This window comes from Saccostrea cucullata, unplaced genomic scaffold (genome assembly GCF_032062105.1).
Source record: "Saccostrea cucullata isolate Sc308-1 unplaced genomic scaffold, CSIRO_AGI_Scuc_v1 ctg779, whole genome shotgun sequence".
Taxonomy (NCBI): Eukaryota; Metazoa; Mollusca; class Bivalvia; order Ostreida; family Ostreidae; genus Saccostrea; species Saccostrea cuccullata.
In genome coordinates, this window is record NW_026931120.1 from 397,949 (window position 1) to 460,282 (window position 62,334).

Genomic DNA, 62,334 nt, shown 5'->3' on the forward strand with positions numbered 1-62,334 from the left:
AACTCCATTTTGATTGATTGATTAAATATTGTTTAACGTCCCTCTCGAGAATTTTTCACTCATATGGAGACGCCACCACTTGCCGGTGGAGGGCTACAAATTTTGTCCTATGCTCGGCACTCAGGGCCTTTGAGCAGTGAGGGATCTTTTTCGTGCCAGCACCTACTGCGACACGGGGCCTCGGTTTATACGGTCTCATCCGAAGGACCCAACTCCATTTTGAGAAGAGAAGAGAGACGAAAAGCCCGTAGAAATTTGTTTTTTGACATTATAGAATATTTTCTTTAAAAAATTGAACCTTTGACATTTGTCTTTTTTGACGTTGCATTGTTTTCAAGTAAACATGATAAAACTTCGTAATTTATCTGCCAAGAACACGCTTTATCCATGCAGAAAATTTTATGAAAAAACATAAATATGAGCTCAGTCTACGAAATGTTGGGACAACCCTCGTACAACCATAGTCTAATTTTGATCTGACTAGAGAGCGATCAAGTTTCAGAAGTCTTGTGCATTTCTGCCTGTCCCCAAATTTAATGTTTGCAATAACTTTTATTATATCTAGAGCCTTTATGCATTTTTCTTTTAACATTTTAAAAGAATCCAGCAATTTATAATCGGAACCTTCTTAGCCTTTCTCATAAGCAAGTCTTTTTGGCAAAGCCAAGATTCATTGCCAGCTTAGAAAACTTGGCCTTCAGATACAAACATCGAGAAATATTTCGAGTGTGATTTTTTTTGTCTTGTCCGTAAGAACCTTTCCTCGGCTATGTTTTTCAAAATCTTGTTCCATCAACATTGAAAATGTTTCTAGGTTTGTCCTCCTGTATGTCTGAAGACAAAGAAAGATGATTTTGTGGAATATTTAAAGTCAACAGTTTATCAATTTTATAAGCAGATTCCAGAGTAACTTTCTAGATTGTGTTTATTTAGGAACAGTTTTGAATACAGTTGGTCTGGAAATTTATTTTATAAGCAGATTCCAGAGTAACTTTCTAGATTGTTTTTATTTAGAAACAATTTTGAATAAAATCGGGTTGGAAATTTATTTTTTAAGCAGATTCGAGAGTAACTTTCTAGATTGTGTTTATTTAGGAACAGTTTTGAATACAATATGGTTGGAAATTTATGCGGAAGTTTTTGCAAGTGTATGCTGAGAAGCATATTCTGTTTCCTTCATTTCTACTTCTGTCAGCTTCTTGTTTCCCTTCTCAGTGGTATCAGCTGACACTTCTTTTGATGATTCTCGCTAACCTGCTCTTCTGGCGTCTTTTCCTCTATTTCTTCTTCCCGTGTCTTTGCTACTCTTCCTCCATCGATTCTCGTGCCTCCCCTGCTATTTCTGATATTTCATTTCCTCTGCTATTATTATCCCAGACGTTGATGGGCTTCCCAGTGTAAAAGGGGTCCTCTCTGGAGTGTCAGGCAGTCTAGGTACTTTCCTCTTTCATGAATCGGACTTCAACACCGCCATAAAATTGATTCGTCTATCACTAGCTTTGACGTGATTGTTTGTATCTCTGATTCAACTTCCACTATCCCAAAGGGTAAATCATCTGGCCTGCACTGTTAAGGAAGGTCAATGGATCAGGAAGTACTGATACACTTGCTATACATACTAGCATCAATAATGTAGCCCTCCCTTTTTTGGGTTGGGAGAGGGCTGCAACTCCTCAGGATCTCCGTAATGGTGTAGCTGCGGGAGCGATTCGCTCCCTCACGGATTTCGTCTCAAATTGTCAGTAAATGGCTATTTTATTAACATTTCTTACCTGGACTCCAATAATGTAGTTATCCAAGACATAAATCAATCCAAAACTAGGAGACTTATTGTTCACAGAACAATAAGAGGTCTTTCCACCTTCTTTGAATTTCATTTGTTTTATATCTGACTCCTTAAAATTAAATTCCATGAAAAAGAAACCAAAATTGTCTCAAAGCATAAAAAAAAAATGAAAAAAAAAAAATGGTGCAACATACACAGGTATGTTTTAAATCAACCATCCACCCCAAGTACACAGTATACAGCCCCCTATAAATACAAGATAAGTACAAGATTGGAAATTAATGTTAATATTAAGAATATTAAGAATATATATGTGATATAGGTAAGTTCCTCAGGGAGTAAGTCAATCAATGCGGTCTGGTGTAAGTAGTATAGAGCGCCTGGATGGGGGGTCAAATGAGTGCACTTTTTTTTGGGCAGAGTCAGCATATTTTTTTTTAAAAACTACTAAGGCAGCACGTGCAGATGCAGTATGAGCGAGAAGGATCGAGAACTTTTTTTCAGCATGAAGAGCACGTGCAGTAAATAAGTAACATTTAAAATGATCGAGAGGGACCCAGAACTAATATGCCGATGCAGAGACTTATGCATTGTGCATTGTGACGTCATAAAATAAAAATGATGGAGAAGGATCCAGAATGAATGGCCTAGACTGCATAGAGCATTATGACGTCATCAAATAGGCAGCGATCACATTCTAGACGTTTATGACGTCGTTTTACGGTAAAACTCGCAATATCTGTGTTCGTACTAAACGAGTCTTACTGTACCTATAAAAACTGTGTTAATGAGGCATTGAAGCTCATTTGTTTGCCAGACTTATTGTCATACAGATGGATTTCGACAGTGCTATTAAGAAATTATTAGCAGCACAACAGAGATTAAGACAGAGAAGAAGAGAAAAGGAATTAGAAGCTATTATTCGTAGACAAAGAAGAAGAGAATGGGAATTACGCAGACAAAATGCACGGCTCTTACGAAGCTTACAGAGATCAAGGACAGCTCAACAACAAGAGGAAGAGGAAGAAAACCTACCATCACCACCTTCCTCTCCAGCGCACGAACAACAACAACAGCCAAAACCGAAATTAATTTCGGAATACTACAAAATCCGATTGAATCAGGCCCGTCATTCCAGGAAATTCAAATCCAAAGAAGATGTTTACATCATCAGTTTTAAGGAACTTCCACAGAGGATTTATTCGCCGTTTATTCCGGGACATGCTGGACAACGTGAAATATCAGATGCAGTGTAATCCCAACGATTATTTACGGCTGAATATTCGTCACCCGTCTCTGGATTCAGACATTTGGTACGAGTTTACCCAATGTAAACATTTCAACGAGGACCTGATTTTAGACAAAATAAAAGCCGTGCAACAATCCAAAAAGGATTTAAAATCACGGACGGCGCTGTGGAATTCGACATGTTTCATGTCAAATATCCGGAAGGAAGTGGTGGACAAAATACGAAACATCTACAAGTGAATAAGGAGAGTTTCAAGAAGGGGAAACGATCTATCATTCAGATCGAGAATCCTTGGGATGTTTTGTGTCTACCGCGAGCCATAGTCGTAGCCCGTTTACACAGTCAAAAACCAGAAAACCCCGACCCAGAATGGGAAAAATAATGATTACGTATGCGGAAAGGCGATAAATACTTAGACCAGAAACGGGAAGCCACAGCACTCATGGAACAAGCCGGGTGTGATACAAATCAACCCTGTGGGCCTGCAGAGTGGACGAAGCTACAACAAGTGTTAGCCCCTGACTATAGACTGAAAGTATTTCTGTTCAAGTCTACATCCTCTAAACTCTGTTTAGAACCCGTTTACAAAGGCTACGGAGACGGAACTTGTTTGAATGTTTTGTTAGACGACCAGCATTACGATGCCATCCTTTCTATGCCAGGAGTGACGGGCAACCAATATTACTGTGATCATTGCGATGTGGGCTACAGTCATATTGAATACCATCGGACCCAGTGCCCTCATCGCTGTTCCTTTTGTTTAACAAACACCCCTTGTGCTCCAGACGGGACTCACATTCAATGTCACGAATGCCAGGGTTTATTTAAAAGCAGGACTTGCTACGAGAATCATTTACGGCCTTACAGTAAAAATACCACAACCACTGTGTGCAATTTAATGGGCCGATGCGAGCACTGTGAGAAATGGATGGGTAAAACAATACTCGCTCATCACCGGTGTGGAGGACAGAAAAAATGTAAGATTTGCAAGAAAACCGTAGACACCGATCATCAGTGCTACGTTCAACTCAAGCCAGAAAAAAAGAAGAAGGGCAAAGACACCTTACAGTTCTACATCTATTTTGATTTCGAATGTACCCAGGAAAACGGCATTCACCTCCCTAATCTGTGTGTGGCTCACCGTGTATGTCAACATTGCGGTCACTTACCCGTAGAAGATCCCTGTCCTCACTGTCGACACATGGGATCCCGTCAACACGTGTTTCAAGGACCAGAGACCTTAAGGCAGTTCGTGAACTGGTTATTACAACCCGATACAGGAAATAAGAATTCCACCTTGTTACACGACGAAGCTGTCATCATTGCCCACAATTTTAAAGGCTACGACGGTCAGTTTATTTTGAATTACTTGGTGCATACGGCCTGTATGAAACCTACAGTCATCATGAATGGCAGTAAGATCTTATCCATGCAGATCTGTGGACTGAAATTCCTGGACTCGTACAATTTTTTACCCTTTGCTCTGGCTAAGATGCCTTCAGCTTTTGGGTTCACCGAACTCAAAAAGGATACTTTCCCCATTTTTTCAACACGGAACAGAACCAGAATTACGTGGGACCTTACCCGCCAGCGGCTTACTATAATCCAGACGACATGTCTACGGCCGGACGACAGGATTTTTACGAATGGTACAAACAACAAGAAGGAAAAGTGTTTGATTTCCAGAAAGAATTTTTAGAGTACTGTATCTCCGACGTGGATATCTTGCGACGATGCTGTGCTCAGTTTAGGGGCACACTCAAGAGCCTGGTCAAAGTGGACCCCTTTCAGGAATCCATCACTTTTGCCAGTGCCGCCAATTTAGCCTATCGTCGAGGATTCATGCCCAAAAATACCATTGCTATCATTCCAAATCTGGGTTATGAGCCTGCTCGTCAATATTCTATCAAAGCCTGTCGTTGGCTTCACTGGATGTCTCACGAGGGTGGCCAAGTGATTCGACACGCTAGAAACGGGGGAGAAGTGAAAATAGGAAAGTATATGGTAGACGGATACGAGCAAGCCACCCGTACTGTGTACGAATTTTACGGCTGTTATTGGCACGGATGCCCCACCTGTTATCCGAATCTAAAGACTGAAACTCATCCACATCGTACAAACTTTACGTATCAGGAATTATACGAAGAAACCCTGAGACGGAGTGTAGTCTTACAGGAAATGGGGTACACCGTACACAGTATATGGGAGCACGAATTCGATCAACAAGTACAAAGATAAGTGAATATACAGTCTTTCCTACAACACCTGGATCTTCAAGATCCCTTAAATCCTCGCCAGGCCCTTACGGAGGCCGAACCAATGCTACACGCTTGTATTGCCAGGAAGGGGACATGCGATACGTGGACGTCTGTTCCTTGTATCCCTACGTTTTAAAACACAAGCCATTTCCAGTGGGCCACCCTGAAGTCATTACTGAGAATTTTCAAGAAGTGAGAACTTATTTTGGCCTGATCCACTGTCGGGTCTTACCGCCACGAGGTCTCTATCATCCCGTCTTACCTTACCTGACGGGAGGCAAGTTACTGTTTCCTCTATGTCGAACGTGTGCCGAACATCAAGACCCTACCTCAAGCCATTCATGTCGACATAACGACCAACAACGCAGTCTCACGGGGACCTAGGTGACGACAGAACTACACAAAGCTTTAGACATGGGGTACAAACTGGACCGTATCTACGAAGTATGGCATTTCCCTAAAAGCAGTAAGGATTTATTTAGACAATACATTGATACTTTTTTGAAAATCAAGCAAGAGGTCTCTGGATTCCCGACCGACTGTCAGACGGAGGAACAGAAACGAGCATATATCTATGATGTGTTGAATCCAGAAGGCATCATGATGGATCCTTTGAAGATTGAAAAAAATCCAGTGCTGAGGACCATTGCTAAATTGTTTTTAAATTGTTTGTGGGGAAAATTCGCCCAGCGCCTACTCCTACCCAAAACTCGATACTTGTCAGAAGAAGAGGAATTACAGCAACTCTTACAATACTCTACTTTAGACATCAAAGGAGTAGAACTGTTGGAAAATACAGACAACCCAGATGCAGACATGATGTTGGTGAATTACCAGGAGAAACAGGAATTCGTCGAGGAATGCCCTTTTGGAAACGTAGTGTTGGCCTGTTTCACTACAGCTCGCGCTCGTTTGCATCTGTATGAAACTTTACAGCCCTTGGGAGAGCGGACTCTGTATTTCGATACCGACAGTATCATTTATCAACATAAGGAGGGAGCCTTTAACCCTACCATTGTCAACAGTTTGGGAGGATGGACGGACGAATTAGATGGGGACCGCATCATTAAATTCATGTCGGGAGGGCCTAAAAATTATGCTTACGTCACAGCCAAAGGAAAATCTGTGTGCAAAGTCAAAGGATTGACTCTGAACTATCGGGCCTCCCAGATCGTGTCTCCAGAGACTTTAGAAAAAATGTTGAAGAAAGAAATAGATGAAATCCAGGTCTCCTATCCCTACAAAATACAAAGGACCCGTCACCATGAAGTCAAGACCATGCCTTTAGAAAAACAATATAGAATTGTGTATGACAAAAGACAAATTGTAAAGAATTATAACACTTTGCCTTATGGTTATTAAAATTGTTTTATAAAAATTTGATGTGTTGTTTTTTTTATACGATCGAGGTAAAAGAAATAAAAAGTTAATTGCTGTGTTAAGTATAAATAGACCCCTGAACCCCATTTTTCCTTCATTGATCAACATGTATTCGCAGGAGACACCCCTCCCCTATTTTCAACTGAAACACGAATTTACCATGGTGGTTGCAGGGCCCTCTAAATCGGGGAAAACAGAATTTGTCAAGAAATTGGTGAACAATTTACACTGGATCACCCCCATGCCTCAAAAAATCGTCTGGTGTTATCGAGAATGGCAACCTGCTTACACGTCTTTAACAGATCGGGTGTCCTTCATTCGAAATATTCCTGAAGACGATGAGAAATTAGTGGCCAATTTAAGTATTCCTCACTTACTCATTTTTGACGACATGATGGGAGGAAAAGCCATCGAATCGATTGTGGATTGGTTTACCCGTAAAGCCCATCATCGGAATACCAGTGTGATTTACATCACTCAGAATTTATTTGGTCGGGCAGCCTCCCATCGCACTATTAGTTTGAATGCTCATTATTTGGTCCTATTTAAAAACCCTAGAGATAAATCTCAGATCAGTATCTTGAGTCGTCAACTAGCCCTGCCTCATTTGATGTCAGCTTATCAAGATGCCACTAGTCCTCCTCATGGATATTTACTAGTCGACTTAAGTCCTCAGACCCCAGACGAATACAGATTGAGAAGTCGAATGTTTGAAATGTTGACTGTACACATGCCTCAAGAGTATAAATAAAAGTGTATCACTCTCATCTTAGTCATTCATCATTGAACAATCATCATGGCTCCATCTGCCAAGAGTAAATTAGTGAGAACCTTACGACGTTTACAGCGGGAACGAGATCCCGCTAAGCGAGCCCATTTAATCGAATTAGGGCGTAAAGCCTTATTGAATTGCGTTGCCATGGGGGCTCGAAATTTAATGAAGGGTGTACTACCTATTAATAAACAGACCCAAAATTTTATTAATAATCATCGTCAAGGTTTAAGTATCATAGCCGATCAGTCGGCGAGTGATCAAGATAGGAAAAATGCCATTTTAAAACGCGGAGGAGCTGGGTTTCTCGGTGGAGTGATCATTCGTCATTTATTCAAGTGGAATAGCCCTAAAAAACGACGTGTTCGTCGTTTGAAAAGTGTAGTAGTGCGAGTCGATAATAAGAAACAAAGAGTGTTTCCCGATTGGATGGTGCGAGTAGGAGGAGCAGCTCAAAAGAGCAGAAAGAAGAAGAGAAAAGCTCCCAAGAAAAAAACAGTTTCAAAGAAAAAAGCGGTGAAAACCAAATCCACCCCTCAAACTCTCGCTCAACGTAAAGCCATGCCCGAAAGTCTGAAACAAGAAATTAATCAGTATTATAAGGACCAAAGACAAAAAACGATGAAGGAGTTGTTAAAGAAACAAGCAGAACTGAGAATGGATCGTACTATGGGACCCATAGGCAGTCAAAGAGCCAGTGATTTAGAAGTATTTCCTCGAGTGAATGTGGGAATTCCCTCCCCTGGAATTAAAGTCCCCATTCATTCTCCTATCAACCCTTGATGCCCTCAACGACGCCTCAACTACCTAAAGGCATGAGATATAAATGTCGATATTGTGGAAAAATTTATGTCAGGGAGAAAAGTAGAGATAAACACGAGATCGACAAACACGGGGGGTATGCCCCTCCTTAAGAGAGAGAGAGAGACTATAAAAGGGGGTGACATGGGAAACCTTTCTTCATTGTTATAAAAGATGGCTAAGAAGAAGAAGAAAGAGGGTTGTTCTACACGATTAAGAGCTCATGCCCCTCTTTTAAGAGTGTTATCGGACCCTCACTATTCCTCTTCCTTAAAAACCGAAATTTTAAAACATTGTTCTGGAGACTGTATTCTTAAAATTTGTGAGATTGTCTCTACAACCTATTAAAAGGGGTGTTACCTCTCAATTCGGCTCAGAAACGAAAACTAGCTCCAAAGAAACACATCTTCAGAAGACTGGTTCGACCCCAATCCATTCAGAAAAGACGAACTTTATTAGTCAAGCAGAAAGGAGGTTTTTTTCCTCTGTTAGTAGCAGCAGCAGCCCCTTTACTTTTGGACCTCCTAAAATGAGTCGTAAAATGGTCTTGGTGCCTGAAGTTCTGTTGAATGAACTCAAGGCAAAATTACCCAAACCCCCAGAATTTCAAACCACCCTTAGCCTAGGTCAGGAATTGGACGAGATTACACAGCGTGAAGATTTAACCCCAGAAGAAAAAGTGGCTTTATATGGTCAAGAACTTTATCGCTATAGGAATTATTTACAACAAGCTAGAGAACCACCGACTCCAAAAACACCAGCCCCTGCACCCGTAGTCCCAGCAGCAGCAGTAGCTTCAGCCCCCGCAGCAGCACCAGCAGCAGCTGGACCAGAAAAGTCGGGTACCACTTCCGAAATCGATCAACAAATCATTCAAAGCGTGAATAAACCCATGCAAAGGAAAGCTGAATTATTATTAAATCATTTAAAGAAAACCAAAGTGTTGACTTGGGATAAAGACGGAGAAATCAGTTATCGAGGTCATAAAGTACCCAATTCTAATATTGTGGATTTATTGGCTGAAAACATGAGAAACAAACCCCTGAAAAAACATCCCGTTTCTAAAGGATTAGATGAATTTGCTCAAGCTTTAAAAGAGACCCATGCTCCCATGGACTACGTGCAAAACCAAAACCTTATAAAAGCCATGCAGAAACCAGGGAAAATCAGTACTCCTAAAGGGATCTTAAGTGATGAAGATGAAGAAGAGAGCGGATTTCAGGATGCTTCTTCTTCCTTTTTAACCCCTATTAGTCGACCTGCAGAAGAGAGATCAAGAGTGGTTAAAACATTCACACCCAGAATCAGTCCCTTTAGAGCAATTAAAAAGCAGTTAAAAACCCAAGATGAAAAGAAGAAATTACAACAAATCAACGAAGATTAGCTTTCATTGCCTAAAAAATGAAGAAGAAGAAAGTAGAAGACATTTTAAAAGAGATTTATTACAATCCCAAGAGAGTGTACGGGGGAATACAAGCTTTGTATCGTCAGGTCAGAAGTCTAGGACATAAAATTTCCTTGAAAAAGATACGAGAATGGTTAAGAGCAAGATACTTATACCTTACATAAACCCATTCACAGAAAATTTCGGAGACAGCAGACGAGAGTGACAGATATAGACGAACAATGGCAATTAGATTTAGCCGATGTGTCCAGTTTAAAGAAACACAATGACGGCTATACGTTTTTATTGTGTGCCATTGACGTCTTATCTAAATGTGCTTGGGTGGTGCCTTTAAAACAGAAAACGGGAAAAGAAATGATTCGAGGATTACAAGAGATTTTTCAACAAGACGGTCGACGCCCCGTCCGCATTCAATCGGATCAAGGCAAAGAATTTACCAATCGAGAATTCTTACAGGCTTTTAAATCCATTCATTTCTTTACCACTCGCAATACGGGAACCAAAGCCAGTATCGTGGAACGATTTCAGAGAACTCTCAAAGCACGCATGTGGCGCTATTTCACCCGTCATAAAACCAGGCGGTATTTAGAGGTCTTACCGGACTTAGTGTATGCTTACAATCATACTTTCCATCGCAGTATCCAAAGAGCTCCAGCTGAAGTGAAGCCTTCCAATGTGTTAAAAGTCTGGAAAACTTTATATGGGCAATCTCAAAAATCCCTTAGAAAACCCAAATTTAAAACGGGAGATCAGGTGCGCATCAGTAAAGCCAAACGCACTTTTGAAAAAGGATATTTACCCAACTGGACTACAGAACTGTTTACCATTTCTCAAAGAGTCCCCGGTCGGTACCCTTACGTGTATCGGGTACAAGATTACAACGGTGAGGAATTAGAAGGCACTTTTTACGAGAAAGAATTACAACAGATCATTAAAAAAGACGATGTTTACGAAGTGGAGGAAATCTTGGGGTATAAAAAGCGACGAGTCGGGAAAAAAGTCATTCAAGGAGTTAAAGTCAGGTGGAAAGGATATCCCCCTAGTTTCGATTCATGGATTCCTCAAACGGATCTAATCCAATAACTCCTCATTGGAAATTTTGTGGAGAGAATATTCCTCGAGAAGAAATTGTATATTTTGCACAATTATTCATCTGTGTATCTCTCATCATCAGCAGTGTGATCATGTTAGCTTTACACGATCCTTATCGAGAATATTGGATGGTCTGTGTCAGTTCTTCAGTAGGTTACATCATGCCTAGTCCTACCATGATGCATCATACACCTACGACCAAGAAGACAAATTCACCAAGTTAATTTGGGAGTCAAAAAATAAATAATTAAAACCAGATAGAGAAAATGAGAGTATATTGTAAGACTATGTCAGTGAAACCGAATATTTGTACATGAGCAGATTGTTTCCTATACCAAAACAAAAATGAACTGCACCAAAGTTTTGAATGTTTGTTAATATGATGAAGATGTTGTTGTTGTTGTTTATATGAATAAAACCTTAGAGAGAGAAAAAAAAATTTTGTGTTGTTGTTTGGTTTTTTTTTCGAGATGCTAACGTTAAAAATAGCCATCATCAGATATACATGTATATATAAATCTTTGCTTTGAGGTCACTGTGCTCATTTTAGCAATCATGACTTACGTGTAGAGAATGTATTATTTTATTGAACAAGAACGTAGTAGATGTCCTCATTGTCGTTACCAGTTGACAGAGGTCAGCAGAATACATGTGTATGACAGTGACGATGAAGTTATTGATGTCTATTGGGGATGTAATGAATGTGGAGAACGCATACCTCACTGGACAATAGACTATCCCCCTAGTTTGGAGCGTTGTCACTGTGATTGGTGCCTGAAATATTTCCTGTGGAAATATGGTATTGATTATATGATACCACCTTGGGCCAAGCTCATGAGAAGAAATACCAAGATCGAGAGGTGCCCCTCCTGTTGGGAAGACAACACCCAAGGAAAATGGAAATGTCAGCAGTGCATGAAATATCCCTGCTGTGAAAAGTGCTACAAGTTCATTATAAGGCTTTCTTACAAAAGTTGTCCTTTGTGTCGTTTTGAACAATAAAAAACTGTAAACACAGAAACAAGTCTTGTTCGTTCTTTTTTTTTTTTAATTAAGCCGAGTGTATAACATTTGATGACATGTGATGACGTCACAGAGTCTAGGTATAAAACAGAGGTTTTAGTCTGACGGCCCTCATTTCCAATCATGATATTTTACTGGAGAGGGGATTATTTCTTTTTTGTTGAAAAGAAAATATGTCATTACTGTGATAGGGAGATGATCCATCCGAGAGAATTCACAGTGTATGACTATCCTGGATGGCATCACAGAACTTATCTATTGTGCGAGCATTGTGAAATGCCATTTCCACATTGGTTTGTGGATGATGAGCCTTCTATGGAGACTTGTGGCTGTAGCTGGTGTGTGAAATATTTCACATGGTTAGACGGAGTAGAGAACATGGTACCCCTATGGGTCAAAGTGACCAGGAAAAGGCCCTTAAAGGAATGCCTGACTTGCTGCCAGGAAAATACGGTGGGGAAATGGAAATGCGCATAATGCCGTCAATATCCCTGCTGTGAGAAATGTATGGAGAAGTTTACAGTGACCTGCTACAGAAGCTGTCCATTATGTAGATATGAAGGAAATAAATAATGAAATATGACTTTGTTCTGGTTTTTCCTGAAATACTGAAAATAGATTGGGGTTTATAAAGAGGTAGACTTAAAAAAAACTTCTCATTCTGAAAAAGTTCAGTCTTCAAGTCAGACGTGTTTTTCAAAGATGCAGTATCGCTGGTATTGTGAGAGTCCCATTAGTCAGTTTATTTACATGCAAGGAGGCTGGATGAAAACTAAAGTAGGAGCGATCATGGATTTCTATGAAAATCATCCAGGATATTCCCTAGAAAACGTGTGGCTGGAAAAAAGAGTCAAAATCCCGCATCCCAAAATATCTAGAGTGAGGGTGAGACTCCACCAACATTACGAGCAATACAAATGGGTCAGCTGTACTCATCATGGGAATGCTGTGACACCCATCACCATGGTTCTGAATGAAAGTCTTTGGTACTCTGACATAGAAGAATGTGTGAGACGTTTTTTCAAGATGGAGAAAAAAGAACTGACTTTTCCAGATTATCACGGCGTTCGGCAGTACGTGTATTGTCGCATCCCCTTTTCCCACATCAAAAACAATTTGGAAAAGGAAGGATCTGGGGTTTTGAACAGAGTCATTGATTACAGATCATCAGAAGAAGAAGAAGTAGAAGAAGCCGAAGAAAAAGAAGATGTGTAAAAAAAAATAGAACCAATAAATTTTGTTTAAAAGCAAATACAAGTGTTGTTATAAATAGAAGGCTCATAGGTCTTTTCCGCCCAGTATCTCATTGAACATGGCAGAGGACAGTAGTTTTTACATGACTTTACCCAGTGATGGGTCCATGTCCTCTTTTCAGGGGAATACGACAGCCCAATTTAAAACCTTGTTGCCACAAACAGTCGATACCGACGGAGAATAGGAGGTGGCTTTAACAGAAATTATGTATCCCAATTCATTGAAAAACATCACCGAAGAGGATGCTTATTTTGACATCCTGATCCTGGACAGTAAGAAGGTCATTCTTCTCCATACCTAGCTTATAAGCTAAGGATGTGGGAAAACGAATGCACAAGGGAGTTTTTCTAAGTATTTTTTTCATTAAATTGATATATCACTCTATCATAGGTCTGGTAATATACTAATTTCATAAAATTTTCTCCATCTGGATGACCAAGGGTTTTCCATATTTTTTTCAATGATCTCTCTAGTCCTAAACAGATTTCCTCTGTTAAAGCCATGGGATGAATGTAAGGCCCGGGTCTGAAGTGAATTCGCCTAATTTCCATCTTGCTATCTCGATCAATGATTGGAGCCCATTTAGTATGGGCCCAATCGATCAATACAGGACATTGACTTAATGGTATCGCGTCTATGGTTTTCATTTTAAATCTGCCCGATTTAAAAACATTTGGGTCTTTGATATGGGAAGCATAAGATTAAGGGATCAGGATGTCAAAATAAGCATCCTCTTCGGTGATGTTTTTCAATGAATTGGGATACATCATTTCTGTTAAAGCCAACTCCCATTCTCTGTCGGTTAAATCGACTGTTTGTGGCAATAAGGTTTTAAATTGGGCTGTCGTATTCCCCTGAAAAGAGGACATGGACCCATCACTGGGTAAAGTCATGTAAAAACTACTGTCCTCTGCCATGTTCAATGAGATACTGAGCGGAAAAGACCTATGAGCCTTCTATTTATAACAACACTTGTATTTGCTTTTAAACAAAATTTATTGGTTCTATTTTTTTTTACACATCTTCTTTTTCTTCGGCTTCTTCTACTTCTTCTTCTTCTGATGATCTGTAATCAATGACTCTGTTCAAAACCCCAGATCCTTCCTTTTCCAAATTGTTTTTGATGTGGGAAAAGGGGATGCGACAATACACGTACTGCCGAACGCCGTGATAATCTGGAAAAGTCAGTTCTTTTTTCTCCATCTTGAAAAAATGTCTCACACATTCTTCTATGTCAGAGTACCAAAGACTTTCATTCAGAACCATGGTGATGGGTGTCACAGCATTCCCATGATGAGTACAGCTGACCCATTTGTATTGCTCGTAATGTTGGTGGAGTCTCACCCTCACTCTAGATATTTTGGGATGCGGGATTTTGACTCTTTTTTCCAGCCACACGTTTTCTAGGGAATATCCTGGATGATTTTCATAGAAATCCATGATCGCTCCTACTTTAGTTTTCATCCAGCCTCCTTGCATGTAAATAAACTGACTAATGGGACTCTCACAATACCAGCGATACTGCATCTTTGAAAAACACGTCTGACTTGAAGACTGAACTTTTTCAGAATGAGAAGTTTTTTTTAAGTCTACCTCTTTATAAACCCCAATCTATTTTTAGTACTTCAGGAAAAACCAGAACAAAGTCATATTTCATTATTTATTTCCTTCATATCTACATAATGGACAGCTTCTGTAGCAGGTCACTGTAAACTTCTCCATACATTTCTCACAGCAGGGATATTGACGGCATTATGCGCATTTCCATTTCCCCACCGTATTTTCCTGGCAGCAAGTCAGGCATTCCTTTAAGGGCCTTTTCCTGGTCACTTTGACCCATAGGGGTACCATGTTCTCTACTCCGTCTAACCATGTGAAATATTTCACACACCAGCTACAGCCACAAGTCTCCATAGAAGGCTCATCATCCACAAACCAATGTGGAAATGGCATTTCACAATGCTTGCACAATAGATAAGTTCTGTGATGCCATCCAGGATAGTCATACACTGTGAATTCTCTCGGATGGATCATCTCCCTATCACAGTAATGACATATTTTCTTTTCGACAAAAAAGAAATAATCCCCTCTCCAGTAAAATATCATGATTGGAAATGAGGGCCGTCAGACTAAAACCTCTGTTTTATACCTAGACTCTGTGACGTCATCACATGTCATCAAATGTGATACACTCGGCTTAATTTAAAAAAAAAAAAAAAAAAAGAACGAACAAGACTTGTTTCTGTGTTTACAGTTTTTTTTATAGTTCAAAACGACACAAAGGACAACTTTTGTAAGAAAGCCTTATAATGAACTTGTAGCACTTTTCACAGCAGGGATATTTCATGCACTGCTGACATTTCCATTTTCCTTGGGTGTTGTCTTCCCAACAGGAGGGGCACCTCTCGATCTTGGTATTTCTTCTCATGAGCTTGGCCCAAGGTGGTATCATATAATCAATACCATATTTCCACAGGAAATATTTCAGGCACCAATCACAGTGACAACGCTCCAAACTAGGGGGATAGTCTATTGTCCAGTGAGGTATGCGTTCTCCACATTCATTACATCCCCAATAGACATCAATAACTTCATCGTCACTGTCATACACATGTATTCTGCTGACCTCTGTCAACTGGTAACGACAATGAGGACATCTACTACGTTCTTGTTCAATAAAATAATACATTCTCTACACGTAAGTCATGATTGCTAAAATAAGCACAGTGACCTCAAAGCAAAGATTTATATATACATGTATATCTGATGATGGCTATTTTTAACGTCACAGTACCCATTATTGCCGAGTACCCATTATTGCCGAATTACGTTTTTACGTTTAAAAATATGTCAAACGGTAGTTATTTGTAATTTTTTCGCAAGATACATAAATTACACAATTTTTTCAAACCACCAATCGTCTCCGAGAAAGAAATAGTTGTTTAGAATTAATAAACTCACCGGTGATATTTCAGGTCTTTGAAAACACACAAAAGAGCAGTCGTGCGACAGGACATGCCATAGAATTTTCGACTAGATTTCCACTTTCCTGACAGAATCAGTCATGTTTTGGTGAAAATCAAATGAATATTTTCCTGCATGCAATGATACTAAACGAAATTATCCAAGATAATATTTCTATTTGCAGTATTTCATTAAAATCACGACGAGTACGAAGCGTCTGCTCTACGACGCCATTTTTGTTTTAATCGGGAGCGGATCAAAATCCACCACACGCACCTGTTCTTAATAAATCTGCAATAGGTTATTTTTATCGATTTATTTTTGCTCATATCGCTTCAAAATTATATGGACAAATTTTTAAATTAACATAACAAGGTGGAGTGACTTATTTATTTCTTTTTTTTAAATAAAAAATATTTATAAATGGGAATATGAGAGAAAAAAATACACAAATACTGGATGACATGAGAGTACAAAGACATATCCTGGATTCATCCTTGGAGATTCAACATACTTAATAACTTGCTCTAATTATTTTTTTTCTTCAAGAGATCACACAAAATAACCAGAAGTCTCTGTCGAGACTGAAGATCTACTGGTTTGTACTTATAGCAAAGGAAAAGAAAAGTTCTTAAGCAGTTGGGAATTGAAACTTTACCACAGCAATAAAAAGAATAATGATCCTTGATTAAGTCTCTTTATGTTCTTAGTATAGTCTATTTGCATGCCACATTATATTATAATCAGACTTAATCTGCAGGAGAGGTAGCATTTGAGAGTTTTTAACAAATTTCTATTTTTAGTTACCATGGCAACACCGTTCATCGAAATCAAAAACCGATACACAGAATTATGTATCTTAGTGTAGTCTACTTGTATGCCAAGTTATATTGAAATCAGACCAAAGCTGTAGGAGGAGTAGCATTTTGAAAGAATTTCATAGAAATTTCTATTTTTAGTAACCACGGCAACACCGTTCATCGAAATCAAAAACCGATATACAGAATTATGTATCTTAGTGTAGTCTACTTGTGTGCCAAGTTATATTGAAATCAGACCAAAACTGTAGGAGGAGTAGCATTTTGAAAGAATTTCACTGAAATTTCTATTTTTAGTAACAAAGGCAACACCGTTCATCGAAATCAAAAACTGATACACAGAATTATGTATCTTAGTGTAGTCTACTTGTATGCCAAGTTATATTGAAATCAGACCAAAACTGTAGGAGGAGTAGCATTTTGAAAGAATTTCATAGAAATTTCTATTTTTAGCAACAACGACAACACCGTTCTTCGAAATCAAAAATTGATAAACAGAATTATGTATCTTAGTGTAGTCTACTTGTGTGCCAAGTTATATTGAAATCAGACCAAAACTGTACGAGGAGTAGCATTTTGAAAGAATTTCACAGAAATTTCTATTTTTAGCAACAACGGCAACACCGTTCATCGAAATCAAAAACCGATACACAGAATTATGTATCTTAGTGTAGTCTACTTGTGTGCCAAGTTATATTGAAATCAGACCAAAACTGTAGGAGGAGTAGCATTTTGAAAGAATTTCACAGAAATTTCTATTTTTAGCAACAACGGCAACACCGTTAATCGAAATCAAAAACCGATACACAGAATTATGTATCTTAGTGTAGTCTACTTGTGTGCCAAGTTATATTGAAATCAGACCAAAACTGTAGGAAGAGTAGCATTTTGAAAGATTGTTTACAGACAGACAGACAGACGGACAGACAGATGGACGGACGACGGACGCATTACTATCGCATAAGCTCTTCTGGTCTCTGACCAGTAGAGCTAAATATTAAGAAAAATGAAGTTCTATTGAGGATGGGGATTCAAGCTACTTTCCTTCCAAGACCCTTTTCACAACTCCAAGTCATTTTATAGCTGCAAAAATTGGAAACTGAAACCCTAGGGCTGAAGGGTCCAAAGCCTCTAGTCATACCTTATAATTGAACAAAATTCTTTCAAATAATAAATACTAGGGTTACCCTTAGCTATTGACAGAATGCAGTATTTATAATTGAACTTTTATTTAGTTATATAATCTATAAATATAAAGTAACAAATGTACATGTTTATAATTTAACAAAATCACTTAAGAAAATTAAATGCTTTGAAGCTGTTTTGTTTATCTTGCGACTTGTGAAAAAGAAGCAATATAGGTAACAAGATAATATTGTTTACAGTATGTAAAATTTGTAATACCTGGAAATCAAATGTAAACAATGCAATTTTTATCTAACCGTCTGCTTCTGAAGAGGGAAATAAATTGTTTACTAAAATATTTTTTTTTGAAAAAACATGCATTGCCAAATATATTGTATACTTCAGAGATCATAAAACATTTAATTTCTGGAACAGTAGACAAACTTGCACAATTCTCTGTGTAGGTGATATATATTAATTTAGATTATAAAAAAAATTGGAAGGCATAGGAAAAAAATACATACCAAACCAAAAAAATTAGATTTTCATTCTAATATAGTTTTTCTCAGTGTTGTTTTTTTTTTATTATTATTATTTAATATTAAAGAAGGTGGAATACATGTTCGACTGAAGATTCCCCATGTTGAATGCAGAAGAATTAGAAATACATGTATTTAAAATTTTTATGGCTTATGATAGATATAAAAATTCTCCTTACTGAGCTTAATTTAAGTGGAATGTACTTATAGTTCAAAAACATTTTTATCCCTTAGTACTAAAAGAAAAGACAAGGAAACAAACACATGCTAGAAGTGTTTCATTTACAAGTTACATCTGATTCAACATACATGTGTGTAACAGAAAATATTCAAATTCAACTCGTATCTTTTTAATACATGAAAATAATTTTTGTTGAATTGACATAGATAGTAAATGCCTAAATCCAAATTCTGTATCAAGCATTGCAAAATGATACTTGTGTATCTGTACATCAACAATCTTAAGGTACCTTAGGCTAGTATTAACATTCAAATATTTCCATCTCATGCCTCTGTCTTTGTGTCTGACACTAAGGAGGTCCAATATGCATGTAAATCTTGTGCAGCTGTCTTTGTGTTTGACTTCAATTGGTGGGGACTATTGAAATTGACACGGGTGGACTCGTGTAATTTGAATCTATTTGTTTATATCTTTAAAATCTAAATTTACAATTTTATTTCACAATGAAAAGGAAATATAAGGAATCACTGTCTAGTTATTTAGCTTCACTTGTTATGCAAATTATCCCACATTTTCAACTATCATTGATGCCCTGGCATACTCTACTAACTTGACAGTTATTCCTTAAATAACTATTGAAAAGACTGCCTTAATTTTATAAACAATGGACACATACTTTTCACAATTTTAGAAGCAAATGATTTCAATCAACTCAATGTACATTTATGGAAACATTTTTTAACCTAGATGAAAATAGAGAAAAGTTACTTTCATTTACAGTTACAACATTTCTTTACATACTCCTATATATTTTTTTTAATTCTTCACATAAAACTGTCAAGCTTTAATTTAGCAGCCATAGGCAGAGGTCTGTATGACATTCACCTCCTTAAAAAATCTTCAGATACTGTAGTCATTGACAACCATTTATTTGGTCATTGGCAAAGCGAGGACAGGTCTTTACGAGGAACAGATGGATCTGGAACATCATAAATTTCGTCTGCTACGTTTTTGATTTCGTTCCACAGGTCTGCATCAAAGTGTACCTTGAAAACTGTGGTCGATTCCAGTGAGTATGAAACATACAGAAGGTAATCTGTGTTCAAGGTATGCATTTCAGCTAAACATTGGCAGACACATTATTGTGGCAAAGTATAATGTACAGGCAGGCGATCTTTTGAAGGATATGGACATTTTACATGTATCTCTACAGCATACATCTCTGTGATTTTCTCAATGACGCCGTTTTCATTTCTCTGTACCTCTCCAATGCTACCTTCCGGTGATACAACTCCAAGTACATCTGTTTGATTCCAAGTTATGATGTAACAACCTTCCTCTATGAAGAGTAGATTAGGAAAATATGTGGGCATAACTTTACCAATTAATATAGCCACTGCATCTTTCTCGTGTTCATTTCTGTAATCTAATCTCTGCCTTTCCTCTTCAGTAAAGGATTCCTCTTTTTTCTCAAAAAATTTGTTGAAATGCAATCTCTGTTGTTTTAGTCCTCGTAAACCAATAGCAGAGTGGAGAGTACTGCCGGTATAGCGAGCACCTTGTCTCAGTTCCTGCCAAATTGCTGACTTTTGTTTGATGTACTGTGATTCAACTACGACATTTGTTGCGTTACTCATTATCGTATCAGTAAGAGACAATATATTGCTCTGGTAAGACAGATCTACAGATTCTCCCCTCACATAGTCATGTTGAGAGTGTTGCAACTCGCAAACAAAGCTCATTGAACTTTCTGTAGCTTGCAAGGCCTCTATTACAAATTCTCTAATCTGATACAGAGAAGCTTGTAATCCACTTATCACAAATATATAGCGTGATTCTCTCCAGTTGTCACCAGCCATTTTCTTAAATTTTTCCATATCCATTCGTTGCCTTCCGGCAATCTCTCTGCAGTCGCTTCAACCGCGAACCAAGTATTTTATCAACTTCTTTCAAATTAATTACTAGTTTTTTCTGTATTGACTCACTAAGTGACAGAATTTCCTCCAGTCCATCCACTTCATTAAAAAGATCACAACTGATCTAAGAACGTTATTTTGCGAATCTAAATCGAATTTTTGTTTTTCTAAAGTCTCACCATTTTCAAATGTAAACATATCTACGTCTCCGCCTTTTGCATCAATACCAGAAGTTACTTTTTTGCCGTCTGCACAAAGCATAAATTCTTTGTCTTTCCCAAACTTCAAAGTGGTCAAAACAGGCAGAAGTACCCCGGGTTGTAATGATTTTGGAATTTCAATATCGCTTATATTAAAATTTAAGATGGTTTTCATGCTTGGAACTGCAAAATTGATACAAACTGCTGAATTTGAATCAGTGTCGCTTTTCATACCATTCATAAAGTAAAGAAAGCGTCCATGAAAAAGTCTGTATCCAGCTTTCCAAAAGCGTTTAGAGACATTAGAATATTTCATGAAGGAATGGTCTTTTAATGATAAAAAGCGCACAGTATCTAGAAACAATCTCAGGGAAATGTTTTCCAGAGGAAACTGATCTCTCCTCACCATGTCTAGAAAAGTCCTGAAATCATTGACTAAATTGTACTCCTTTAACTTAATCATTACATCTTTAATGTTTTCTTCAAAAACATTTTCAACGGGAGACATAGTCGAAGACAATGGAGTCTTTTTCTATTTATTTTATTCCAATTGACATAGGAGAGAAACATCTTGCCCGCTTTAGAGTTCTTACTTTAACTGGCGTAAACACCAATGGTCGCTTTTTTTTGAAAAAGCCTCGTTAATTGCGCAAATTATAATTCCACTCCGATCGTGCCTCTTTCTTTTTGGCTTTGATAGCCAAAGATTTCCTTTTTTCTAACCATTTTGCGCTTAAATAATCTGAAAGGATAAAGAGAATAGAAAAAAAGCCTTGAGTTGAAACCCATATGTTAACAATCCTTGAAACCCCGTTAGGTACATCGAAATTTTGTCACAAAAGTGTTCATTTCTAACATAAATTATTATTGTTAAAAGAAAACAAATGTCTACATATATTGTTTTGTATCATTCTTTATCTAACATCCTTAAAATGAGCTAAAAACGGCCGTTTTTTTAAAATTAAAGAGCAAAGAATGTCATCGAAACCGTAACTTTTTCTAGTCGGCCGAACTGTCCACGAGTGTTAGCAAAATCCATAACGCTTTCAAACAGACTTTCGCACTAATACATACATTCTAATACATTCTTACAACCCGTGCGCATGTCGTTTGGCCCCTAGGAATTCATAATCTAAGATTTTTACAAAAATACCTGCATCATGCTATAAACAGCCGCTTCGACGTTGAAACCCATATGTGCCCTTCTACACAGTGCTACATGTATGTGTAAAGTTGGATGGATGGCTAACGACGGTTTCTTGAAAAATTGGTAACTAGACCTTTGAACTGTAAAGTGAAGGCAATGGAGATAACAAACAGTATTCTATCTCAAAGTCCATAAAACAATGCAAAACTGGAGCAGAGCAAACACGGACCTCCAAAACATCAGAGGTGGGATCAGGTGCCATGAAGGAGTGAGCATCCCCTGCTGACCGGTCACACCCGCCGTGTGCTCCTTGTCATAATCGGGAAATAACGAAAAAATCCGTCGTCAATTCAGTGTATAAATAATGGACTATAAATTAGTATGAGAAACGTCAGTCAGCATTTGACTCAGTGATAAATTGTATTTGCTTACAAGGTCATTGTATCGACTTTAGAACTTGCAAAATGATGACGTTAAATGAGACTGCGGTTATTCTTATTTCATCAACATGCTTGTCAAAAATTTAACTCGTTGTAGAAATTGTTCATACGTAGAGCATGCTCTTGCGTATCGAATCAACTGAGATATATAAACTCTGTATGCAGGTGATGAAAGTATATTGCTGTATAAGTAAGGGAAGTTTACGATAGAAAGTTAAAGTCATAACGTTTATCATAGAGCTTGGTTGCTAGATTACCTTAAATATCTTTTTCAAGTACAATATCCAAGTATGAAACAGATGTGTCAGACTCTGTGGTATCTTTTATCTCAAGCTCACCAGGATATATCGTATCGACGTAGGAATGGAAATTACCATTGTTAATTGACAATACGTCGTCGATATATCTAATTGTCGAGTTGAAGGTCACATCAAGTGTTTTCTTCTTTTCACTCATAAGATTTTGCACAAATTCTGCTTCATATGAATATAAAAATAGGTACCAATAACGGAGCGCAATTGGTTCCCATGGGATTCAATTTGATTGTTGGAATACCTGGTCTCCAAAAACCACACAGATATTGTCAATAAGAAACTCAAGCATCTTTTTGATGTCAACTTCAGAGTACTTGTGTGTGCAATCAGAATGTGTTTTAACAAAATAATTTTGCAAATGAACAATGACCAAGTAAGTAAATTTACGAGTTCCATGTTTATTAAAAAAGCAGTTGTCAACGATATCAAAAAAAACCTGGACTTTAGTTTATTGTGGGGAATGGTTGCGTATCAAGTTGAAAAGTCGTAAGTTTTTAAGCTGTTGATATTGGTAAAATCTTGTGATTTCAAATTGTCCAAAAGTTCTTTGGAATTTTTGAGTATCCACATCTGATTCACACCACTTCTTGAATATATTGTTGCACAGTACTCTTGAAGTTTTTCCTTCACTACTGTCAATATCTTAGTTAGGAGTAAGGAAAGAGGCTTGGTTGAACATTTGCTGGAACCCGCAATGCATCTTTGTTTGTAAGGATTTTTATGAAGTTTTGGAATCCAATTTATATAGGGTAGTCCAAATTCATTTAAGCTCTGTGGAATATCAAAAATATTTAAAACTGACGTATCTGATTTTGAAGAATTTCTTCTTTAGAAAGGGAAGTATAAGTACGATTACCACTCGTAGAGTTATATTCAAGTTCTAAAATACAATTTATATAATGAGCCTTACAAAGAAAGACAATGTTGTTACCTGCTTTGTCGGCAGGGACCGGCACGTACTGTAACTAATCATGTAATCTATCTAATTCCTTTTTCACTTCTGGATTATTGAACACAGAAAAATAGATGGTTTTCATCTCAATCTTTCAATACGCGACTTTAACATGGATCTGATACATTTAATCCATTCTGACAAGGGGTCAACGTCTTCTTTTTCATTTCTGGCCCATCGTCTGGCGTTATTTTCCACAGAATCCATAATATTTATGAAATTCCGACGCCAGTTGAAGGATCGGGGTTCCCAATATTTAGGACCTTTAAAAATAAGTGATCTAAGGTCATCATTATTAACCAACCATTAAGTTCGTGAATATATTGTGTTGCCATGGTAACCTAAAGGTTGAAAAACAGTCTTATGTGATATTTTGATATCTGACCTTTCATAAAAACATTAGTTTTTTTCCGGAATTGTGTAAATTCTCATTATTTTTAAAATTAATTGCTATATTCTTGTAAAAACCGCCAAAACGACGGCCGTTAAAGGTTAAGTCTTCATAAATTGAATTGACAAGAGTTCTTTCCTGGAATATTTCTTCACTTACATAAGTAATTGCAAATAAAACTACACATTATCGTCCCTGAATTAAGAGGTGGCGCATGACACGTTTAAGTTCATGACTATTCGTACCTTCAATTTTAGAGAGTGACAACGCAATTTCGACCTTGTATACCTTGCTATTTTGGTTAGATTTGATAGATATAATGGCTGACGGATCGTGAGATTTACCCACACTTAGAAAAGAGCTACGGAAACGAAATGCTCGCATTTCCGGCCGCAAAAATGAATTGGTTGAAAGGTAATACTTGCGGGCAACCTCTTAACCGTAATTTTCTCTGTCGAACACAGAATCGTGATTACGACGTTATCGGTGCCTGGTATTCTTTGTAATTTCAATAAAAGTTCTCCAAAAGCATATTTTATGTAGACTTTTGAGATTAATTACAATTTATACTGTCTACGTTTTTATTTCAATGCCAGTCTGAGTCAGATTTTGACGCATGTCCTTGTCAATCTGTACAAGGCGAAGCCAAAGGCTCTTTACGTTTTAAACCTTTATTACTGAATTTTATCAATGCAGATAAAAAGTTTAAAACGTCAAGCGCCTATGTGCTAAGCCTACATAATTCAATTAAGAATGGCCTTTTTAGATATATACAATATTTGTTACATCCTATAAGGTTTAGTAAATGTTATATAGTTACATCATGCATTTAAGTTACATATGTTGTATAAAACTAAAAAGACCATTCTTAGTTGAATTATGTAGGCTTAGCTCACAGGCGCTTGACGTTTAAAACTTTTTATAAATTTACTGTTACCAGACTGCACTGCCTATCACCTAGTAAACAAAATTAGGCCTGAGAGAGAGAGAGAAAGTATTATGGCTGAGAAACCTCTGTTTCAACCATATATATAAATATTGCAGTACTTATAAAAATGTGTAACAGTTTAGTTTTTTTATTGTAAGTTATATCTATAAATACATTAACAAGTGTTCCAATTCAACATATTTCAGACTTGAAGCATATGACAGGAATGCAAATTTTGGTGCTACAGAAAGAGTAGAGAGAGAGTATTGTATGCAAGTTCCTTGTTATGAAAAGTTTAAAGATATTAACAGACACACAGATGGTAGGAGTGAGAGAAGTATCTAGAAAAATTGAACAAAAGTGTTGATAGTAATGTGATGTACATATGAGAGCAAGTTTCTGAAGTATGTGAGACTCCGTGCTGAAAACAACTTTTACTACATCAAGGCAGAATGCAAGACACAGATGAAGAAGAGTGTGTCATATAAAGTGGAAATATGTGTTGATATGGATGGGTGTATTGTTGAAAGTCAGTGTGAGTGTGCTGCGGGTATGGGCCCAACTGCTGCGTGTATAAGCATGTGCGTGTTGTATTGTTCGGTTTATAAATGTTCAGTAAAAGTCTAGACATTGTCACAGAGGAGACATGTACGCAGAACCTACAAACTTTCCATCACACTAAAGTATACAAAGGCAGTCCAATAAAAGCAAATGACTTGCCTTTAGCGGGTGAAGTGGATGTCAGTAACGATCCACGACCCAGGGCATATCGGAATATGCCAGGATACTCTGATACCTTCAGAAATGTCTGGGTAAATCATCCTAACAGTGATTTGGCTGTCTCACAAATCTTCCCACTAGCAAACACCATTGGGTTAGAAAAAGATCATGACTATTTCAGTCATCCATTGTCATACATTTGGTTACAAAACATGAATGTAACAAAAATTTTCAGACGAGAATATTGTTAAGTTAGAAGAGCAAACACGGGGACAAAGTAAAAGCGCCATCTGGCGTGATGAAAGACGAAAGAGAATTCACTCATCCAACTTTGGTCGAGTTTGCAAGGCTACTGACAAAACTGATTTTTCAAAACTGGCTGAAAATTTAAATAAGCATATGCCTGAAATTCGTATACCAGCTATTTTGCATGGTATATGTTATGAGTCAGTGGCGATCAAAAAGTTTGAGGAAAAATTTAATGTTAAAACCTCAAAATGTGGAATATTTGTTTCAAAGTTGCATCCTTTTATTGCGTCTTCACCTGATGCCATCTTGGACCAAAGTACACTAATTGAAGTTAAATGCCCCTACAATGCAAAATACAGTAAAATATCAGAGGAAACTGTCTCCTATTTAAAAAATGTTGATTGATGTTTAGAGCTAGACAATACTCATGACTACATCTATCAAATTCAAGGGCAACTCTTCTGTTCAAACAGAACATACTGTTATTTAGTTGTTTACACACTGAAAGATCACAAAGTTATCTCAATTCAAAGAGACCAAGCATTCATTGACAGAATATTGCAGAAATTAATTTCATTTTTTTTACACATACTTCAAGACTGCTGTTCTTAAGAACTTTTATTACCATGACAACAAAATGAACTAAATTTTTGAAGTTTTTAACTATGACATGTATGTACCATCAGGCACTGCCACACGTGAGCATTTTTAGCTCACCTCAACGAAGTTGGGGGGAGCTTATGTGATACCCTCGGCGTCGGCGTCGGTGTCGGCGTCCCGGGTTAAGGTTAAGTTTTTTGGAGCAGTTTTCTTTTTAAGTACTTCTATGTCCTATATTGATTAGACATGCATGGAAGATGTTGCTAATTTGTTTCATTGTACCAGTCAAAGTTTCAGATGCTGCAATTTCAGCAAAGGAATGACCAGGTTAATGTTTTTGGTGCAGGTTAACATTTTTGGGGCAGTTTTTGGTGAAGGTCTCATTTCCGAGTAACTAAGCCCTATGTTGACCAAACTTACATGGATGATACATCTTAGGATGCATACTACCAGCCTTGCTTCGGATGCTGAATCTGACCTACATTTTCCGGTTGAGTGAACAGGTTAAAGTTTTTGGTGAAGGTTTCATTTCGAAGATACTTTGAGCCCTATGATGACCAAACTTGCATGGATGGTACATCTTAGGATGTATTCTACTAGACTTGCTTCGGATGCTGAATCTGACCTACATTTTCCGGTTGAGTGAACAGGTTGATGTTTGTGGTGCAGGTTTCATTTCCAAGTTACTATGAGACATATAATGACCAAACTTACATGGATGATACATTTTAGGATGCATACTACCAGCCTTGCTTCGGATGCTGAATCTGACCTACATTTTCCGGTTGAGTGAACAGGTTAAAGTTTTTGGTGAAGGTTTCATTTCGAAGATACTTTGAGCCCTATGATGACCAAACTTGCATGGATGGTACATCTTAGGATGTATTCTACTAGACTTGCTTCGGATGCTGAATCTGACCTACATTTTCCGGTTGAGTGAACAGGTTAAAGTTTTTGGTGCAGGTTTCATTTCCAAGTTACTATGAGACATATAATGACCAAACTTACAAGGATGATACATCTTAGGATGCATACTACCAGCCTTGCTTCGGATGCTGAATCTGACCTACATTTTCCGGTTGAGTGAACAGGTTAAAGTTTTTGGTGAAGGTTTCATTTCGAAGATACTTTGAGCCCTATGATGACCAAACTTGCATGGATGGTACATCTTAGGATGTATTCTACTAGACTTGCTTCGGATGCTGAATCTGACCTACATTTTCCGGTTGAGTGAACAGGTTAAAGTTTTTGGTGCAGGTTTCATTTCCAAGTTACTATGAGACATATAATGACCAAACTTACATGGATGATACATCTTAGGATGCATACTACCAGCCTTGCTTCGGATGATGAATCTGACCTACATCGGGTTGAGTGAACAGGTTAAAGTTTTTGGTGAAGGTTTCATTTCGAAGATACTTTGAGCCCAATAATGACCAAACTTGCATGGATGGTACATCGTAGGATGTATTCTACTAGACTTGCTTCGGATGCAGAATCTGACCTACATTTTCCAGTTGAGTGAACAGGTTAAAGTTTTTGGTGCAGGTTTCATTTCCAAGTTACTATGAGACATATAATGACCAAACTTACATGGATGATACATCTTAGGATGCATACTACCAGCCTTGCTTCGGATGCTGAATCTGACCTACATTTTCCGGTTGAGTGAACAGGTTAAAGTTTTTGGTTAAGGTTTCATTTTCAAGGTACAGTGTACTATGAACCCTATAATGACTAAATTGCATGGATTTTACATCTTAGGATGCATACTACCAGACTTGCTTCGGATGCTGAATCTGACCTACATTTTCTGGACGAGTAAACAGGTTAAAGTTTATGGTGCAGCATTCATTTCCAAGTAACTTTGAGCCCTATAATGACCAAACTTGCATGGATGGTACATCTAAGGGTGCATTCTACTAATCTGGCTTCGGATGCTGAATCTGACCTACAATTTCTGGATTAGTGGAAAGGTTAATTATTTTATACAGGTTTCATTTGCAAGTAACTTTAAGCCCTATGTTGACCAAACTTGCATGGATGATACATCTTAGGATGCACACTAATGGACTTGCTTCAGATGCTGAATTCGACATACATTTTCCAGATAATAGACCTCGTAAAAGTTATGGGTGCAAGTCTATCACCAAGAAACTATAAGGCTTATATAAACCAGTTGCTTAAATGATGCATCAAGGGATGAAAACTCTCAATCTTGCTTCAGATGCTGGATTTTAATTACATTTTCATGATGAAGAACTAGTTTTTAGTTTTTATATAGGTCTATTCCAAAGTATCAAAATTGCATAAATTTTGCATTTTTGGATGTACACTTTTTGTTGGTTAATTGTGTGACTTAATTTGCCTTACTTAAAGACAACACACGTTGAGGTGAGCTCTGTAATCTCTGATTACCTATGTTTTTATGTTGTACACAGAAATTTACATTGGTTACATGTTCATACATTTATACCTATACTCTGTGTGTTCATTGTACATGTACCTCAATAGATCTATTCATATGATTCTGTAACTAGCTTTAAGACTTTAGCTATACAGATACTTGCAACTAATTGAGAATTTTTAAATCAATAAATAAACTGACATTTCCAAGTTTATGGGTTATATTAGGGTATTATGTAAGTATAATGCACAAAAATGTAAATTAATTTTCACCACCTTGTTATCAGTAAAGAAGTTCATTACATAAGCAAGTGAATTTTTTTTAGCTCTACTGGTCAGAGACCAGAAGAGCTTATGCGATAGTAATGCGTCCGGCGTCCGTCCGTCTGTCTGTCTGTCTGTCCGTCTGTCTGTAAACAATTTTTAAAAACGCTACTCCTCCTACAATTTTAGTCTGATTTCAATATTACTTGGCACACAAGTAGACTTCACTAAGATACATAGAAGTGCATCGGTTTTTGATTTCGATGAACGGTGTTGCCATGGTTACTAAAAATAGAATTTTCTGTGAAATTCCTTTAAAACGCTACTCCTTCTACAGTTTTGGTTTGATTTCAATATACAATTATGGACTGTTTAGAAGGGAGACATCACGAATTATCAGGTCTGAGTAGGGTTGTCACCCGAGGGCGCTTGCGTAGTAGACTACACTAAGATACATAGAATAGTGCATCGGTTTTTGATTTCGATAAACGGTTTTGCCATGGTTACTAAAAATAGAATTTTCTGTGAAATTCCTTTAAAACACTACTCCTTCTACAGTTTTGGTCTGATTTCAATATAACTTGGCACACAAGTAGACTACACTAAGATACATAGAATAGTGCATCGGTTTTTGATTTCAATGAACGGTGTTGCCATGGTTACAAAAAATAGAATTTTCTGTGAAATTCCTTTAAAACACTATTCCTTCTACAGTTTTGGTCCGATTTCAATATAACTTGGCACACAAGTAGACTACACTAAGATACATAGAATAGTGCATCGGTTTTTGATTTCGATGAACGGTGTTGCCATGGTTACTAAAAATAGAATTTTCTGTGAAATTCCTTTAAAACACTACTCCTTCTACAGTTTTAGTTTGATTTCAAAATAAGTTGGCACACAAGTAGACTACACAAAGATACATAAAATAGTGCAATGGTTTTTTATAAGTGCAAACCAGTAGAGCTACAGTCTCGACAGAGACTTCTGGTTTCAACCAGTCTGTATAAAATTTTATTAACAAATTGTCAAAACTTTCCAATGAAAATGTTCTAATATATATAATAGTTTAGTATGACTCTTTGAACCAATCAGTTCATTCATTTTCATTGTAGACAACATTATGCATGTTTGGGAACAATGCATTTTTTGAAATTACAAAGTGTGAAACATACAAATAAAATTTCACTGGCCAATTTGTCTCAGTTGTATTTAAGGGCGTTTTCAGAATTTTTTATGTCTTTCCTAACCCTATCAGCCGCTCAATATGAACTCTTTTGCTGGAGATTTTGCGATCACGCAAAACTGTCTTTCCAGACATTCTGGGGTTTTTTTTGTTAAAAGAATGATGGAATATTTACAGTTACGTCTTTGGGAGCAAACAAATCTTGTACATTGAACCCCTTGTCTGCCATAAGAGAATCGCCAGGTTGAAATAAGTCAGCACTAGGGATGTGCGATTTTATCGGTATACCGATATATCGCGATTTTTTGTTGCGTGATACGGAGACCTAAATACCGGTCTTTAGGTACATATTATAAAGTTCAGAAATTATTCATTTATTTGTTCAATCTTTCAAATTACAATTAAAGAAAGTATAAAAAATGTTGTAAAAAGTGAAAAGAACGGCATCTTACCGTCCAAACATAATTGATTTTATATGCATAAAAAATTTTAAGAAAGTAAAATTTTGTTTTTCTAGCATATTTTTCAGAAAAATAATGACTTTTCCTTTAAATCATTGTAAAAACTGTTTTTAAAAATATCATGATATTATCGTGATATTGTAGGGAAACGAGAATATCGCGATACGAAATTTTTGGCGATACCCATCCCTAGTCAGCACTTACCAAGGACTCCGTTCAACAAGCTGTCTGTCACTAGCAGACCTTCCATAAGCAGGAGACACATATGAAATTAAACCCCCTGGAGTTGAGTCTACGAGTACTTTGACAGTGTTTCTATTTTTATACGTAGAGAAGGTTGCTTGCTGGAAAATGGGGGGTTTAGGTTTCTTTACAGTAATTTCTGTTCCATCAAGTAGTACTCGTGTAGAGGGGAATTTACTGTAAAAATCTGATGGAGAGAAAAAGGTGACCATATCTTTTTCGGGCTAGAAATTCAGTTCCCTCCACTGTCTCGACATAAAGTTCACCCAAGTAATCCAAATATTTTCAATAGTTGTTTGTGATATTGAAAATAATCTACTTAAGAGCATGTCTACGAGAAAACCATGCAAAAGGTTATGGGAGCAAGGTTCTCTGATCAACGTCATGTTTTGTGTGTAAATTTCTTCTATCATATGAAATATTTTGCCACAAAATTTTTTTCCGTGTGGTCTCAATTAAGGGGTTAAATCGACACTGTTACTAAAAATAGAATTCTTGGTCCTAACGCAGGGTGAAAACAGGAATTTTATAGGATTTTATATTTAAAAATTCAGCATTTTACTTGATAATGATATACAATATCCATGTATGGTTGAAAGTAACAAGATACACTTGTTTCGGAAAATTTTTCATAATCACAAACTATGCCCCCGTTTAAGTGCAAAAAGGTCACAAATCTGGCATGTTTCCAGATTTTTGAAAACTGGTGAAAATATTCACTTTTCAAAAACCTATAACTCAGAAAGTGACGCCTAGAATCAACTTAATCTCATACCAATTATTAGACAACATGTATGTCTACATTATATAAAAAAATCTGTCTTTGGACTCTCAAATATTTTGCTATACTTTTTACTTAAAGTTGGACATTTTTTTTGAATTTTCAAATTTTCTCATCCCTGAACTTCAGCAAGGAGTTATTTTGCTGATTTAAATATTTTCAAAATTTTAAATTTTGCTGTTGAAAAATACTAGTATATTGTAATTTTTTTTCCTCAATCAATAATTATTTCTTAAGGGGTTAAATAAGGTTAATTGGGCAGGGGGGGGGGTTACCAGAATTGTATTAATTTACATTTTCTTTGAAAAAGGTGATATTCACATATTGCTTAGTACCTGTTTGTCAATCAGTAGACCAAGTGTGTTCTCTTTTATCTTAAAAAAAAACATTTGCTTGATAGATAATAAACATAGTACACTGGTACCTACTAATAAGTAGATGGCCCCTTTTAATTTGGAGTTCACAAGGTCAAAGGTCAAGGGTTATAATTCTTGATATACCAGTATGTAGATTTTAATCATTCAAAATTTTGAGGACCCATTGCTTGACAACCATCAAATTTAGTACACTGCTTCTTGGAAAGTAGAGGAGCCCTTTAGATTTTGAGGTCACAATGTCAAAGGTCAAGGGTCAAACTGAACAAAACAGAATATTATTAGAGCCATTTTCTTGACAGACATATTGTCATGGCAACAAACTCAAAATGAATGAACACCAAGTTTTAAAAATCAACAAATTCGAACATTTATAATTTTTAATTTCATTGCAGATTAAAATTTGAATATTACTCAATAACTAAGTACATTCACAACAAAAAAATTACAATGCTTGACTGCTTCCTGATATTTTATATTCACTTCCAAAATTAAAATGACCTTGAAATTTTGTATGCTTGAAAAAAATCTACTTGCTTAAGTATACATCATGGTTCTAAATTAAGATAAGATTTAAAAGAAAAAATCACAGTTTCCCAAATCATATTCTGAATTATTTGCTATACCTGTATACAGGAAATTAGTCTTTATAACAGTGCTATATTTGGTAAAACTAAAGCATTGTTGACCTTGAACTTTGATCTTATCTAACATAACAAACACTTAAAATTTACTCTGAATTTTTGTGTATTCCTGCAAGTGAAACCTGATACATATTAAATATCAAGATGTTAACAATGTTTAAGTACATGTACCAATAAAATCGTATAAGTTAACATATATGAAATACCCTGAAATTTTGGCTACTACACAAGCTTCTTCAATTATAAATTGTCTTTTTTTCTTCATGTTTGATACACCATTTGGGTTGATCTTGAGGTCTCAAGCTTTCAAAATCTATGAGGTGTATCCAAACTATTCTGTTCAGTATGACCCCATTTTCTTCCTATGTAGCATCCAATAACTTTTGGAGAAATTGAACAAGCACTGAAATTTCCACTCCTGGTTTGAAGAAGAACTGGACTGTCTCCAAATATACAAAAGTAGTACTCAAAGCATGAACCTGTGAAAAAGGACAGTTTTCAAATTAAATTGAAATAAACCATACTAGACATATTCTTATAAGATTTTTTTTTAAAATGTCATGTTTATGATGTTGCTCCATTTATATTTTCCAATTGAAGAAAATGTCATCAAATGACTTGGGTAAGATTCTTCACAAATTCTTCTGGCTATCTTTGAAGAAAACAAGAGCTTCATATATCCTTGAAGTAAAGTAACAGTATAGGAAAAATGCATGTTGCAAATCGACAGACAGACAAGGCAATTCCTATACATGTACTATAGTATAACATATCTTTACCATTTTCTCAGCAGTGACAATTGGTAATGCTTATGCTGCATTGTCTCTCCTCTTCTTATTTCTGGATTCTGTTCACAAAACTACATTGGAAACCCTATGTAGTAATTCTTTATAGCTCCACAGCTGAAAATCCCATTGTAAAGCCCAGTCCTAACCAGGGAAATGAATTTGAATAATCTGAAATTGCACAAGAAATATAAGAATGAAATGAAATATTCTTTACAAAGTATAATTTCCCAGACTTATATCTATTATATTAGTTGTTTTAAACACAAACTTGTCAAGGACATGGTGACCTATGGAACGCCGTCACTGCCTTATAGCAGAACACAACAACTGCATTGCGTCAACCTTCCATTACATTATGTCAACTCTTTATGACATTAACCCACACTACTATTGCATTGTGTCAACCTTCCATTACATTATGTCAACTCTTTATGACATTAACCCACATTACTATTGCATTGCGTCAACAGTCCATTACATTATGTCAACTCTTCATGACATTAACCCACATTACTATTGCATTGTGTCAACCTTCTATTACATTATGTCAACTCTTTATGACATTAACCCACACTACTATTGCATTGTCTCAACTTTCCATTACATTATGTCAACTCTTTATGACATTAACCCACACTACTATTGCATTGTCTCAACCTTCCATTACATAATTTCATCTCTTTGTGGCATTTATTAACACTACTATTGCATTATTTCAACTTTCCTTTACATTAGGTCAACTCTTTATGACATTTACACACATTACTATTACATTGCGACAACTTTCTTATACATTGTTAACTTTTTTATGACATTTACTAACACATCAATTATATTGCGTCAATCTTTCATTGCATTATATCAGCTCTTTGTGACATTATGTCAAAAGATTTTTACGTGGTGTTAAGACACATTTATATATTTTCAACTCGGTATTACATTATGTGCACTCTCTACTATTTGGAGTAAGTAGTTCATTACCTGATGTGAATTTATTTTAATTTGATATCAAATCGCTATAATATGATGTCAGAATTTCATTGCATGATGTCAAAAAATTGTCACATGTGGTCAATTCTTTTACTACATTATGTCATAAATATGCTACATGACGACGTGAATCAATTTCATGATGTGAATTTGCCCTTACTTTTTGGCAAATCGATATTACGTTATGTCATTGTGTCTTTACATAGTGTCAAAAATGCTCAGCCTCTTGTCAGCATACATGTATCTTAGGCTATTTCATATTGATCAGATGTGGAAAGCTCATGTTATACTGTGCGCACTCTTCTACATTATGTCGATTCACTATTACGTTATGCGAACACGGGTATCCTCGGTCTTTATCTGAGCATTACGTAATCCCCCAATCGGCTATTTCCGTGAACGATAAATAACGGAAAATGACAGAGTAGTTACGAATGCAGATTTCCCGCGTTCGGCAAGTAGAACCGCTGAATATATAAGTAGTATAAACGGTCTAGCTAGTGCGGAAGTGACGTCATTACCGGAAGTGGGCTAACCGGAAGTGGACGGAAGTGGGCTAGCCTGAAGCGGAAGTGGTCTAGCGGAAGTGGGCCCTAGCGGAAGTGGGCTAGCCGGAAGCTGACTGGATGACCGGGTCAACTGAGTGCAGTTCTAACCCTAACCCCCTAGCCCCCTAACCCTAACCCTAGCCCTAACCCTAACCCTAACCTAACCCTAACTAACCCTATCCCCCTTAGCCCTAACTAACCCTAACCGTAACCCTAACCCCCTAACCCTAACCCTAACCCCCTAACTAACCCTAACCTATTCCCTTAAATACGGGGTGTGTTTACATTGGTACGTTGGTACTACGTTTTTTGTTTATGCTGACTATACAGGTAAATGCGCCGTGTGCAAAACATTGCAAGAATGTGATTATGACGTCACGCATTCACAGTCTAGACAGTCCTATAAACGGTTTGAACTGGTTTTACTGAAAGACAAGAACCACCTGGATTTTTTACTGAAAACAAAACACAAACAAGACAGATTTTGATTTTTATTCAATTTTTATTCCCAATAAACAAAGAAATTTACAAATTTAACAAAAAATACATACAACAATTTACCAGGCTTGTCTTTTAATCAAAAATACCCTCCAAATTAATCATCCAGTCCAACACCGTCGAAATTAATCATCCAGTCCGAATCATCATCAAACTTCAAATCATCATCATCATCATAGTCTCGTGTCCTCCAAGGAATACCTTTTTCATTTGGAAAATAAGGAATTATTCCATGGAGATACTGTGTATAAGTACCTAGATGCGGTCTTTTTAAGGCTTTTCCTTCTTTCTTGTACAGAAGTAAATGTTCAATACACGATTCTAAATCGGGGAAGTATATAGTTTCAATCCGAAAACCATTATCATCCTCACCTCTGATCTCCCATTTGTAGTCGTGATAACCCTTCATTCCCTCAAAAGAGCAGTGCTTCCTTATCACCTCATAATTTTCAGGAAATTTCACTCTTTTTTCCAACCATACTTTTTGTTTAGTTTCTTCAACTTTTTCTTTAGATTGTTCCGGAATCATCTTATCCAAGCCCCACAGTTCTTTAAAGTATTCCCAATAAGTCCATGGTTTTTGATTAGATTCCTCTGAATGGTTTTTATGGTAATCCTGCGTGGCTTCTTCTAGGGTTTCCATCCAGGGTCCACTCTTGTCAGTATTCTCAATAAACCAGCTATACCTTGGTTCCATACCTCTGACTTGACCACTGAAACTTTTTTTTACTTGTGTTCACTTTCAAGTACTCACACAGAATGATCCTCAATGTCCAGCTCTGGGTTTATATATAGCATGGATTTTTTTTAGGGTCGTGTGCAAAAATACGTTTTACCTACGTTTTTTTATGCTGACTACACAGGTAAATACTTGGCACTGAGCCAAGTTTGTTTAGGGCCGTGTGCAAAAAATATGCTGACTATACAGGTAAATACTTGGCAGCGAGCCAAGTTTGTTTAGAGCCGTGTGCAAAAAATATGCTGACTACACAGGTAAATACTTGGCACCGAGCCAAGTTTGTTTAGGGCCGTGTGCAAAAAATACGTTTTACCTACGTTTTCCTTATATTTACCTGTTTGCACCCTCTATAAAGTGCCGTGTGCAAAAAAAAAAAAAAAAAAAAATATGCTTACCTATGCATTATGACGTCATCCACTGTATATAAATACGGTTTTCTCCGACTTTGGGTTCATTTTACCCTCAGAGCCATCACCTGATAGACATGGATTCTACTAGAGAAAAACAGGTACAGGCTCGACGAATATTGAAACGAAAAAGTACCGAGAGAGAAATAGATTTACCACCTAAACCCATTTCGGAGTATTATCACATGAGACTAGCTGAAAAATGGACCTCTCCGAAATTTAAAGCGCATGAAAATAGATATGTCGTTCATTTCGATGAATTTCCAGAAGAAGAAGAAAGCACAGCTTTCCTTCGACGATTATTCACAAACATGTTACAGGACTTCAAATCTAAAATGCAGTGTGATCCTAACGATTACCTTCAGCTGAACATAAGTCACCCATCTTTGGATTCAGACATTTCTTATGGGTTTATGCAATGTAAAAAATTAAACGAAGACGTGATTTTAAAAGAAATACAAAATGTGCAACAATCCAAAAAGGAGTTCAAAATCGGCGACGGCTCCACGGAATTCCAACTGCTTCACATCGAGAATCCCCAGGGGAGTGGTGGAAACAGAAACAAACATTTACAAGTGAATAAAGAAACTTTCAAGAACAATAAACAATCCATCGTTCGGATCGTCAATCCCCATGATGAATTTTGTTTGGCTAGAGCCATCGTCGTCACTCGATTACACAGTCAGAAACCCGATCATCCAGACCCGGAATGGGAAAAACGATGGCTTCGAATGAGGTCAGGCGATAAATACTTAGACCAGAAACGAGAAGCCATAGCTCTCATGGAACAGGCCGGGTGTGATATCACTCAAGCTTGTGGAAATGCAGAGTGGCCGAAATTACAACAGGTATTAGCTCCTCAGTATCGTCTGAAAATATTTCAGTTCAAATCTACTTCCACTAAACTCTGTTTAGAGCGCATCTTCAAAGGCTGGGGAGATGGAACTTGTTTGAACATTTTGTTAGACAACCGTCATTGCGATGCCATCATATCCATGCCGGGAGTAACGGGGAACCAATATTACTGTGATCATTGCGACGTGGGGTACAGAATGTCACAGACCATCGGTCCAAATGCCCTCATCGCTGTACCTATTGTTTAGGACCACACCCTCAATGTCCCGATGAAGGGATCAAGATTAAATGCCGGGAATGCCATGGAATGTTTAAGAACAGGACCTGCTACGAAGATCATTTAAAACCTCATAGTAAGAAAACCACCACTACTGTGTGCAATTTAATGGGGTTATGCGAGAAATGTCAGTCCTGGATACCTAAGAAATTATTTCCTCATCACAAATGCGGAGATCAGAAACAGTGTAAGATCTGTAAGAAAATCGTCGATGCCGATCATCGGTGCTACGTTCGACAGAAACCCAAGAAGAAGAAGAAGAAGGGAGAAGACACCTTAGAGTTTACCATTTATTTCGATTTCGAATGCACTCAGGAATCGGGCATTCACGTTCCTAATCTGTGTGTGGCACATCGCGTCTGTCAACATTGCGATGACTTACCCATAGACCAACCTTGTCCTCATTGTCAACACATGGGACCCCGTCAGCACCTATTTCAAGGCCCAGACACCTTAAAGAAGTTCATGGACTGGTTATTTCAACCCACTACAGGTACTAAGAATTCCACTTTAGTACACGACGGGGCCATCGTCATCGCCCATAACTTCAAAGGATACGACGGACAATTCATTTTGAATTACATAGTGCATTCTTCTCCCCTGAAACCTAACGTGATCATGAACGGGAGTAAGATCTTGTCCATGGAAATATGTGGACTCAAATTCATCGACTCGTATAGTTTCTTAACCTTTCCTTTGGCCCAGATGCCCTCCGCTTTCGATTTGAACGAAATGAAGAAAGGTTATTTCCCTCACTTTTTTAATACGGAACAGAACCAGAATTACGTGGGACCTTATCCACCGGCAGCTTTCTACAATCCGGACGAAATGACTACCAGTGGACGAAAAGCTTTTTACGAATGGTACAACCAACAGAGGGGAAAAGTGTTTGATTTCCAGAAAGAGTTTGTAGGGTATTGTATCTCGGACGTCGACATTTTACACAAATGCTGTGCACGGTTTAGAAGCACCCTCAAGAAGTTGGTCAACGTGGACCCTTTCCAGGAATCCATCACGTTTGCCAGTGCTGCTAATTTAGCGTACCGTCGAAATTTCATGCCTAAAGACAGCATTGCCATCATTCCGAACCTCGGGTATGAACCGGCACGACAATATTCGGCCAAAGCCTGTCGATGGCTCACCTGGATGAGTCATCAGAATGGATGTCACATACGACATGCCAGAAACGGAGGCGAAGTCCCGATCGGAAATTATACCGTCGACGGATACCAGGAAGCGACTCGCACCGTCTACGAATTTTACGGATGCTATTGGCACGGATGCCCCACTTGCTATCCCAGTTTACAGACGGAAACTCATCCTCACCGGACCCAATTTACTTACCAACAATTACACGAGAAAACCCTCAGAAGGACTGCGGATTTAGAGGACATGGGGTACAACGTGTGTAGTATCTGGGAGCACGATTTCGATCAACAAGTGCAACAAGATGAGACTTTACAGCAATTTGTACGAGATCTGGACATTCCGGATCCTTTGAAACCTCGAGAAGCCCTGTACGGAGGCCGGACCAATGCCACTAAATTATATTGTGAAGAAGGGGACATGAGATACGTGGACGTGTGTTCCTTATACCCTTACGTGTTGAAACACAGACCTTTTCCCCTAGGGCATCCCGAGATCATCACAGACGACTTCCAGGACGTGAGAAGTTATTTCGGTCTCATTCACTGTCGGGTCTTACCACCCCGAGGCCTCTTTCACCCCGTATTACCTTATCGGACGGGAGGTAAGTTATTATTTCCCTTATGTCGCACCTGTGCCCAACAACAAGACTCTACGTCTCAACACCCATGTCAACACACCGATCGGGAACGTAGTCTCACGGGTACTTGGGTGACGTGCGAATTACATAAAGCCTTGGACATGGGGTATACCTTAGAGCAAACTTACGAAGTGTGGCATTTCAAAGAACGCAGTCAAGACTTATTTAAAGACTACATCGATACCTTCCTCAAGATCAAACAGGAAGCGTCCGGATTTCCCTCCGAATGTAAGACCTCAGAACAAGAACAAGATTACATTCGAGAAGTGTTATACAAAGAAGGATTCATGATGGACATTCTCAGTATCAAGAAGAATCCAGTGTTAAGAACCATTGCTAAACTCTTTTTAAATTGTCTGTGGGGAAAATTTGCTCAACGATTGTTATTACCCAAAGTCAGATACTTGGACGAAGTAGAGGAATTACATCAACTCTTACAAAATTCGACGCTCGACATCAAGGGTGTGCGACTCTTAGTCAATAAAGAAGATTCCATTGAAGACAAGATGCTAGTGAATTTTCAAGACAAACAGGAATTCGTCGAAGAATGTCCCTTTGGAAACGTGATCCTAGCTTGTTTTACCACCGCCTATGCTCGCTTACATCTCTACGAGACTTTACGACCTTTAGAAGAACGGGGCCTTTATTTCGATACGGACAGTATCATTTACCAACACAAGGAAGGAGCTTTTAATCCTACTTTGGGCAATAGTTTAGGAGAATGGACCGACGAATTAGACGGGGATCACATCACCAAATTCATGTCGGCAGGTCCTAAAAATTATGGTTTCCGGACGGACAAAGGAACCGAGGTTCATAAATGCAAAGGGGTCACTCTCAACCATCGAACCTCTCAGTTGGTGTGCCCAGAGACTTTAGAAAAAATGCTCAAGGGAGAAATAGAGGAAGTAAAAGTCCCCTATCCCAGCAAAATCCAGAGGACCCGTGATAATGAGGTGGTGAACAAACCTTCAGAGAAAACAGTTAGAATTGTATATGACAAGAGACAAATTGTAGAGAATTATAACACTTTACCTTATGGTTATTGATATGTTTGTTTGTTTGTTGTTACAAATAAAAAATTGAATTGATTTGTGTTGTTTTTTTTTTCTCTATAAAATAGATATTCTTTATTTTTTAAAAATGAAAAAAAAGATTTCTGTGTTCACTATAAATAAAAGGACAGAACTCAAATTTGGTGTTTTCTATTATTAAAGCAATCAGACCTAGATTTTTTTTTTTTCAGTGATAAAAGAATGAGATTATTGAATTATTTCTAATTCAAAATTCTCTATTGGATTTTTTTTCAGTGATAAAAGAATGAGATTATTGAATTTTTTTTTTTTTTTTTTTCCTCTGCAAGTTAAAAATAGATACTCCAGTCTCTATATAAAAAGGAGACCTACAAAATCCTAGAGATCATTTCTGATCTGAGTGAGGGACAGAGCACATCATGGAATTTTTAAGTTCAGAGTATCGTTGGAAAATAGTAGAACCTGAAGGGACAAGTCACAAAGGAGAATGGATGAAAAACAAAAAGGCATGTATTCAAGATTTCTTTGATCAGAATCCAGGACAAACAGGTCACCATGAAATCTACCTGTATAAGAGATTCAAGTTACCTGATTCCATAGGGGACAGCATCCTGATCTTAGCAGTACCCAGACAGCCCAAGTATCGGGAATTCAAATGGAAAATCAATTACGTCTTGCCTCACCAGAGAGAGGGACCCGAGAAGACTTGGTTTCAAGGGGAATGGATAGAAAAACCTAAAGATTGTATTAAAGATTATGATAAGAAAGTGGGCCCCCTAAAAAGATACTATATCATGGACTGTGCTTGTGAAACAGACTATTTGTACATGAGGAGACCATTTCCCATACAAAAAGAAGAACTGAAGAAAAGTTTTGAATGTTTATTATTTTAATGTTCTTGTTGTTATGAATAAAAAAATAAAAGAAAAAAACCCAAAAATTCTAGTATTGTTTTTCCCTAGAAACACACAACTAAGCTCTCTCTCTCTCTATACATTAGGTTTTGTAAGGATGACGTCACAATCACGGATTTGAATCGCTGCCAAGTATTTACCTGTATAGTCAGCATATATTTTTTTTTTTTTGCACACGGCCCTTATCTTTTTGCAAAGGTGTGAGGGGTATAAAAACAAAGGTGTTTTAAAACATAGATTCATTTTACATCATGAGTGTCCAGGAGATACAAGGTGATTTACTCAACTGTGAGGTAGAAGCTATTGTTCATCACTGTGATTGTTTGTCTGTAAAAGCTTATGGATTGAGTCAAATTATTGCAGAGAAATTCCCACAAGCCAATCTCTATGCCACCCGCAGCGCTTCGAGATTTCCAAATATAGCTTTAGAAGAAGATAGAGGAATTCCAGGCACTATTAAGGTGTTTCCTTCACAAACCCCTGTGGTCATTTGTTTACTAGCTCAATGGGATTATGGAAAACCAAGTCACAAACCTAGAAGAATTTCCACTTATCAGGACACAGCATATAATAGAGAGAAATGGTTTCAAGCTTGTTTACAACAAATGGGTAGTTTACCTTACCAGACTTATGCTTTTCCTTTTGGATTATGTTGTGGACTAGCAGGAAATAAGGATCATTATAGACATTATATTGAACAATTTGCACACACTTATAACAAACAGGTGTACATTACTTGTGGATATTAAGTGTATGTATGTATGTGTTATTGTTTTGATGAAAAAATAAATGTTTTAAAAAATGTGTGTTTTTAATGTGAATTTATTTTATTTAAAAAAGGGGGTTATAAATAGAAGGGGTCACAGGTCCTGTATTTTTGTTGCTAAAGTATCTCACTAAAGTATCTCACTGAACATGGTTATCCAATTTAAAACAGGTATAATTTTTTACTTCTTCAATTTTAAGGTATATAAGGTCAAAAGGATTCAGTTTCACATGAACACAGTTTCAAAGAAAATAAGTCTGTCTAACATACAACAGGAAAAAAAAAGCCATAAGTTTTTCCTAAAAGGTGCTGTTTTTATTGAGATTGTGCTAATGGTTACAGAAAACTTAAGGAGAGAATACCCCCTCTTTTTTTATTTATTCCATTGGACAAAAAAACCCCACATGAGGTACAAGTCATACATAGAGTAAAACAAAAAATAAGAATGCAAACCTACATGGCTTTTCAGTTTCACTCCTGTTTCTGTATGGCTGAAGTTTATATATATTTTCCCATTATTTAATGATTTGCCATAAAAAATGCAAGACTTTAAAATGATCTGTATTCAGTTTTTTATGCACCTATTAGACAGCCTGGTAATCAAAAGGAAAAAAAATTTAAATGTTCAGATTTAAAAAAGAAACTTTTAGAAAAAAATTAATCTTATCAATTGAATTCAATTTTATCATTTTTTAAAACTTTAAAATTCATGTTTTCCTTGGACAAAAAGAAAGGGATTCAACCCCCTTCCCTACTCCCCTTGGGTGTGGGGTGAGGGGTTACACCATTCTCTTTTCATAAAAAAGATTATTTTACACATTATAGCCACTATCTACATGAAATGTCATGAGTTATAAAAAAAAAAGGGTGTTTTTCCAAAGTTCCTTAATTTAGTGTACATATATAGTTTCAAAACATTATGACTACTTAGAAATTTATGGGTCTTTTGTCTTTACCATCTTTTATAACAGAGATTCTTCAAAATTGCATGAAGAATTCCATGAGTTTAAAACTTATGATAAGAGCATTTCCTTAGATAAACAAGTGTATGGTTGATAGCTAATACTGAATCATTATATTTTGATATTTATGGATATTCAAGAGTGCATGATATTGAAATTCTAAATATGTATAAGTCAGACAGTTTGTCTTTGAATTTCAGTTTTAAAATTTTGATCATCACAAAATTATATTTGACTGTATTAAAAGCAGTAATTTTAGATAAACATTAAGAAGATTACACAAACACTGTAATTTCACACTTTTGGTTTTACAAATATGAAAAAAGTTTAAATGACTAATTATAAGGACATAAAAAACACAAAACAAACAAAATGAATATGAAAATACTCAGTTCTCAAGATTGAAAGTTTTTTAAAGATTGAAAGCCTGAGAGTCTGAAATCCTAAAAGGCTGAAATCTCAAGATTTAAATATACATATTGTATTTTTGAAGGATTAAAAGTCAGTATATGATTTTGCTTGTAAACTCAAGGAGCCCATTCAGTGACATATGATAGTAGGAGATTTTATATCTAATTTCTTACAAATAAAAAATATCACTCTGATATCCTTATCATGAAGTTTTTTTACTGTAGCAGAAATACATTAACCTTTTATCTGAAAAGTCAATATTGAGGTGTTAAGATATTCATAGAAAAAACAATGGTATAGCAAAAATTGTGTGTTGATCTTTAACCTGAAAATCCAAAAATAGATGAAGTTTGTTGAATGAACCTATCCATTGATGAATATTAACCAAACAAATATAGCAGATTTCCTCCTCATTTTGACCTCCTTTTGACTAAAAACATAATAAGGTCATTTACCTTTGTTTAATGAGTAACTTATATGTTGAATATATTAGCAAAACACTATTTTTAATCTGAGTAAAGAAGAAACCTAAAAAAGCTTTTATCCCTTTTGTATGAACAAATGAATTGATGTCATGCAGTTAATTATTTTAATCAAAATATCAGAACAATCTGATGAATAAAAGTTCTCATTATAATAGTCAGAAACCATTATAGTCTTCCTACCAAAGACAAAAATATGTTAACTCAACAAAAAGTAAGGTTCTTTTTTCTTCAAAAAAGTAAAATTCTGATTGTTACTTTATGCCTAATAAAAAATTTTTTTCCTCCATTTAAAACTGTATGGAACTGATTATATAATTGAATCAATCTTATTTCTTTCATGTCATTCTTAATGTGCCCATCATTCATAATATGTACAATCCCAATAGATGAATCCACATTTCTTTTTTTTAATTTGTATTAAAAACATTAAAATATTTGAGGGAAAACTATTCATGTTAATTTCTGGTGTATACCTTCATCATTTGACATTTACTTTTTGATTGCCTAAATCAGAGTTATGCATACATAGAAAGAGGACCAAAAAATAAATGTTAAAAATGTGTGTGTGTGTGTGTGTGTGTGTGTGTTTGGAATTTATTCTTTTAAAAAGGGGTTTATTATTATTATTATTATTATTATTAAAAAATTTAAAAGTTTTAAAAGAGTTATAAGTTTTAAAAATGTATAAGTTTTTAAAAAATTATAAGTTAAAGTGAATTTTTAAAAAAAAATTATAAGTTTTTCAAAAAAGTTAAAACATTTTAAAATGTGTGTTTGAATGTGAATTTATTCTTTAAAAAGAGGGAAATTATTATTAAAAGTTTTAAAAAATATAAGTTTTTAAAAGTGACCTGGTGTTATAAACTTGAGACACACATTTCGTTTCTTTTTGACTGTACTGAAGGCATCTTTTCTAAAGATTTGGGTGGCCGTGAGAACGGCCGTTTGGTCGATTTTTTTTAGACAGGGTTTACTCCCTGTGGCCGTGAGAACGGCCGTTTGGTTGATTTTTTTTAGACAGGGTTTACTCCCTGTGTCCCCTGCCTCGTAACTCTGGGCGGTCAGATAGGGGCCTCCTCACCGCGGGAGAGGCTAGTCTGGTGGGGGGTCTCAAGGGCCGTTCGCAGCCCTCGGACCCCGCGGGTGGCCACGTTCCTCGGCATAGGGGGCCTCGGGTCTCGCCTCCGGCAGAGGGGGCAGCAGCCTAGGGGTGGGGCCTGGAGAACCAGCACCTCCGAGCACCGGTAACAGGCGGGCCTGTTCCGGCACTCGCAGCACACGTAGTTGGAGGGCTGGTCCTCCTCCAAACAGATGCTGCATCGGATCCTGACCTCGGGCAGCTGGATGGCCCAGACTGGCACGGGTCCCCTCGGAGATGGTACTGGGGGTGCTGCTTCCTCCGGTGCCCAGTCGTCCGTCACCAAATCGTCCGGGGACCAAGTCGGTGATGGAGGTCGGTGAGGGGGGGACGGGCTCCTCGGGCTCTCTGCTGGCGGACTGGCAGGACCCAGGGTGGCGATGCGTAATCGGGACAGCTCCCGGCCCGTGGCGACATCCCTCACAATCCAGACTGCCTCCAAGTAAATGTCCGCCATGGTAAAATAGCTGGGCAAATCTCCCTGCTGAGCCATACTGATTCGGCGATCCGTGGAACGAGATGCTAACAGAATGACGCCGACTACTGGAGAGCGTCTGTATTTATGCATAGAGCACGGACGGAAAAGAGAGCACCTCGATGGCGAGAGCCGAAATCTCATGGCGAACCGAAATTGTGTGTGTTTTGTGCTTTGGGACTTACATATTTTCATGGATTATTTAGTAGGTGTTCATAGTAGGATTCCAAAATGATACAGGTCTAAACAAGATAAGTTTCCTGCTTCTTTTCATACTAGAATGGATACATGACATGCATCCGTCGTGGAGAAAAGAGTAAAAAAACCTCGAAGCGACGAGGTGAAATCCAGTGACCCGAGTGTATAAAATAAGCCTTTTCAGTCTTTTTAGAGGGTGAGACCCGGAAAACTCATGTGGGTTAGGGAGAAGGGACCTAGGAAAGAGTGTTAATATAATTTTTATTTCAAAAGAATCATGATCAGGATAAAAAACAAGCTCAAATAGGTTTACCTATAGACACAACGAGGGGTCAGAGGTCACGGATTTTCAGAAAATCATACTATGAGATACATAAGGATTCTTGGAATCTACCCTTTATCTGATTGATATTTTAAGAAAAATAACATGTGATGAGGTTCAAAGTATCTCACTAAAGTATCTCACTGAACATGGTTATCCAATTTAAAACAGGTATAATTTTTTACTTCTTCAATTTTAAGGTATATAAGGTCAAAAGGATTCAGTTTCACATGAACACAGTTTCAAAGAAAATAAGTCTGTCTAACATACAACAGGAAAAAAAAAAGCCATAAGTTTTTCCTAAAAGGTGCTGTTTTTATTGAGATTGTGCTAATGGTTACAGAAAACTTAAGGAGAGAATACCCCCTCTTTTTTTATTTATTCCATTGGACAAAAAACCCCCACATGAGGTACAAGTCAAACATAGAGTAAACAAAAATAAGAATGCAAACCTACATGGCTTTTCAGTTTCACTCCTGTTTCTGTATGGCTGAAGTTTATATATATTTTCCCATTATTTAATGATTTGCCATAAAAAATGCAAGACTTTAAAATGATCTGTATTCAGTTTTTTATGCACCTATTAGACAGCCTGGTAATCAAAAGGAAAAAAAATTTAAATGTTCAGATTTAAAAAAGAAACTTAAAGATTCATTTTATCAATTGAATTTAATTTTATCATTTGTTTTAAAACTTTAAAATTCATGTTTTCCTGGACAAAAAGGGGTTCAACCTCCCTTCCCTTCTCCCCTTGGGTGTGGGGTGAGGGGTTACACCATTCTCTTTTCATAAAAAAGATTATTTTACACATTATAGCCACTATCTACATGAAATGTCATGAGTTATAAAAAAAAAAAAAAAGGGTGTTTTTCCAAAGTTCCTTAATTTAGTGTACATATATAGTTTTAAAACATTATGACTACTTAGAAATTTATGGGTCTTTTGTCTTTACCATCTTTTAGAACAGAGATTCTTCAAAATTGCATGAAGAATTCCATGAGTTTAAAACTTATGATAAGAGCATTTCCTTAGATAAACAAGTGTATGGTTGATAGCTAATACTGAATCATTATATTTTGATATTTATGGATATTCAAGAGTGCATGATATTGAAATTCTAAATATGTATAAGTCAGACAGTTTGTCTTTGAATTCAGTTTTAAAATTTTGATCATCACAAAATTATATTTGACTGTATTAAAAGCAGTAATTTTAGATAAACAGTAAGAAGATTACACAAACACTGTAATTTCAACACTTTTGGTTTTACAAATATGAAAAAAGTTTAAATGACTAATTATAAGGACATAAAAAACACAAAACAAACAAAATGAATATGAAAATACTCAGTTCTCAAGATTGAAAGTTTTTTAAAGATTGAAAGCCTGAGAGTCTGAAATCCTAAAAGGCTGAAATCTCAAGATTTAAATATACATATTGTATTTTTGAAGGATTAAAAGTCAGTATATGATTTTGCTTGTAAAACTCAAGGAGCCCATTCAGTGACATATGATAGTAGGAGATTTTATATCTAATTTCTTACAAATAAAAAATATCACTCTGATATCCTTATCATGAAGTTTTTTTACTGTAGCAGAAATACATTAACCTTTTATCTGAAAAGTCAATATTGAGGTGTTAAGATATTCATAGAAAAAACAATGGTATAGCAAAAATTGTGTGTTGATCTTTAACCTGAAAATCCAAAAATAGATGAAGTTTGTTGAATGAACCTATCCATTGATGAATATTAACCAAACAAATATAGCAGATTTCCTCCTCATTTTGACCTCCTTTTGACTAAAAACATAATAAGGTCATTTACCTTTGTTTAATGAGTAACTTATATGTTGAATAGATTAGCAAAACACCATTTAATCTGAGTAAAGAAGAAATCTAAAAAAGCTTTTATCCCTTTTGTATGAACAAATGAATTGATGTCATGCAGATAATCAAAATATCAGAACAATCTGATGAATAAAAAGTTCTCATTATAATAGTCAGAAACCATTATAGTCTTCCTACCAAAGACAAAAATATGTTAACTCAACAAAGTAAGGTTCCTTTTTTCTTCAAAAAAGTAAAATTCTGATGCATTGGGTGAGTGTTACTTTATACCTAATAAAAGAATTTTTTTTCCTCCATTTAAAACTGTATGGAACTGATTATATAATTGAATCAATCTTATTTCTTTCATGTCATTCTTAATGTGCCCATCATTCATAATATGTACAATCCCAATAGATGAATCCACATTTCTTTTTTTAATTTGTATTAAAAACATTAAAATATTTGAGGGAAAACTATTCATGTTAATTTCTGGTGTATACCTTCTATCATTTGACATTTACTTTTTGATTGCCTAAATCAGAGTTATGCATACATAGAAAGAGGACCAAAAAAATAAATGTTAAAAATGTGTGTGTGTGTGTGTGTGTGTGTGTGTGTGTGTGTGTGTGTGTGTGTGTGTGTGTGTGTATTCTTTTAAAAAGGGGTTTGGAATTTATTCTTTTAAAAAGGGGTTTATTATTATTATTATTATTATTAAAAAATTTAAAAGTTTTAAAAGAGTTATAAGTTTTAAAAATGTATAAGTTTTTAAAAAATTATAAGTTAAAGTGAATTTTTAAAAAAAAAAATTATAAGTTTTTCAAAAAAGTTAAAACATTTTAAAATGTGTGTTTGAATGTGAATTTATTCTTTAAAAAGAGGGAAATTATTATTAAAAGTTTTAAAAAATATAAGTTTTTAAAAGTGACCTGGTGTTATAAACTTGAGACACACATTTCGTTTCTTTTTGACTGTACTGAAGGCATCTTTTCTAAAGATTTGGGTGGCCGTGAGAACGGCCGTTTGGTCGATTTTTTTAGACAGGGTTTACTCCCTGTGGCCGTGAGAACGGCCGTTTGGTTGATTTTTTTTAGACAGGGTTTACTCCCTGTGTCCCCTGCCTCGTCCCCGGAACTCTGGGCGGTCAGATAGGGGCCTCCTCACCGCGGGCAAGGCTAGTCTGGTGGGGGGTCTCAAGGGCCGTGGTGCTCGCAGCCCTCGGACCCCGCGGGTGGCCACGTTCCTCGGCATAGGGGGCCTCGGGTCTCGCCTCCGGCAGAGGGGGCAGCAGCCTAGGGGTGGGGCCTGGAGAACCAGCACCTCCGAGCACCGGTAACAGGCGGGCCTGTTCCGGCACTCGCAGCACACGTAGTTGGAGGGCTGGTCCTCCTCCAAACAGATGCTGCATCGGATCCTGACCTCGGGCAGCTGGATGGCCCAGACTGGCACGGGTCCCCTCGGAGATGGTACTGGGGGTGCTGCTTCCTCCGGTGCCCAGTCGTCCGTCACCAAATCGTCCGGGGACCAAGTCGGTGATGGAGGTCGGTGAGGGGGGGACGGGCTCCTCGGGCTCTCTGCTGGCGGACTGGCAGGACCCAGGGTGGCGATGCGTAATCGGGACAGCTCCCGGCCCGTGGCGACATCCCTCACAATCCAGACTGCCTCCAAGTAAATGTCCGCCATGGTAAAATAGCTGGGCAAATCTCCCTGCTGAGCCATACTGATTCGGCGATCCGTGGAACGAGATGCTAACAGAATGACGCCGACTACTGGAGAGCGTCTGTATTTATGCATAGAGCACGGACGGAAAAGAGAGCACCTCGATGGCGAGAGCCGAAATCTCATGGCGAACCGAAATTGTGTGTGTTTTGTGCTTTGGGACTTACATATTTTCATGGATTATTTAGTAGGTGTTCATAGTAGGATTCCATAATGATACAGGTCTAAACAAGATAAGTTTCCTGCTTCTTTTCATACTAGAATGGATACATGACATGCATCCGTCGTGGAGAAAAGAGTAAAAAACCTCGAAGCGACGAGGTGAAATCCAGTGACCCGAGTGTATAAAATAAGCCTTTTCAGTCTTTTTAGAGGGTGAGACCCGGAAAACTCATGTGGGTTAGGGAGAAGGGACCTAGGAAAGAGTGTTAATATAATTTTTATTTCAAAAGAATCATGATCAGGATAAAAAACAAGCTCAAATAGGTTTACCTATAGACACAACGAGGGGTCAGAGGTCACGGATTTTCAGAAAATCATACTATGAGATACATAAGGATTCTTGGAATCTACCCTTTATCTGATTGATATTTTAAGAAAAATAACATGTGATGAGGTTCAAAATCATTCGTATTTACTTTTTAGAGCCTTTACAAGTCATGATCGTTTGTTTATTTACCAAAATCGAACACTGTAGTGACACTGGGGTGTAAACAACGTAGGACCTACACATTCCCTGATTTTTTAAGTCACCCGATGTTTTATGAAAGAAAATTTGACATGAAAAGATTCGTATTGCTTTGAAAATCATTCGTATTTACTTTTTAGATCATGATTCACTCTAGATTTTTTATGTTTGATTAAAAACCATACACACACTGCGCGTCTCAAAAAAGAATTCAAGAATATTGTAAGTTTATTTCATACAGAAATTCCTTCAAGGTATAGACTGAATGTACTTATAGATTCAATATATATAGAAGAACCCCTTATTAATTGTAAAAACCATTTCTTAAACCTGATTTTCTTGTTTATTCTCTGATATATTTCCTAATTTAAGTATTCGCAAATTATTGATTACAGGAACAAACAAATTTAAGACAAAATCACAATAGATAGCTGAATACCCTAAAATGGTTACATATGTAAGATGTGTAACACATCATGTACAGCTTTTTTAAGTCTACAAAATTTAAAGTTAACCCTAGTATACAATAAGACTACTTTTTCAAAGTTATGAGAAATTCTTTACAAAAAATATAAATGCAAAAGATAAATGTTACAGTTTTTTTTAAAAAAACATAGATTTTGCTACACTAACAGGGTATTCTGTATGACCAACTTTTCATATCAGTTCAGTTATCATATTTTAACAGTGATGATTTTTTTTCTTCAAGCAATGAAAAAAACACTACAATTCAAATATATTATTGTTCAATTTTAGGTCTGCATAAACAGATGATTAACAGATGATTAATAGCTGGGCCATACCAAGTTTGAACCTGACCACCCCATTTTAGAGTATAGAAGGTAAATTGGAGAAAGTTAAATAAAGGAATTTTAGCAGAGGGGAAAATTTATTTTATCAGAGGTAAATTTATAGATGGAGATAATGAATTGGTATTTTCATGTTGTGCAATCATCTTTTCAGCATTGGAAATTTTTTTAAAAATATGGTTTGAAAGAAAACATTTTTGTTTCCAGATAGCACATGCTGTTCATCAGTCAAGGAAACATATACACAGTCTTCTACATATTGTCCAGGACCAGAAGAAGCCAGTGGTGTTTTATAATTGAAAACCTCAGTGACCTCTCTTTCAGAATTTTTTCTAGACTTTTGAAATTTTTAACTTTAAAATCACAACATATATATCACAGATTAAAATTGTTAAGCTGTACAAAAAGTTATCATTCCAGGAAAAAATGTTGATGCATCTATACTCACATTAAAAAACATTTTAATTTTTAAATATTGTTTTTGTTTGAGGGGATGAGACATTAGTGAAGGAAAATTATTTATTTTCACTCTACCAAATCATATATCTTTTTAAAAAATGTTGCATGTTTTGATTTTCATGTTCAACTTTATCTTTTTTATGAGAAAAACAACAACAACTACAAAACATGAAAGTGTGAAAAAAAAACCCTTGCAGGGAAAAACAGTTGGGATATGATGAGAGTTTCATACTCATGCAGATTTTATTTTATAGTATTACCAAGAATTGAGAAAAAAAAAAAAGTAAGAAGATAAATGACAATAGAGAAAATAGAGAAAACATTCCATGAATTTTTTAAAAACCTGAATAAATCCATTTGATTTTTTGTCTGTTAACAAAAACACCCTTTTTGAAAAGTCGATTATCCCCCTTTAACCATCAATTATTTTTCAAAACACAAAACAGGAGTTGGGTATTCAGTATAGAATGGGGAGGAAATGTAAAAGATTTAAATTTTATAAGGTATAGTGATCAATGGTATCCCTCATCTTTTTTTTTTTTTGTATTGTTAAAAATGAAATATGATTTTTTAACTTTTATAAAAGTTTCATGTTATCTAAAATCACATTTAAACTTTGCTAGACAAAAAGAAAACTACCAGGAATTTTTTTCTTTTTTAAAAAAGGAGTTTGTACCTTACAAGTAATAGTCATCTACCTCATTGCTTTCAATGAGTTATGGAGTTTGAGAAAAACATGTTTTCTGAAGAAAAATAATGAGAGAAAGTGAAAATTTTTTTCTTTTTTACAACAGAAAAAAGACCTATTTAATATCTGAAACTGTGTCATAACCATGTTTTTTGGGACTGAAAAGACTAGAATGGGATTTTATGCACAATATACATATCACAAATATTTCAAAAAATCACTCTTACATTCCTCTTAATATTTTTTTTCCCCATGATAGTATCACAGAAATGTATAAATTCAAGGTGTGAAATTAAAAAACACTCAGTATTGTTGTTGTCTCAACCATGGGTAACACCTTTAGGAAGCAAAAAGAGTAAAGGAATGAGTAAAATTCAGGTTGGAGAGAGAATTCTTTTAGAGAAAGATGTAGACAGAGGTATACCAATAAAAAAAAAAAAAAAAAAGATGGCACTCTTGAGATCATTTCTCAAGAAGAATATAACCCATTTTTATCCAGAAAAGAGTGATCCTAATGTTGTCAGAGATTACATAGAAAGACCCTTAATTGCAGAAGAAGTCAATGAGGAATATAACCTTGTATTACCCATAGAGGGTGAGGGTAACCTGGATTACCCTGTAAGACCCTTGACTAGAGAAGAAGCCAAGTTTATAGATGATAAGAAAATAGAGATGTCAGAAAAAAAAAAAGATTGATAAAAAGATTTTAAAAATCCACAGAAGAGTCTACAAATAATGAAAGAAGTTCAAACTCAACTCTTGGAGGATATTAAGACTCATTATCAAATCAAACAGAAAGAAAATACAGGCAATGGTTATATTGCTAACTTTAAAATAAACAGATTTAGAATAGCTAAAAAAAAAAAATTGGATATTTGATTTAACTGGGTGCAGACAGGAAGATGTAGATCAAATCATTAGAAGTGATTATCAATACTTGATCTTACAAAAAGAAAGGCATCCAGAAACTAGAAAACTTCATCATGTGAAAGGATTCATTCAAATGAAATACAGCTGTCATGAGAGATACCTGTACAGAAAGATTCATAAATTAACTTGTTTTGATATGTCTCACAGTACCCCAAGAATTGGAAAGAACCTTTTATAGACAAGGTAACTATGAAGAATATGGAGTTCTTAAATCTGAAGTGAGTAACAGAGAATTAATTCCAAGAGATTGTAGATTTACCTGAATTTTTTTAAAAATAAAAAAATTATCAAAAAAAAAAAAATAATTTGTACACACACACTTATGATTAAAATACATTCTTCATTTACATAAAGTGTATGTGTTATTGTTTTGAAAAAATAAAAAATTTAAAAATGTGTGTTTGGATGTGAATCTATTTTTTAAAAAGGGGTTATCATTATTTAAAAGTTAAAGCTAATTTAAAAAAGTTAATGTTATCAAAAAGTTATAAAGTTTTAAAAAAGTTATAAAAATTATAAAAAGTGACCTGGTGTTATAAACTTGAGACATACAAGTTTCTTGTGTTTACCCACAAAAAAGGTAATCTTTATTGAACAAACGTTTCTTTTGACTATAAAAAAGATCCTCTTTTTTTCTAAAGATACAATCGTTTCTTTGACTGTATTTTAGAGGGAAAAAAAAGATCTTTTTTTTCTAAGACACACACAATTCGTTTCTCTTTTCAACTGTATTTGAAAGCATCTTTTCGAAAAATTTGGTGGTCCTTAAAAGGACCGTTGGGTATAAAAAACACTTTTTGGTTTTTTCTGGTTTTTGTTGATTTTTTTGTTTTTTCTGGTTTTTGTTGTCAAGTAGGTCCCGCCTAGGCTGCCAGCACCTCCTGGACTAACTGTCCGATGTTTCCGGGGGCCCCGTCTTCTTCATCTGAGGAATCTGAGGAACTATCCTCACGCCTCTGAAATTCTGTCCTCTGTGAGGTGGGGATTAGATGCCGATGGGGGTTTCTGCAGAGGGGGCAGGGCATCCTCTGTTCGATAATACGTGCTGCACATAGTATGCATGCCGGAGGCTGCATGCAGAGGCTGCAACAAAAATTATTGGGCTCGTTCTCTGACATGCATAAACTGCAAAAAATGAACTGCTGGGGGACCCGGAATCCCCAGGATGGTATCCGCCCTTGGTTCCGGGCCTGTACCTGGGCTGTAGCAGCAGGTCTGGGCGGCGGTGGGGGCCTCGATGGCGCTGGGGATCTTGCTCTGCTTCGGAGCCTGGTGTAGGGGGTGTTGGTCCTCCTCCTGCTGGGGGGCTCAAGAAGTCTTGTCCTGGTTAGGTTATGATGAGCAATCTCCGCTCCTGTATCCATCCTCCTAATGATAACGTGAGTTTCGATAATAATACCGGGAATCATCCAAAAATCCATAAATTGGTCACCCATCTTCTTCTTCTTTGTTCTTTTCTTCTTTCAAACAACCAAATCAAGCGCAAAGGAATGATACTGAAACCACGGAGGGCTTGTATTTATACACAATAGCAGACGATACTTCAATCGCGGCAAAACATCAACAAATCAATCACGTGATTAAATGTGATTGGCTAACACCAAAAAATCGCTTTTGGTCATGTGATCAAAAAGACCCCCAGCACAGTGACAAAGCAAAATTGAAATGGGGAAAAGGCCGAACCCGAGTGTATCTATGACGTCATATAATAAACATAACAGTGATATTTACATGATTTTTTATTTTCTTAAAAACTAAAACAAAAAAAATTTCTTAACTGTAAAATCCTCCTCTAAAAAATAGTATTTTGTATATGATATTCATTGCATCCAAGGGGTGGGGGTCTAGTCATTCGTAGATTTTGAGGTTTTAGGTATTTTAAAAAAGTCACTGATTTCTTAACCCTATGTGTGAAATTTCCCAGGTATTGAAATACATACTTTCTCCATCGCATCTATGTATTATCACAGTAAAAAATTAATCTTTTTATAATTCTCATTTTTTATAGCCCACGCAGGTAAAACGTATATTTGCACACGGTCCCTAAGTATTACCTGTGTACATAAACAAAACGTAGGTCTATCGTATTTTTGCACACGGCCCCTAAGTTTTGGCACACGGCCCTCTTTACAGGTGATGCAACAGGTATATAAAGCCTAGGTATTTTTTGCACACGGCTCATAGCAGGTATATAAAGCAAAAAAACTGTCAAATTTGATCATTCTGCGTGAGCACTGAACACAGGTGAAAAAAAGAAAGCAAGGATGAATACTTCAGAAAATTCCCAGTATTATGTGACACCTGAAGGATACGTAGGAGCTCCCATGACAGAGATAATAAGGGATGCCGTGGAATTGGATTTGAATTTGGACATGATTAATTTTCATGAGGACATGAATAAAGAAGATATGGGCATTTTAAACACCACTTTAGACGGAATTGTGAACATGCTATCTGCTCTGGATAACAAACTGAATCATCTGAACACCAAGATGAATGATGTGGATAACAAGGTAAATAAATTGAACACCAAGGTGAGTGCTCTTGAAAACAAGCTGGATAAACTGAAATGTTACAACAGCCGTGGATTTTGTTACATTAGTGGCCTATTATCCCCAATCACAAGGTCATTCACGGGAAAAACAACAAAAATGAGAGAAGAAGGAGGAAACACTGACCAGAAAAAAGAAGAAGAAGGGACCCAGGGCGGATCAGGAGAGAGTAAGAAACAAATGGATCCATGCTATGTAATGGAAAAAGACATAGAGAAAAAACCTCGGGAAACCAAAAGGAAAAGACCCCTGACCATAGAGCCTTTGGAGGATGAGGAATTGGTGATGCTTCCCGTGCGAGAGCTCAATCGTCGTTTGCAGGGAATGACAAAGGAGGAGGTGAAGAAACTCAAACAAAAACGCAGGACATTAAAAAATAGAAGCTACATGCAAAAATCCAGATCAAAAAGAATGCAACAGGGCAGTGTATTGGAGAAAACTACTAGATGATTAATTTGAAGGGTATTTAGATTTTGATTAAAAGACAAGCCTGGTAAATTGTTGTATGTATTTTTTGTTAAATTTGTAAATTTCTTTGTTTATTGGGAATAAAAATTGAATAAAAATCTGTGTTCTTGTTATTGTATTGTGTGTGTGTTTTGTTTTCAGTAAAAAATCCAGGTGGTTCTTGTCTTTCAGTAAAACCAGTTCAAACCGGTTATAGGACTGTCTAGACTGTGAATGCGTGACGTCATAATCACATTCTTGCAATGTTTTGCACACGGCGCATTTACCTGTATAGTCAGCATAAACAAAAAACGTAGTACCAACGTACCAATGTAAACAGTGTAAACAACTCCAGTATTTAAGGGGGAATAGGTTAGGGTTAGTTAGGGGGGTTAGGGTTAGTTAGGGTAGGGGGTTAGGGTTAGTTAGGGTTAGGGTTAGTTAGGGCTAGGGGGTTAGGGTTAGGGTTAGGGGGTTAGGGTTAGGGCTAGGGTTAGGGTTAGGGGGCTAGGGGGTTAGGGTTAGCACTCCACTCAGTTGACCCGGTCATCCAGTCAGCTTCCGGCTAGACACTTCCGCTAGGGGATTCTAAATTGTTCCCACTTCCGCTAGACCACTTCCGCTTTCTCCTGCTTCAGTAATGTCACAGGATAAACAGTGATAAGGGGTTGCATGGGACCACTCACCCTATTGGCCTAATGGGATATTATAGCCTGTTTGGGTTGGTATATCAGTTTAACAAGTGCAAAAAATGAGGAGAAAAAATACTTTGGTACATCATAATTCAATTTATACCGTTGAGTTTTGAAAAAAAAACATTATGGGTTTCAAACTTTAGTTAAATACATTACTATTTGTGATAAATAAGTCACAAATGTTAATATAAGTAATAAGGTATCATTTTTTGAGTTTTATTGGGATGTAAAACGGGTTGGCACATGATCAAATCTTCTATAAAGCCCTTCGGGCTTTATGAGATTTGAATAGGTGACCAACCCGTTTTACATCCCAATAAAACTAAAAAATTGATACCTTATTTCTTAAATAAAGTTTTTCATAGGCGTACTATACATGAATAAGCTCCACTCTTGGTATAAACTACTAATTAATAAAGACAAAAATTGACAATGAAACACTTTCAATACAGTATCCTGAAAATACTGAAAAAAAAATTACAACATGGCTAAAAAAAAAGTTTGGGTCGGGTGCATTTTCAGTGGGTCGGTAGGCAACTGCAAACAGATAATATTTTAGTTTAGGCCTTATTTAACTCTTATATTTGATACTTTATTTACCTTTTAACGGTCCGAAACAGTCTTGAATATAATTTTGTCCGTAACCACAATTAACAGCCATTTGTTAGCGTTTAGAGGTAATTGAATTATTAGGAATTGAAGTTTAATGTATGATTAATTATTAAAAAACCATTTAAAAAATAATTTCAAAGCTGGGGACAGTATAAAATACAAGAAAAATACCCGTAGTGAGCGACAAAAAAAAATGTCGTAAATCAAAGCTTTTTATAAGGCTTTTTTTTATCTGTAGCTTTGTGCTTTATCTGTCCAAATTTTCTGAAGCAGAGAGGTACAGCTCTGTAGCTTTGAATTTTTATGAGGTTGGAATTATTCATTAAAAAAAACCTTCATTTTACTCTCGTAAGTTGGTTAAACTGTAGCCTTGCTCAGTATTTCAACAAGCAAGTTTCGAGATTATCTCCCTTGGTTTGTTCTTTCGTTGAGGAGGGGAGTTTCGTTGCTGCATAAACAGACAAGTAGGACAGATATTTACATATTGGATACATTGCATCAACGATATACTGGTTTATCATAACTACATGACTTTCAGGATACACTCTTTAACTCGAGAAAAACCGAACTATTGTAAAGGCGTCATTTTTTAAAGCAAAATCAGATGTGTCTTTGAAACACTATGGGCTCGGTGACAACAAAGTTGTGAAAAAAAGAAGGTATTTTTATCATATAGGTCACAGTCAAGGTCACAAGGTCATTGACCTTGGTGTCATTTGAAAGAGATTTATTAGTGGAGTATGCATACCAAATATGAAGTCTAAATCTCTCGTGGTTCAAAAGTTATGGTGAAGGTTTAATTTGAAGACAAAAAAGCTATTTAAGCTTATAGGTCACAGTGAAGGTCACAAGGTCATTGACATTGGTATCATTGGAAAGAGCATAATTAGTAGAATATGTATACCATATATAAAGTCTCTAACTTTAATGGTTCAAAAGGTATGGCGAAGGTTCAAGTTTGTAGAAAAAGGTTAATTTTAGCATATAGGCCACAGTCGAGGTCACAAGGTCATTGTGCTTGGTGTCATTTTAAAAAGCTTTAATAGTGGAGTATACTTACCAAATGTGAAGTCTCTATCTATAATTGTTCAAAAGTTACAGCGAAGGTTAAAGTTTGCAGACAAATAGACAAACAGACAGACAGACAGGACAAAAACACTATATGCCCGCTGAGCTATCAATCCGGGCGCATAAAAAATTGTTACAAAAACAAATATCAGTGGATGTGAGATTATCAGACGAGGGAAGAGATATGGACCTCTAGCTAATAAAAACGGTACACGCATGCATATATATATGATCACTGCATGTCGGCAATCTAATTAAATGGCACATTGATTCTTTTCCTTGTTATAACTTCAAAAAACCCACTAATTTTTTAGAAAATATATGTACAATCAAGAAAATGTGTAATTAATTGTTACGTTTCAGGAAGTGTACCTGTGAAATTTGGGTTAACTATCAGTTTACAAGTTTGGAATAAATGGACATTGAAACTACATACTAAATATTTGTCAATGAACAGTTAACGAAAGAAATGAACAATTATTGATTTAATTTCACTGTATTAATTTAATAATTAGTATAATGTAATGACAAAGTGGTGAATTTTGTATGTTTTATATGGGTACTACAGACCCTGAGACGTGCTACTACCCCACACGCTCGCTGCACGAACGGTACACGAACGCTACACGGTTTGCACGAAACGCTGCACGGTTTACACGAAACGCTACACGGTTTGCACGAAACGCTACACGGTTTACACGAAACGCTTTGCATGAAAGGCTGCACTGTTTACACGAAAGGCTGCACGAAACACTTTGTACACGTTTCTCACACGCTTTGTGTACGATTTTCGCACGGTTTGGCCTTTGTTTGGATTTTTCTACTCGGAATATCTCGGGCATTTTTACCACTTTATCATTAATTCAATGAAAATCGCTCAAAAAGCCACATTAAGCAGCTGTTTAAATTAAATTTAGTACACTTGTATTATAAAAACTGATAAAAATATTCAATACTCTGACAGTTGTATACGTAATTAATTGATAAATAATTGTCAGTTCGAATTTATTTATTTATTTATCCAACTGTTTAAAAACGAAATGCCCATATCGTAAATGACTGTTTGATAAAATACAATTTTTATATACAGGTATTAGTCATTCATTTCAATGTAATATTTTTACGAGTATAATTTGATAAATTGATTTAATAAATTGAACACAAATTCTATTTCTCACCGCAGGAATATAAACTCATTGATTTTTAATAATATTGATTATATTGCATGTGTTTGATTTCCGTAGGCGGATTATTTTTTGTGATTTTGATTTTAAATTATAAATTAAATTTGCCTATATACTCTACTAACGATTATTGAAACATTTTTAAAGATTTTTTTTTTTACGCAAGCATTATCAATAGGAGGGAAACCGGTAAAGGGGGGGGGGTAATGTGATCTATTAATCTATTCTATTCTCTTTCTCTTTTTACATGAAGCTTATCAAATTACATCAGTATACCCATCATACTGTAAAATACTTCATTTCAAAACAGGACTAAACGTATGTTTGTATGTGTACATTTATTAATAGTCGCGGCATTTGACTATACATTGTACATACAATGAAGATCGATCTTTATACCGGCATTCAGGTATATTACAAGAAAACTGAAATATCTTAGATGAAATAAAAAGTACGTGATTTATTAAACAAATACAGTTGTAATATACAATTATTCATGATTTACTCCTAAACTTTTCTTACATGATATTCATAAAAAGACTATACCAAATCAGTTCTGTTTATTTTACTGTTTACGGCTAGAAATTCGGATTTACAAATAAAAGATGAAATCCGCTGATTTATAAGTTGTACCCATCAAATATTTATAGAACCATTTTATTTAAAAAAAAGATAAAATCCAGTCGTAATTTCCAGGTGTCATTAAGCCGTGAACTCAACATGTACATATAGCAAAACAGGTTTTCATTTGCAATGCCCTCGGAGCCCGTGATCGCTGTTGTAAATGACCTTGATCACAGTTGAAAGGCGGAAAGAAGATTCCAATACATTTATAAGGGGTGTATCTGCGCATACATTTAACAACGAATTTAAACAAGAATAGAAAATAAAGCATTTAATTAAACTAACATTAGATTGAAAGCTACAACAAAACATGAAAGACTGAACTGTCTAGTAATTTAATTTACCCCCCCCCCCCTCTCGTTTATAAAGATATGGTCGTCAGTGCACGTGGATTAAAATTATTTTTGATTTAAATTAAAAAAAAGAATATTACCGGTATTTCTTTCTTTCTTTGAGAAAAAATATTTAATAAGCCACGATTGCGTTGATACATGTAGTATACTGAACACAATGCCCTTAAAATTGTTGTACATAGCTGATTTATTTGAACACATTTTCTATAGAAGGAAAAGAAATCAAACAAATATAAATCATACATTACCGTTTAATTTCATTTTGTTGTTCTATTTTTTTGGTTTTTACTCCTATAATATCACAAGCATAACTAATTCAATTATAAAATACTAAACAGAATTTTACATCCTGACCCATCGATAGCCATATTTAAAATGAAATGACTTCCGAATGAATCTTACACGATTCTTGCACGAAAGTCGCACGTTTCTCACACGGTTCTTACACGAAAGTCGCACGTTTCTCACACGCTTTTCGCACGCTCGCTACACGGTTTGCACGAAACGCTTTGGAGCTTACACGAAACGCTGCACGGTTTACACGAAACGCTACACGATTTGCACGAAACGCTGCACGGTTTACACGAAACGCTACACGGTTTGCACGAAACGGAAAGCGCACGAAAGCCACACGCTTTTTTGGGGTAGTAGCACGTCTCAGGGTCTGTATATTATGAATTTAATAGATAATTTTAATGGTCAAAACCCGCTAACTTATTGATTGTGATGTAAAAAGTATCTCATTAATAAGTCATCATAACAACTTTTGTCTATATAAACCAGCTGTTTTTTGTGTAGACTTCAGTCGGCTGTGAGGAGCGACTCGGAGCACACAGCCTTATAATCCTGGTAAGGATAAAGTGACTGCATGGAATCGGCTGTGGGGAGTGTCTTCGTATATTTCGGTTATAAGACAGTGTAGCTGACGAACTGAAGCTCTCCGAAAAAAATTGATAGACTGGAGAGCTACAGTCCCATACAAAACAGTAGCATTTCTGTAGCATTTTATTAGACACGAGTACATTTCCAGAGCATTTCAGACTAATACATTATATATTAAAAAGACAGGTTTGGAAACATGATTTTTTATCTTTTTCAGTAATGCAGCTATTTCGACCAACAAGAGGGGGTCCACGTCCACGTCAGAAGAAGGAATCTGTTAGAACATGGACAGGTCATTTCTTTTGCATTGCTGATAGGTTTGCAACCAAACCACCTAA

At 36.4% G+C, this 62,334-nt stretch overlaps 4 protein-coding genes across 4 annotated transcripts; all 4 read left to right on the top strand.

The window, feature by feature from the left end:
• The first annotated feature begins 5,707 nt into the window (after positions 1-5,707).
• LOC134231468 (uncharacterized) lies at positions 5,708-6,655 on the top strand. Its single transcript, XM_062713428.1, has one exon. The coding sequence runs from the start codon at positions 5,708-5,710 to the stop codon at positions 6,653-6,655; it is 948 nt and encodes a 315-aa protein (XP_062569412.1).
• Positions 6,656-38,697: 32,042 nt separating this feature from the next.
• On the top strand, positions 38,698-40,800 carry LOC134231469 (uncharacterized). The gene has a single exon (XM_062713429.1). It carries the CDS (start codon positions 38,698-38,700, stop codon positions 40,798-40,800), a length of 2,103 nt encoding a protein of 700 aa, XP_062569413.1.
• Positions 40,801-41,950: 1,150 nt separating this feature from the next.
• On the top strand, positions 41,951-42,448 carry LOC134231470 (uncharacterized). Its single transcript, XM_062713430.1, has one exon. The coding sequence runs from the start codon at positions 41,951-41,953 to the stop codon at positions 42,446-42,448; it is 498 nt and encodes a 165-aa protein (XP_062569414.1).
• Positions 42,449-55,570: 13,122 nt separating this feature from the next.
• LOC134231496 (uncharacterized) lies at positions 55,571-56,615 on the top strand. The gene has a single exon (XM_062713456.1). It carries the CDS (start codon positions 55,844-55,846, stop codon positions 56,579-56,581), a length of 738 nt encoding a protein of 245 aa, XP_062569440.1. The 5' UTR covers positions 55,571-55,843; the 3' UTR covers positions 56,582-56,615.
• Positions 56,616-62,334: the final 5,719 nt, after the last annotated feature.

Bases quoted from the DNA above. Each gene is read 5' to 3' on its own strand.
- LOC134231468 (XM_062713428.1), top strand. From the start codon at position 5,708: ATGGGGTACAAACTGGACCGTATCTACGAAGTATGGCATTTCCCTAAA.
- LOC134231469 (XM_062713429.1), top strand. From the start codon at position 38,698: ATGAAGAAAGGTTATTTCCCTCACTTTTTTAATACGGAACAGAACCAG.
- LOC134231470 (XM_062713430.1), top strand. From the start codon at position 41,951: ATGAGTGTCCAGGAGATACAAGGTGATTTACTCAACTGTGAGGTAGAA.
- LOC134231496 (XM_062713456.1), top strand. From the start codon at position 55,844: ATGAATACTTCAGAAAATTCCCAGTATTATGTGACACCTGAAGGATAC.